The sequence below is a fragment of the Rousettus aegyptiacus genome, unplaced genomic scaffold, assembly GCF_014176215.1.
Source record: "Rousettus aegyptiacus isolate mRouAeg1 unplaced genomic scaffold, mRouAeg1.p scaffold_m13_p_5, whole genome shotgun sequence".
NCBI classification, from domain to species: Eukaryota; Metazoa; Chordata; class Mammalia; order Chiroptera; family Pteropodidae; genus Rousettus; species Rousettus aegyptiacus.
The window spans coordinates 102,053,883-102,125,971 of NW_023416308.1; the positions used below are offsets into that span (position 1 = coordinate 102,053,883).

Sequence of the window (72,089 nt, forward strand, 5' to 3'; positions counted from 1 at the left end):
ATGAGGAATTTTGCAGGCATTTTGGTATTAGTTCCTTTGAATATATAGATTGATTTGTCAACAATCAATATATGTTCATGATTTTGCTTTTTTCAGTCTATATGAGATGGCTCTCTAGTTATTTAGGTCTTATTTTATGTCTAAGTAAAGTTTATGTGTGTATACACACACACGCACACACACACACGTATGCAAAAGTCTTAACATATGTTTTGTTAGATGCTAGGTACTTTACAGTTCCATCGTTACAGTGAGTGACATTGAAATTACACATTTCTAATTGTTTATGTATAGGAATACTGTTGATTTTTGTGTACTGAATTTATATTCAGCAATGTTACTGACTTACTAGTTTAATAATTTGTATATTTAGATTTTTCTGTGCAGATAACTGTGGCCTAGGATACATGTCATTTTGTTTCTTCCTTTCCATGCATCTTAATTTTTTTCTTGTGCTGTATTTAGTCAACACCTCAAATGCAATGTTACCATAATTGAGATTTCTATGGCTCCTGATACTAAAGGTGTCATCAGTTCTTTGCTTGATTGCTTTGCTGTACTTGCTGAATACATATTTTACTATTCTTTCTTCGTGGACCCAACCACTCAGGGTGAAGGTAGGGGCAAATTAAACTCCAAGCCTTCTATATTGCTTTGAGCTACCAACTCAGAACATCAGAAAAACACATCTTTTTTCAAGTCCAGGATATCTGACTTCAGGATTTCCTTCACAGCAGTAATGCTAAAGAAAACCAGATGCTGGATGCACAGAGACCTACATGATATAATACTAAGTCCACAAAAGCTGGTAGAAGAGCGGTACCTGGAAATTCTTGAGTAATCGCAAACTCATGTTATACAGTTACCCTTCTTGATGTCATTCATTGTTTTCAGCAAAAACTGTGATGCCATGATTGGCACAGCCTAGTCAGAGCTTGCTTCATCCTTAGGGGCCCGGGGTGAAGTTAGCTCCACAAGGATTGAAAGGGGAGAGATGTGGTTTTCCCAAATTAACCCAGGGAGTCGTTCCTGAACAAGGGTGAGTAGGCAGATATGAAGAGGCCACTTCAGATGCGCTGCTTTCAGCACCCCTTGCCCTTTCCCTGACACACACTGTTGGGGCTGCCATGTTGTCTCTGTCAGGAGACTGCAGAGTCTCTGTCATCTGGTCTGTCTCCAATTTGACATCGCTGGCAATACAAAATTACATTTTAGATCCCTCTTGTTGTCTATATTCCAAGATTGCAATATTATAAATATAAAACCCCCTTTAGTGGATTTTATTTTGACTTTTATGAACATAATTTTTCAAATATCGGATATTTGATTTTTATTCCATATTCCCTCCTCATTTTTTAAAACTTAGCAACATGGTATAAAACTTTCAGGATCTACTTTGTACTAATCTAAATTCATACCGGATAACAGCAGAAGGATTCAACTCAAGGTTAGCTTTTAGGTTATTTGAAGTGAAACACTTTCTGATGAAGTTCTTAAATTTCTTTATGCTAATGATTGCATTATATTTTTATCAATTTCAGGGCATCATATAGTAGACCTTTGACTATTTGGAAGCCAACTAACCAGACCTTTTAATTACTGAGTTCTACTTTGAAAAATCATAAGAAAACAAATTGAGAAAGAAATTTGGTTTACAAAAAGTACCTAGGGGAATATTTTAGGTAAAAATAGAAAAATACTAAAATTCTATGATGTTTTAGAAGTCCAAAATTACATTTCTGGATCACAAAAAGTAAAGATAATATGATGTATCTATAATATCCAAGAATAATTAGGCCTATCGTTATCATTGCCAGTATTATTATATTCCTGTATGAGGCTGGGAAATAAGCTAATTTTTGAAAAAAAAAATTGCAGTATTTGTCATACAACAAGCAAACAAAAAAGCCTTAAACACATTAGTCAATGAGTACTACCTTAGCCACAGAATTCAATTACCAGCACCAGTGCCCTTGTATGTGCCAATTTACAGTGGTTTTACTATATTCTGAAAATCATGCTAACAATAAAATGTGGGAAGGTAAACCAAGAGTGAAGTTGCCATGATGTTTACTCACTGACATTTAAATGTGTGGCTCAGTGTCCCAGCGATTGCTTTGTTCTCACAATGATTTGTATAGCTTTATAAGTTCAGAACTATTGTTCCTTTGTAGGAAAATCAAGTATAATGTTTTTAAAAGACTGTAGTTAGTCTATTTCAGTGCTAATACGTCTATCTCTTTACCGTCTTGTGCCTCCGTCAGCATGCCTATTTTGATTGTTCATTCATTTAAATCTTAATGCTTAGGATTTGATCTATGCCTTTGAGCATGGTAAGGAGCTTCATTTTATTTATTAGCCAAAAAAATTAGTTTTAAAGCAGTGCTTTGGATGAGTCTGTACAAAATCCCCACCAGTGAATTTCAATATTTGAAGGTCTTTTGTTCAGCTAATGGGGCTCTCCTCAAAGGTACGATATTGTGAGTCTGCCTTTAAGTAGCATTTATTAGTAAAAATCGATCAAATAGAATATTATGGCCGCAGAGCCATAACTCTGTGTTCTTTAGGCAAGTCTGTTCTTTGGATCTGACCAAAAGGAATATCTAATAAGCAACTTTATAAATTTAAAAAGTTTTATTTTCTTCAATGCATAATTGGCTCTTTTTTTTTTTCTTTTTCTTTTTAGTTCGGACATTTCTCATCACCGTATTAAATTAAATTAGGCCACAAGTTCCAAAGTCTTCATCACCATCGGTTTTATCTTGCCACTAAACTAGATTTTTGTTTCCTGCAATTGAGCCTAAATTTTGTGAAGCAATCAGAGTTTACTCACTTAGACCCTCTCTAGCCTGTTTTTCAAGATCCGTACTTTCAACCATCCATAGAAACTTCAAATAGCAGAGTTGTTTACAGAGATGAAACAGGGATGGAAAGGACATTTTGTAGTGGCTGAGTATTTTGCACATACTTAGGTCATCATAACCTGATTAACAGAAACAGATAAAACACAAAATTGTCTTCTTTGCCTAAGACAGCATTAATTTCAGCATGGGCTGGAGACCACCTTAGACTGGAAAAGCCTCTTCTGTACAAAGAATTATTGTTTTTCTTTTCCCACATATTTATAAAAAAAGTTCCTGTGGAAGTAATTTTATAGTCAAATAATTCCATTTTCGAAGATCTTCTATAAATCTCTGAAACAAATCACAATGAGCAGATGTGTGGTGAGAAACAGAAGCAGCACCTTGTTCTCCAGCTATAGGACTGATGGGAGACCTTTGGATAAATTCTTCATGCTAAAAAGCATATGTAGTTGGATGGTTGATTATTACTATAATCCCTTGGAAATAACCAGGCGTGAGCACAGTCAGTACTTCCCATGTCAGCGAAATGACAGATTTATACAACCAATAAATAGACTTATCCAGACCCTTTTTCTGTGTCTACCTCAGTTGTCTTAGTGTATCCATGTCTATCCCTCCCTCCTTCTGTCCCTCTCTTTCTCTTTCACATATATATATATATGTATGTATGTATATGTATATATATACACATATGTATATGAGTACATATACATATATATGTATATGTATACACATGTGTACATGTATGTGTGTATATGTATGTATGTGTGTGCATGTATAATATACATATATATACATATATACACACATGCATAAAAATTCTTTTTTATTTTACTGGGTATTTTCAATCTGTGATTGAGAATCTGTGTATGCAGAAGGCTGACTTAAGTTATATGTGGATTTTTAACTGCAACTGCAAGGTGGGTTGGTGCCCCTAACACTCGTGTTGCCCAAGGTTCAAGCGTGTGTGTGTGTGTGTGTGTGTGTGTGTAAAAATATTTTGGAATCTGGATACTTTGTTAAAAATCTATTCAGAATTTTAATTCCTGTTGAACCTCCCTATAACAACTACAACATATTTTAAGGATTTTGCACATAACAGTTCTAGGGATTTTCAATGGACACTCTTTAGCAACCAATATTTTAGGTAGATTCCATTATAGAAGTTTGACAAGAACAACATAGTCTCAGTTCATTCTATATTACATACAATTTTCTCTGTGTAATAAAATTAGAATACATTGGTATTTCTCAGATGTGCCAAAGACAACAAAGACTTGGTTATTTCAAGGAGTGGAAATGATGACATGTAAAATTAGTGCATGTGCCACTGCAATGGTAGCCTCAGAGTCTATTTCCAGCTCTGAACAGGGACAATTATAAACAATATCTGCAACTCATGGAATTTGTCACCAAAGAGTAGTGCAATAGTACCCAGGTGACCCCGAGCTGTAATCACCAATTCCTTAAACTATGGGACAAATTGCAGCTGTATCAATCATATTTGGATTCACGTGGATGAAGGCTGGAGAATCTGAAGAAAATCTTCAATTATATTAGGAGAGACTAAAGGCAGGGGTGTTTCCTGTTACATACAGAGTATGCATAACTCAGGTATTATTAAGTGACAGTGTTAACACTGCCCACCCTGAGAAATTTTTTCTTGCTTTTGATTTGCTCAGCTTTGCCATATGTCTCCAAGTGTTTGTTATGTATTTATTTCACCTGAGAATAATCAGGACAAAGATGCTTCTGATTATAGTTTTAAATTGTAGGACCATTGGCTAAAGTAGTTTGCATTGTTTTAAGATTTAAAACACAATTACCTGGCTTTATAAGACTTCCCCTCTTATGAGGGGACTGGGAAGATACAAGGTTAGTGATACATAGTTTTAATATCAAAATACTTAAAAGAATATTCATAGATGTAAGATATACAAAAATACCTTGAACCCAGCTGGGATCTTAGAAACAGATCCACAAGTATAGTGGACAATTTGGTGATGGACAGAGGGGAGGGGAGTTGGGGGACTGGAGGAATAGGGTGAAGGGTAAAGAAGTACAAATTAGTAGTTGATTGATGATCACAGGGATAGAGAGCATGGCAGAGGGAATGCAGTTAGCATTAGTATGTTGGCTAGGTGGAGGGTAAGGGGAGGGAGGATGTAGTTGGGGGATCGTTTTATGAACTATATAGATGTCTAACCAATGTACTGTATACTTGAAACGAATTTAAATAAAATTTTTAAAAAACTGTTTTAGAATCCAAAAGGGGAAAATTTGGAAAATAAGTTTTTTTGGCAGGAAAAATCATGGGAAGCTTCATGAAGCAGTGTTTGGTCCAGATCTTGGAAGTCAAATTGTATCTGTACAGGTGAAGAAACAAGGTGACTCTAAAGACATTCTGAGGACAGAAAACAGTCTGAACAAGTCATAAAAGTAGAAAAATAGAAAAGACTGTATGTACTCTCAAAAGTAATATCATCTGAATGTAACCCAGAACAGAACTGTAAGTAATTTATATTCTATACATTAGATGTCATGGTATGAGGAGATCACTATATCTGGAGTCATGAGGAATTGTTCAAGACCTGGTTTTTCCACTTATTAGTTGGAGTCAAGTAAGTTAATTTTGGTGAGTTCTACTTTTTTCCAGGAAGACACTTGAGTGTATATTTAAAATTCTCTTAGATATTTTTAGTTAAGATATTTGATGTTCGAACATTTGTAAGAATAATTAATGGGAATACTAGTGAACTAGGAATAGAGAGGAGGTATTTGAAAAATTATGAAGGTAGAAAAATGTGACATGATCTCTGTTTGGGTTTATGGAAAGGATTGAAAGGAATATCAGAAATGACTGCAGCCTAAATTCGGGAAATTAGTGAATGGTATGGTATTAATAGCAATAGAAGAAATGGTGGGAGAAAAATTAAATGGGAATTATTAGACTTTTTTTTTTTGAGAATGTAGACTATGTCTTCATCTTTTTATCTTTAGATCCTAACAGTGCCTAAATCCATGCTATCTTTTCAATATATATCTTATTCTGCTATTTATAACCTCAAAGAATATTATTCTTTTATAAGTTTGCAGAATTCAGTGTATGGTTAGGGCGAGCACTTTTCTGTGTTTTACTTTTAATAACATTTATATGTGTGACTATGAGAGTAAAGTATACTCATGGACAAGCTTAAAACATACAGAGTACTAAGAAGAAAATAGAGATCACAGTTTCACAGGTCATATTTTAGTGTATAAATTTACCATGGTTATTATAAGCCTATGTGCTTTCTTCAAATAAACACACACACACACACACACACACACACACACACACACACACATTGGGAGGGGAATGTTCTTTAAGTCAGGCTTAACTGGCATCAACACTTTTTATTAGAGGGTAAGTTGTGACAAGATTCTTCCTTTAGGGTTTTAGTATTAGAAGGATTTCTTTATTTCAGGTGCAAAGGAAAAGCCAGAAAGCTGTGCTTTCCAAAATGTTATTGGACAGCTCCCATTTTCTCCATGTTACTATAGTTGCCATTCTTAAAAATAAGATATGATAATATCTGGCCACACCGCCTCCATGAACTAGAGTAGGTTTCAAGATCCAGCAGAGCTGTTGGGATAATACCTGGTTTTAAAATGAACTAAGCAGACTGAATTTGCAAGTTACTTTTGCAGAACTTTTGTGGTGTATTCCATGTTTTGAAGAGCCAGGAAAGACAAGCCAAAGTTGAGAGGCAGTGAATAATAGAACCAGAGCAATGTCATCGAGATCCTGTCTAATAAATGTGTGGGGATTACAGTGGGCCCACAATTGAGACCTGGAGACTTAGTGTTTCAGTTTATCAGGATCTTCTTTGATGGCAGTGATCGTCTCATCAGCTTAAAATAATGTAGGGTTTAAGAGCACAGTTTCTAGATGTTGTTCAGAATACATACTTCCAGCTATAGGACGAATAAGTTCTGGGCATCTAACGTACAGCATGAATTATATACTTGAAAGTTGCTAAGAAAGTAGATCTTAAATGTTCTTGCCATAAAAAAGAAATGTTAATTATGTGATACGATGCAGGTGTAAGCTAACTCTCTGGTGGTAACCATTTGCAATATAAGTATATCAGTGTACACAATAATTATATCTCAATAACGCTGGAAGAAAAGAGCATGGTTTCCAATATGACTGCTTGAGTTGGAATCCCTGCTTTGACATTTAATTGTGTAATTTTTGTGCAAATTACTCTCTTTTTCCTTGGCTTCAGCGATAAAACTTGGATAATAATGGTACCTTTTTCACATGATTGTGTGAGGATAAGCTCAGATAATGCATGGAAAATGCTTAACTAGATCAGAGAGATATCAATAAGTTTTGGCAACTATTTTAAATATTCAGAATGCCATATCCATTGAAAGTATATGATCACATGACAAGCATTATAGTCCATAAAAATTAACAATCAGTACACTGATATGAAAAGCCTCAGAAATATTATTCTTTCTATTCTCTGTAGTTGAATAATTGTACTCTTGAAGGTGCTGTGGGAAGGATTTAAAACCAAGATTCGTGAGGAAGGGCTGATGGAAGTGGAATTATTTTACCTGATAAAGAGAAAGTTGAATATCCTTTGAACCACAGGTCCAAATCCTGCCTCTGCTGTTTACCAGGTATAACATTGACAAAACACTCAAATGATCTGACCTCAGCTGCCTTACCTTCTCTGTCTTAGACAGTTATATGGGGATAAAATGGGATATGTATGTCAAAGGCTTGGTTAACTCTAAAACTGTTATGCAAAAATATAGATGACCACTCTTTATTTCTAAAGACTATTTGCATAAACAAACAGAATTATGGCATCTGTTAGTTAGGGGGGCTTGGAAGTTCATCAGTCCAGGCAGCCTTCCAAAGCTTGAATTCCCCTCTGCAACTTGAATCCCTTTTCCCAAGTGGTCATTTGTCCGTTAATTGAATTGGGTCAACAAATGTGATTTTAGCACTCATCCTGTTCAAGGCAATGTATTAGCCATTCTCTAGGGACACCAAGACAAAATTATATTTACTTTATTAGTATTGCACTTTACTTTTTCGAGAAGGGCTTAAAGTGACATTAAAACAAAAAAGATATGCAATTATTTGCCTTGACTTTAATATCTCTTTTGATGAATCACTCACTAAATCCAGAGATAACCTATTCTATCTCTTAATTTCTGTTATTATTAAGGTGTTCTTTACTTCCTCCTGTAACTTCTATTGATACTGTCACTAGCACTTGGAACCATATCAAGTGTGTTGAAATTCTCTCTCTTACATCCCAGTCTTTCAGTCTTTAATATTTATAGATAATTCTTCTATTGCCTGAGTTTCTCTTCTCTAGGCTGAGAAATCTCTGTTTCTTAAATGTTTTCCATAAAATGAAGTCAGGTCTTTTCATAATCTGGTGGCCATTTTCTAAATTGGTTATTCGCTTTCTTAGAGCCTCTCAATTCTGTTAAACCATCAACTCATTCAGAATATCATACCATGTGATCTAGCCCACTCCTCTAAATCTTTTGAAGTCTATTGTTTTTTCTATTTTAATATAAAATTTATTTCTTCAGAGCTTCTCTGTCCTGACTTTAAACATTGTAACATACAACAATTTCCCTATAAAATTCCCATAACCTCTACTTCCCAGTTAGCTCTTCATTATTGAGCAGAATTTAGTCCAAACTAGAGTTTTCCTAGTCACTTATATTCTCAAACAGAAATTATCTATAAGGAAAATTACAAAATAAGCAGATACTCCAACTTTATAATAATAATCATCTATTTTTCATCATCAATGAGGAGAAAAGGGTAAATATGCCCAAAATGAATGGTTGATGAAGGTGTATTTTGGATATATCACTTTGAGGATAAATTAAGGGAGACTAGTATTATGATTTCCAGTAAAGTGAATGTAAATACCTCTATGAGCAAAGGAACCAAAGGCCATGCAAATATAAGAGATTTAAAGCAGTGAGTGGTTTACATGTATTTTCTTCATAGAAAAGGTGGAAATTATTTAATGGCTCTGTGGATTCCAGATGATTTCGATGCTACCTTCTTTTTTTGTGATAGATTTATTTTTTATGATAGATTTCTGAGTGTCATAAACACTTCAAACAATAGCTAAATGGAACAAGAACTTAAAAATTAAATTTTACTCTATGAATCACTGTTTGTAACTGCAAAAAAGTTCACGTGAATAAAATGAAAGCATTTTCTTTTTAAAAAATTAAGTGAAGGACTTCTGGTTTTATTTATAATATGCAAAGAGACTAAAAGTCATTGTTCTCATCCTTTCTACAAGACAGATCTGGACAAATTGAATATCAACTGACCCATTGGAGAAGTGAAGTTGGAGACCATAGCACGATCCCAAAATTTAAAGAAATAGGTGACTCCAGAGAGTCCTAGTTGTGATCTGATTCCCTGGAGCAGAAGTTAATGGAGCCATAAACTGATAGGAACATGTAAATAGTAATTTTGACTAATTGCTGGAGGCTAAGTGTAGACTAACATGGCAACAAAACTTCTAGAGGCCACAATATTGGTAGAGGATACACCATGGACTTTACTTCAAGGGACCCCACCGGGATCTTGGTGAATCTGAGAAAGATTCCTTCATGACTCCCGCAGGGGAGAGGGAAGATTAATCATTTTGAAATAATCTCAGAGTGTTTTCTACAAGGAAAACCCTAGTCTTCAGGGGAAACACTGTCCCAGAACATGGTCCCACTTACAGTAAGAGCATTGTTCCTTTCTCCAGTCTCTCCTAGCCTTCTTGTCTCACCCAAGAGTGTGTGGGGGAGCTATGTTGTTCAGGTTTTTAAAAGTATTCTAAAACATTTCAATCACATGTTTAAACTTGGAATATGAAACCTAAAACTCAATGACAATAATTACCATTAACACTTATATTTGTTCTAAATTATAGTCAGTTTAAGGAACAAGAAAGAGAGAAGGATAAAAGGGAAGAAAAAGTTATGGGTGTTATTCATGATATACATTCAGGAATAAAAAGCACAGAAGGTGAGAAAAAGAGACAGAGTAACAGAGATAAAAGCAAGGGGAAGAACACCGTGGCCAGTGACTTAGGCTCCTACATTTAAATAATTCTGGCGTGTTTGTCAGTGTAACTCCGGGCAGGTTAAATTCTTTGTCTTAATTTTTTATTCTGTGAAATGGGTAAAATAATACCTATCTCTCAGAGTTAGTAGGAAAATTAAATTGCCTAATGTTTTTAACATTCTTATCATGGTGCTTGGCACACAGAATGTTTTAAGTAAGTGGTAGCTATTATTGTTATTATACTGTCACATAAAAAGGAAAATAAAGATGAGTCTTTTGTAAGTAGAGCAAAACTTTCATCGCCTAACATCTTCAGTTTTGTAGCTGCTTTGGATTTTGTGTCAAAAGTCTTTAAACTTGGATTACCTTTCTTTTAACTCCAGGCATAACTAAGTTTATCAGCAGTAAACAGTTGCCCCAAAAGTGAGGAGAAAAGATCACACCTGTCTCATTTCCTGGAAACGAAAGAACTTTTCCCGTGTGTAACTCATGGATACAACCTGACAGTGTAGTTGAAAAACCAATCTATGTTTTAATTCACTAATTCACACTTTTATTGTATCAGCTAATTTGATCGATTATTTTTGTCAGTGATTAGAGAAATTATGTTTTCAGATTTTACTACATATTTCTGTAGGAAAGTTAAATTATGCAAAAGTACCCCAATACGACATTGAATTTGTACGTCAAATTGAAATTCCTGTGCAAAATTATAGAATAGAACCTAAGGATAACAAAGAAGAAAATGAAATTCCACTGAGCTGGCTCCTCCTCACCGAGGCAGGTAGATACAACAGCCTTGGGCACTGAGGTATGTTAGCAGTGTTTCTGTAGGAGCTTTAGTTAACAGCTACCTCAAGAATCTAAATTTGTTACAACTATGACCCTGTGTCACAACGCAAAGGTCACAAGTCACTTACTCCTCCTGGCATAGAACAACCTGGTAGAGAAAGGTCCTTGGAACCACATTTTCTTGACATATAAAGCAATCTGTGCCTTTGTGATATCTGAAGTATTTTTGGATGGCAGATAGAAATTTTCTAAAAGAAATGTGGAAATTCTTATTGAAAACAGCCTCTATAGTCTTAAACTAAAACTTGCATTTTTGGGGGACCGGGGGCACCTTCTCCTTCAGTTCATTTGGCATCAAATACATATTCTCTTGCTATGAGACTGGGATAGTGCAATCTATTAAATTAACTGGAAAACTTGGCAGCTCCCTAGTTTAGCATATCATGGTCAAGACATTTGCTTCTCTGTGGACTAACTTGAGTGGAGCCCTTAAAAATTCTGTTTAAAAATTTGAAAATAATCCAGTCCACCACAGTAGAGCGGAAGAGCATTTTGTTTCACTCACCTGATAAGATGTAATATATACATTTAAAAAAATATTAAAATTCTGTATTCATGCTCATTGTATTAAGGCAAGGATTAGGGTACAGAAGTATGTAGAAGTATGAATTTAACTAAAAAAATTCTTTCAAACAAACGTCCAAAATTTGCATGGAAAAAAATTGGAAGGATATATACCAAAATGCTAACCATTTTGATAATGGGGTTATAGGTTTTTAAATCCTTTTTGCTACTCTTCTGACTTTCCCTAACTTTCTATTACATACCTGTGCTATTTCTAAAAGAATAAAAATTCCTTCTTAAAAACTTTGCTTTGACAAATGTTAATTGGATGCACATGGGTGCCAGCCAGGCCTGTGTTGAGGTACAGAGAAGAGTGGGGTACAGATTCTGGAGTGTGAAAGAGGAGGCAGGCAGGTAAACTAAAGACTCTGAATGTAATGCATTAGGGACACGTAGGCAGGTAGAGAGAGAGAGAGTCCGGAGAAAGGAGTGATCTACTGGGAGACAGGGGGAGATGCGGAAGGTGGCGAGAAAGCAGTGCAGGTATCTGGAGTAAAACAGATCAGGTACAGGGGGCAGCCAGTGCAAAGGTCCCCAGGTAAGAGCATTCCTCATATGGTTGAACAAAGCCATGCTGGATAGAGTGAGTAAAGGGAAGAGTATTAGGAAATGAGTGTAGAGATTCAAAGTCATAAATGAACTTTTAGACTATTGTTCAGACTTTGTTTTACTCTGAGGGAAATCATGAGCCATTGGTGGGTTTTAATCAAAGAAAAGAGCTGAACTTTTCTAGGATTTTAATGGGATTAATTGGGCTGCTGTGTTGAGAATAGACTGTAGGGACAAAAGTGTAAGGAGGGTGGTGAGTTAGGAGTCTGGGACAATAAACCAGGGGGAGACATCATAATGGCTCAGACAATGATAACTGCAAGTGGAGGAATAAGAGGCTTTCCGATTATGAATATATTTTAAAAGTAGAGTCAAGAGATTTCTGAATCATCCAACTAAGAGAAACTGAGGCATTAAGAATGACCCCGAGGACTTCAAGCCAAAATCATCAAGAAAGGGAATATAGATAGAGAAGACCAAAAACTAAATCGTGGGGCACTCCCCAGTCAAGAGGGTGAGGACAAGAGGAAGAATGAGAAAAGAGCCCGAGAATGAGAAAACAGTGGAAGAAGAGGAGAAATCCAGAAAAGCCAGGTCTGGTTTCATAGACAACAGTGAAGAATGTACATCAAGCAAGAGGAAGTGAAATTGTTAAAATGCAGCCACTTGGGACCTTGACAGCAACTTCAGTGTAGTAGCAGAGTGAAAGCTGCAATCATATGGGCTTGAGAGTGGATGGGAGAGTAGTTACTTGAAAAGCAGGTAAAGACATTCTTCTGCAAATGTCAAGGAGACATTTTCTTCAGTGCTTCCTGAAGTGTTGCTAAGATACGTGCCATATCTTGTGAGGTACAGAACAACTTAAGACAGGAGAAATTACAGCATGTTTGTATGCGGATGGGAACAATCCAGGAGATTGTGAAAACCTGATGAGAAAAGAGAGAGCAGGATAATATAGCTGGAGAGGTGCTCGGAGTGAGAGGGAGCTTGTGCATCTGACTTAGATAAGAGCATGGATGGCTCATCGGTGGCCCTGGGCGGGAGGATAGACTCTGGGAGTCTAGATGCTGGTAGGTGAGTAGATATAGTATGGGAGTGTGCACAAGTGTTGTTCTGCTGGATTCCTTTTTTTTTTTTTTTTTTTTCCGGTCAAAGTCATCAGCTGAGAATGAGGTTTGAGAGGAGGTGTTGAGGGTTTGAGGAGAAAGGCAAATGTATTCATTTGGAGAGTAAGGGAGCGATTGGACTAGGGAAAAGTGTAATAACCTAGCAGCAGTAAGTGCCCTGAGAGAGTCATTGTCATTAAGTTAAGGTTAAACCAAGTCTGTGTGGTGGAGAGCTTTACCAGCTTCATGGCTACAGCCTCAGCCACCAAGGTGCAGTCGGGGAGAGGCACGGATCAACCTAGGTTGTGGCTTTGCCAAGCATTTATGTTGAAATGGGAGGGGCAAAAGAGGTGAAGGTGCGTGCAAGGGGGTGAAAATCATGATTAATGGGATTTAATCTGAACAAGGAGTGAGAGGCCATCACTTTGATAGTTCATCCTGCCTCACAGGCTGCAGGGGAAGACCACACATACATTAATGCATCTGTATGCGTACATGCATGCTGGGATGCAGATGTCCTCATTTGCAAATGAGCAAGAGAGTGAGAAAGTGATAGATTTCTTACTCTCTGGCCACTAACGTTACTAATCTTTAAACCAGTTCCCATCGTCTGAGAACTAGTCTTTGGATGGTGATGGCATTGCTGGTGCTTCAGATATGTCCTGGCTTATTTCAGGCAGTGAGGAGGCAGATCCAGTCTCCATTAGCAAACATGGATAGCTGTCACTCACCTGGCTCAGCTCATGAAATGCATATTGGTTTAAAGTAGAATATAAGTTGCACTTTTAGCTCGATAAAAGTCTTTTGGGACCATGTGAGACCGTTTACTTTTCTCAATTGTGTTAAATAAGCAGTTGCATTTTGCGAGTTTACTTTCAAAAAATAAAAAGTAACATAAATTCTCATAAGGCATTAAGGTCTAATGTCTTAGAGAAAATTCAGGGCATCTTTTCTCCCAATTACTTTGTCTTTCATAGTTTAAAACATCTATACTTAAATTAACATTTAATTCTAAAGAAGAAAAACAAGCGTGAGCACATACACACATGCAAACACACACACACACACACACACACACACACACACACACACACGCAATTGGCCTTTATCTTATATTCCCATTCAATTCTGTGCTCTAGTCCCTGGATGGGTTTGTTATCTTGAAACATTTATTACATTAAGCTAGGTGATAGCAAAGTTCACAGAACTATTTTCATTTGTGAATAAATACAGAATGAATACAGAATCTGTTGCAGAGTTATTAGTAAATTTTTTCAGAGGCATTTTACAATATACTTGATAATTGATGTCTGATGTAGTAGTACCCAAGAATTTCTGAAGTTATTTTAAGATGGATAATGGAATTATTAAAACTAATAATTCCATTGAGTAATTATTAAAACAAGTAATTTCAGGCAAATGTTATTTCCCTATTAGAAATACATGAAAGCCATTTAGAATTTTAAAGGATATCAAGTATAAATCACCTTGGCTTTTCCTGGCCTCCATGCATTCAGTGGAGTCCAAAAGAAGTCGCCAAGCTCCATCTGTTTCTGAGAAGATTCTCGTCTCTCTCTCGACCATTAGCAGAAAGGAAAGGGCCCAGATCTCAACCTGTCCAATCCCAGCCTACTGCCAGTGTCCTAACATTTATAGCCTTGATGAGACAATCTATCATGAGTCCATTAAGTCTAATCCCATCACATCCTTTATCATTAGCTCTTGCAAGATCACCAAACAGCATTTACCATTTATTCAATGTTGAAATTGCATTTCTCATTATATCTGAAAAATCTGCACTTATTGGCACAGCTTCCTTACTTCTTGAAACACTTTCTTTACTTCGATTCCAGGATGCTACATTTGCATCAACGATTTTCTTCTTCTTAGGTTCATCATTCATGTCTCAAACCTGTTAGCGCAAAAGTGCCCCGAGGGCTCACTCCCCCAATGATCTCATCCATTTTCACGATTTAAATAGCTGATGGTCCTCAAATGTATTTCTGCAGCTTCTTCAAATCAAGGTATGTATATCCAGCTACTTGCTTGACATCTCAAACTTAGCATATCTAGAAACACATCTCTGAACCTTTTTTTTTTTTAGTTCTTCTCTCAATCTTCCTACCTCAGAACATGTCAGCTCTGTTGTGATGGTTTTGTGATGTGTCAGCTTGGCTAGGCTACAGTCCTCATTATTTAATCAAATATAAATACTAATCTAGGTGTTGCTATGAAAGTATTTTGCAGAAGTAGTTAAAGTCCATAAAATAACACTGAAGTTAAGTAAGGGAGGCTGTCCTGGATAAACTGGGTGAGCCTGATCTGATCAGTTGGCCAACCTTAAAAGTAGAGTCGAGATTTGATAAAGAAATAATTCCACCTGTGGGCAGCAGCTTCAGGTCCTGCCTGTTGGTTCCAGCCTGACCTTCTCAATCACCTGAACTGTGGATTTCAGACTTGCTTACTTGGCCTGCACAATAGTGTAAGCCAATTCCTTGCAAGGAAGAGGAATCTGAGAGGAAGTTTTGCTCTCGCAGATTAGGGGAAACTTGTTTGAATTATTTGTATCCCACGTGAATTTTCATCAGCGAGTTAACTCAGTAAAGGATAATGTTATGAAGCAAGTGAGTAGGATGACCTGTTTTATAGATACCAGTCAGTCTCTTTTCTGACTCTTGTCATTCTCTAATGGGCTCAAGAACAAAGAGGCTGTGGTGGCTGGGATAGACGTTATTCAGGGGCCTCAGCAGCATAAACTTTCACCCAGCAAGGTGAGTGGCTACGTAGCTGTTGCTGAGTATCTTATTTTCCTGTAGCAGATACCAGCTCCAAGTCCCCAATATGGCACCATTCCCTGGGTAGATCAGCCAGTTAACTGGTGGCAGATTGATTTCGCTGGGCCACTTCCATCACGGAACAGGCAGTGCTTTGTTCTTACTGAAATGGACATTTACTTTGGATATGGATCTGTCTTCCCTGGACACTTCTGGCAAAATAGATGGAGATTCATCACATACATTCAAAATAAAATAGACGTCTCCCCAGACACATGTAATATTGTTAACTAAGTCATTTTAAAGAATTGCCAGAGATGCAGAAAAAGGTAATAAAAGGTCTACATCAGAACGAAAGTATTCAGGGAGGATTTATAAAGAAATATGGTTTGAGCCGAGTCTTTAAGATCAGTTAGTCTCATTTGGAAAGACAGAGAAGAGAGATCCCGTTATTTTACACCAGTAGCATAGTAAAATAAAAGTTAGAGTGGAGACTTCATTTGGAGAATATGAAATAGAACTCTTAGACCTCTATGGAATACCTGCAATGGTCTTTGGACTTTAGATTTTATCCTGTAAGAAACAGAAAGTTAGCGATAGCTTATGAGCTGAGCACTGACTGAATCAAAATAAAATTTTAGAAATACTATTTACAGAATAGATTGGGGAAGAAATCGTTTTCAAGTACAGAGACCAAGTACTCTACGATTTTATTAGTTCAGATGTAAGGTAATGAATTCTAATATAGTAGTAAGGAGATAGAATTAAAAGAGTAGATTAAACAATGATTTCAAAGAAAGAACTAAAAAGACTTTTAAAAGAGTTGCATAATCTGTATGTTCTGTAGTGTGTGTGTGTGTGTGCGCGCGCATGTGTGTGTATGTGTGCAGTGTGGGATTGAGGGAAGTAAATTTTGCATAATGTGTGTAGTAAATTGAGAAAAGTAAGAGAAAAAGCAAGCTGGGAGAAGACAGTATTTCCAATAATAGAAACAGAGAGAGAAAAATTATATCTCGTTTCAGATTCATATATAACACTTGCTGAGGACTTACCATGTGTCGGGCACTGTTTTGAGCATATATCATGTAGTATCTTATTTAATTTGTATGTAAATCTAATGGTAGGTGCCATTCTCCTTCCTGTTTTGTAGATGAAAAGATGAAACACTGAGACATGAAGAGGCTATGAAATATCTGCTGTTGAGGTAAATAGAAACATTTGAGTAGAAATAGTTTAACTTAGGGAAGAGTTTTTAGAAGGAAGGGAAGTGATGAGGATATACATACTCAAGTTATGTTTCAAGTTATTTGTATGGATTTTTGAAGTCAATAAGTTGGTTTGACACCCTGGATATGAAAATAAAGTCATTGAACTAATCCCATTTTAGGCACTAGCATCCAGACTAAGATAAAGAAAGTGATATGGTTCTAGCCTTACTTCGGTTGATATTCTTAATTATAATATTATTGATCTTCTGTAAGAAGGCCTTGGGCAGAAGCAAAATTAAAATTAATCATCTTGAACACTAAAATCAATGAATGAAAACTTAGAGTGATAACTCATAGAAATCACCTTCTCATTGCCTATTTCATTACATACTCACAGGTTAAGAAAAAGAACTTTTCAGATATAGGTCCAATTATTTATACATTTCAAATCTACAGTTCATTTTACAAGTGTACCATAAAAATATTTGTAAGCGTTGCTCAGTTAAGAGCCTTCTATTATTGACCTACCTGTGAGTGGAAGATTTGATGTTTTAAAGAGTTTTGAGGTTTTCCCAACCTTATTTAGTAAGTCTACCATGTGCCTTATAACAGTGCTGTCATCACATAAGTTAGGGAAATGCTGGCTTAAACAAACTTAAGTCACTTTCTTTACAGTAGCATGTCTTGAAACTATTATTATGATAGTGTAAATTGTGAATCATTAAATTAAAGATAGAATTTGAAGTATTTCCAGAGCTGATTTCTCCACCAAGCTCTTTTTTTATGAGAGTCATCCTAATGAACTTGCATTAAAGAAATAATGTTTTGGAAAACACTGATATAAGTTTTTTATCATATAAGAATATAAGTATATTCTAGTAAATTATATGAAATATGTATTTTATAGTAATATATCTTATAATATAGAATAATATAATTTAGAGCATCATTTCTATAACATATAGTAGTATAATTCTCTCTTCCAATACATAATTATGTGTATAATTTCGTTGCGATTATAAATTATAGAAAATACAGAAAATTTTAAAGAATATGTTAAAAGTATCTCTAATCCACTCATCTAGAGATGATTACTATTATCATTTTACATATTTTTTTGTTGAGATTATACTCTATATACTTTTGTTCCATTTTTTTTCACTTACGATTAGAATGAATTTCCTATTCCATCCAAACAGATCTCGAATGTATAGATAAATTTTGGATTTACTCTGGTCTCTGTAGGATTGCCAGCAGGTACAATGGAGAGGAGACTGGAATTATTCTTAAGAGACCCAAGTTTAATTTCAGTCTTTGCTACTAATTAGCTACATGACCATGACCTAGTCATTTAAAATATTTAGGTCATAGTTTTTTAAAAATTTTGTCCCTTGAAGTAATTGTACCAGATGATTGCTAAGGTCACAGCCAGTTGCTAAATACTATTATCCTAGGATTTACCTATAAGGATATCTAAATTACCTGATATTAGCTAATTATTAGCTTTCTAAAAATTCTTTGCATAGTACTATGACTTCATCTTATATGATAACTAATAATCGATTACCCATCAATATTAATTAGACAAAATTCATCATTGCCTATGAACTCTTGTGCTTTCCATCATAAATTAAAAACAGGAAATTTGACATTAACTGAAGAATATCAATTTATGCATTCAGTTTAAATAATCTTACTTCTATGAGTATTTTTATTTTGTTTTGTCCTTTTTTTGTTGTCTTTTTAGATTTCACATATAAGTGAAATCGTATGGCATTTGTCTTTCTCCAACTCATTTCACTTACTATAATACCTTCTAGGTTCATCCATGCTGTCACAAATGGCAAGATTTCACTCTTTTTTATGGCTGAGTAGTATTCCACTGTGTGTGTTTGTGTGAGTGTGTGTGTGTGTGTGTGTGTGTGTGTGTGTCACATCTTCTTTATCCATTCATCTATTGCTGTACACCTAAGGTACTTCCATATCTTGACTATTGTAAATGCTGCTGTAATGAACATAGAAGACAACACAGGGAATATAGTCAATTTAACTTCGCGTGGTGAAAGATAGTCAATAGACATAATGGTGATCACATCGTAGGGTATATAAATGTCAAATTACTATGTTGTACAGCTAAAACTACTAAAAATAATACAATACTGTATGCCACATATACTTTAATAAATTTTTTAAAAGAATCTTAGTTCTAAGAATTAAAAGAAGGTTTCTTATTAATAAAATAATTTTCTCTTTGCTTTTATAGGGTAATGGGTAATTGATTACAGATATTAATTACCCCTGAAAAGATGAGTGAGATGTTGAAATATTTGAAGTGATTTAGATTTTACTATTTTCTGCCAAATGTTAGATATATTGCTTAGCTGATCAACCCTTGCTTGATCCTATTTGGCAAACTATGGGGCTGGTATTTAGGAAAAGTAAAACCCTGGCATCTTTCTTCATGCCCTCATTTCTCATTGATTCCTACCTCCCAGAAAAACAAAAACAAAAACAAAAACAAAACTTGGTTTTATTTGTGATTAGAGAGGCATGCCATCCAGAATTTTATTTCTGTAATCAGTAATCAGTCGTGCTGCATTAAGCCATTTCTCTTTAAGTGAGCAGAAAAAGAAAGTTGCTTTTTTTCGTATGCATTTTTCATATGCTTATATGATTTTCCTGTTCAGACTAGTTTAGGAGGCCATGTCATTAATTAGATTAACTGTCCTATATGGCTGATCATTATTTTTTTATTTTGTGGTAATTTCCAAGTATTTCCTATGAATAGATCCGCAAAATAAGATGCTGGATGATGGGAAGTTGAGAACCTGGTGTGTCTTTCTCTGACTTAGCCTCCCCACACCCTCACTCTCATCTTATGAAATTTTCACTTAAAAAAGATTGGCAGCTTGGATTAAAGTGTGTAGGAAATTATACAGATTGAAATACAATTTTTTTTGACCTTGATTTTTAAGTATTTTGAATTTAACAGTCTTTGAACATTACTGAAAGGCAAAGATGCAAGAGGCAGGTAGTACAGAGATCAGTATGGTGTGCTGTGAGCAACTGACATGTAACAGTGAAGTGGACCTTCAGGAACAGAGAGAAAATGCTACCTTCGCTCCTTTTAAACAACACATCTTATGTTAATGGGCCCTGTTTGTGATATTTAATGTTTTTCTTATGCTGCTTTTTCAGAATGTCAAAAAGGTCACACAAGTTGTAGTTCCCAGTGCAAAATAAAATGCAGGGCCCCTTTATCAACGATTATTAAGCATTTCAGGACAGTGGCAGCGAAGCATTAAACCAAGTGTGGGGCCTTTTTAAGTTTCCAAAAGTAGGCCCTGTGTGACTACACTGGTCTTACACACCCTTGAAGCTGCTCTTGCATGGGACCACATTATATTCCCCTTTCTAATACAATGCAAAGAACTTTAAATGTTGATGCAAATTCAACTTGCTGTCCATGAAACCTATGTCTTTTTTTTTTTTTTTTTTTGCTTAAAGACCCCTCTTAAACTGACCTGTATGGTTGATGTTTAGACCTAAATGCATAATTCCACACATATCTCTAATAAAGAGTTGTGTTAACTTGCATCCACCACCAGCTTATCAAATTCCTTTTAGCATTTAGTCATCTAAGATTTCCTTTTATGATTGTCCCCAATGTACTATTATAGGGTAATACAATTAGAAAGAAACTATGAAAACTATCATAAACTCTTGTGCTTAAAGCTTCTATTTGAGTCATTAAAACACATTTAAAAACTTCTTAATATATTAGGCAGCTGGAAGTACGAGAAAATTCTGTCATGATTCTGAATGCCTAAGAGTGGGGGACGTGCCTGAAATAGCGTTGGCCCAGTCTGTTTCCACATACCTAAAGCTCCGACATGAATATCCATGTAGCTATGGTAGAACACGGTTCCAGGAGCATTCATTAAGGTTTGGGGCACCATGTCTAAAAATTATAAATGTACCTTCAATTTTGCTCTTAGTTTGATTTATTAGGTACAACAAACCAAAGATGTTTCACTTATATCAGATCATTACGTAAATGATGTCGGAGGTGGAGTTTCGGAATAATGATATAGTATTTTATTTCCCTTGAGATGGTTGTGGGAGCTGTCACTGTTTTTTGGCAGTGCAGCAGGCCCAAGAGCCACCTTCCGCTGTCTGTATGTGCTGCCTTTATGGTCTCAAACTGGGATCAAGAATCAAAAACATATTTTGGACCAACAGCTTCCTTTTGGAGATGAGGAAATTAGGACCTGGAGAGGCAATTTAAATTTCATATAAATTTCATGTATCACAAAATTTTATTTTTCTTTCTATTGTTTTCAACTATAAAAATTTAAAAGCCATTCTGGGCTAGCAAGACGTACAAAACCAGATGGTGTGCAAGGGTTTGGTTCTTGGACTATAGGTTGCTGACTTCTGTCATGAAGCATTTCTTTAGAAAGAAATAGACAAGTAAAAGAATAAATAAGTGGGTGACTAAATAAAAAAGTGAATGAATGAAAGAATGAATATAATTAATATTATATAACCTGGATAGGAAATGGATCATTATTCAAAATTAAATTTTAACCAGTGAGACATAGTTAAGTTTTGCTTAATGAATGTTTTAATTCTAAAACTATTAAGAGTGCAGATAGTATTTCAAGTAAGGTTCATTTTTGCATTATAAAAATAATTATTATAAAAATTAGGAACACTTAAAAGAATAGAAAGATTAAAACACTAACACTATCCAGAGAAAACTATTATTAATTTTCTAATACATTTTCTTTTCTTCTTCATATACATGTATATATATAGAAATTTATATAACTGTGGTCATACTATGCATATAATGCATCTAATTAAAATTTTTTCCATAGCAAATAATTCCCATGTTATTATAAGATTTTTCTTAAATATTAATTAAAATAATGGCTTTAATTTAATAACATTCTATTATGTAATGACTTCTTCGGGCATGAATTTTTTTCCTTATTCACTTTAAGTGTGTAATTATTTTAAAAATTAAAATTTAGCTCTGTTTTCCAGCGCGTTGATCAGAGCACAGGTGTATGTCAAAATCTTTATGGCTCTAAATTGCCTCAGAACCTCATTCCCTAGAGTTTCTCTCCTGATTCTACCTTTCTACCCCATTTTAGTCCTCTTCCCTCTATCAACCTCATTTTGGGCTAATTTACTCCCATATGCACGCATCAAAGAAGCATCAGGCTTGTTTTTACTAGTTAGTACTGCACTGATATACAGGCCTAAGTAGCCCGTACCTGTTGTGGTGTCCCATGTTTCAAAATCATTCCTCTATTTTTTGCCTCCAGTTCACTTAAAACTGTGTTTGTTGATAGCTTGTTAATTGGTTGATAGGAGAAAACCATTTGGTGAAACAGGCATTTTTGTGTGTGTTCCAAGATGCTCTGAGAAAATAGGGCTCCCAGCTTCCGGCATGAAGGCTCAGCACCAAGAGCATATCCCTCTCCGGGATCCTGATCTGTGGTGTGTCAGCCATGCCCGCCCAAGCACCCTTCTCCGTGCAATGTCCAGCAAATGGGGAAACCTCTTGCCTCCTGCAGCTGCGAAATATCCATTCGTTCCGATTCACAGCAAGTGATGTTTTCGCAAGCCCTTCACAGACAGTGACATTTAGCGTGATGCTCTGCTGTGTTAGAGCGTTCTTTTGTCCCAAGGATAGAACTATCTGCCCTGTTAGCAATCTGTCCATGCAAAGTGGCCTCTGACCTGTCCTTCATCCTGCCTGGCCCTGCATGTCGAGTGAGCAGACCAGTGTTTATTTCTGTCTGTTCGGCCCTTTTGGATACCATGCTCCCTCTTCCCCCTCTAGGCTGAGTGTGACTGTTCCAATTTTGCTGCACTGGGACAGAGAGCTCCCTGTGAGGCTACCCACGCATGCTCTGCAGAGATACACTTACTAAACAAACTACATGAGACATTTCGTCTTGGGAATTGCACCTTCCAGGACGAGGCTCGGAACCCCTGTCCAGATACCACCAGTGTCTATGCTGCCACCATTTTTCCCCTTTCTCCTTCCCCTAGTCCAGAAAATCATCTCTTTTTTTTTTTAAGTGAGTGGAGGGAAGATTGTAGGCACTGCTTTCACTACTAATATTTCTCCCAAATCATTTGTTTCTGCCTCTAGTCCTGCCTCTTCTCTAAGGACTTAGACTTTTGGAAACCGAGTGCAGGATGGCAGCTATTTTCTCTGCTTTTCACATCCCTCCCTGAGGCACTGCACACAGGAAAGAACAGTGGCTCTAATTGGAGTAGTGCAGGAGTGGGAGGGATACAGCCTCCTGTCTGGAGAGAAGATACTGGCCTGCATCTCAAAAATATTTCCCTCCTAGTTTTGTTTAGCATGAACTTCGTTTCCCTAACTCATTGCTTGGATCTGTAACCTATTTAACACCTTTAAACATTTGTGGAACACGTTATAAAACAGTGCTGCTTTAGAGCAGTATGCTTCTCAAAGCACTCATATGTATAAGCTCATTTCAGGGTTTGTCCTGTAACAGAAACCTGAAGTGTTATCTGCTTCTTAATTTCTTGCAAATGAGGAAGGTAAATAACAAAAGAGTCAGTAACAGCAACGATTAAAGGTTTATTGATCTTTACAGCTCAGGAAGCTCTGGCACAACAGCTATTAATTCAGCGCGTATTGATTGAGGATTACCATGGACCAGTTATTGTGTCGGACTCATACCCATTTATACCAGAAATTTCATCATAGTTAGTAAATCTTGGAAATGATAGATCCCATTCTCACAAGCCAATTTTCCATCATGGATCATGAGTATTTTAGCACAGCACTATCCAATATTACTTTCTGTGATGATGAAACTGTTCTATGTGTATTATTCAATATGTTAGCAACTAGTTACATGCGGCTATTGAGCCCTTAAAATATGTCCAGTGTAACTGAACCAGATATTTGTTTTTGCTTAATTTTAATTGAATTAACTTAAAATTTTTTTTCTAGTTTTATTGAGGTATGATTGACAAATAAAAATTGTATATATTTAAGGTATAACAACATATCGTTTTGAAATACCTATACACTGTGAGATGATTACCACAATCAAGCTAATGGTCATATCCATCACCATACATAGGTATGGTTTTGTATGTGTAGGGGGGTATACTAACAAATTCCAAGTATACAATGCAATGTTATTAACTATAGGCAGCATGCTGTACACTAGATCCCCAGAAATTATTTATTCTGAATAACCGAAACTTTACATGCTTTGACAAATCTCTCTCCATTTTCCCTAACCCCCAGCCCATGGCAACCATCCTTCTACTCTTTGCTTCTATGATTTCTACTCTTTTAGATTTCAGGTGTAAGTGAGATCATGCAGTATTTATCTTTCTGTGATTGGCTTATTTCATTTAGCATAATGTCCTCCAGGTTAATTAATATTGTCACAAATGGCAAGATTTCCTTTCTTACTTAATGCTGAACAATATTTCCTTATTCATTATTTATTCTTTATCTATTCATCCATAGATGGAAATGTAGGTTGTTTTTGTATCCTGGCTATAGTGAATAATACTGTAGACAACATGGGAGTGCAGATATCTTTCGGAGCAACAGATTTAATTTTCTTTTTGTTATATAGCCGGAAGTGAGAGAGCTGACTCATGTGGCAGTTCTATTTTGAAACTTTTGAGGACATTCCTTTCCGTTTTCTGTAATGGCAGTACCAAGGTACATTTCCTCTAACAGTAGATAAATGTTCCTTTTCTCCACACCTTTGCCAACACGTGTCATCTCTTATCTTTTTTATAATAGCCATCCTAACAGATATAAGGTGATATCCCAGTGGGGTTTGGATTCACATTTCCCTGATAACTAGTAATAGAGTACATACACCCTTTCATATCACCGTTGCCCATTTGTATGTCTTCTTTTGAGAAATGCCTATTCAGGTCCTTTGCCCATATTTTAATCAAGTTATTTATTTTCTTGCTATTGAATTGTTTGAGTTCCTTACATCTCGGGATAGTAATCCCTTTTCAGATGAATGTTTTGCAAGTATTCTCCTATGTCATAGGTTGTCCCTCTACTCTGTTCATTGTTTCCTTTCTGTACAGAAGTATTTTTGTTGAATGTAATCCCATTTACCTATTTTTGCTCTTGTTGGCTGTGCTTTTGGGATCATATCTGGAAAAATGATTGCCTGGACCAACGTACAGAAGCTTTTTCCCTACGTTTTCCTTTAGCAGTTTAAAGTTTTAGGTTTTACATTTAAGTCTTTAATCCATTTTGAGTTTATTTTTTATTGAAGCATAATTGTTATATAACATAATCTTAGGTGTAGAACATGATTTTATATGTATATATGCATAGTGAAATGATTAGCAGAATAAATATAGTTCACACCCACTACCACACATAGTTACAAATTTTTTTTTCTTGTGGTGAGAACTTTTAGGATTTACTCTCTTAGCAACTTTCAAATATACAACATAATATTGTTAACAATAGTGATACTGACCCTTGGGGGACAAATATTTGTTCTTGGGGGACAAATATTTGTTCTTGGGGGAAGAGCAGAAAAAATTACTATTTTTAAATAAAGCACAGATGTAGATCAAGTTTATATATAGTATGTCTGATGTTAATATTTTGGAGGAGAGGAGGCATCAGGGAATAAAGAGTAAAATAATGTTCTTTAAGGGGATGATAATGAAAAAAGTTTGACAAACACTATTTTGGAACTTGGCATTGAGATAGGTGCCCATTTCTAAAATGCAAAATAATGCAGCCAAAAGCAAAAGTTCTTCCTCCTCATTATTATTCGCTAAGGATTGTCTGTGGAGTAGACGGTTCTACAAAAGCAATTTGTGACCCTTAAAATATTTATGTGAATTATTTTTCTGTGGTATTTCTTTATAGTTGGAGCTGTCAAGCACATAAAGAAGTCTCCTCTCTAAATGTATATCTAATAATTCAGTAGAGTTGTATGACCTTGGGACTCAAGAGTCCCCTAAATATCTTTCGGTAGGTTTTCCTCCTTCTCCTAGGAGGCCTGACCTCTAGTTTGAGGAGTGTAAAGAGTACTACCAATAACTTTCTATATGGTAGGCACTGTGGTAATGAAAATAACTCTGATCAGAGTTGGGGAGAATTACAGCCCCATCTAGCAGTCTGACCTCCCAACACTCTGAATTATACTGTGTACTTTTGGGGTTTGCCTTCCATAATGTTTATAGCCACAGCCTTATTTACAATTTTGCTGTATGGATAAAGAAACTTTCTCAGAAATCACTTTTACCAACTAAAAATGCTTCTTAGATAAAGCTTAATCTATTCGTATATGTGAACTGAGTTAGATCAATTTAGAATAGAATTCACAGAGGTCCTGGAGGCTCCCCAGAGAGTGTCTCTGTGTGCCAGGCTCTCATGGGTAAATGGAAACCTGGGACCTGAGTGCAGGCAGAGTTTATTATCTGGGAATACATAGCATGTAGATTTTTAAAAAATGAGATATGGCTGTTATTTCTCTCCTTTAGGCTCCCTTCCTTTCCTACCTTCTTAAGGTGGCAAGAATCTGATAGAAGATACTTTCAGATATTGCTTCTAAGGCTTGAATCTAAGAAGACTTTTGAGGTGGGACCAGATTAGTGCATGGGAGAGGCTGTGAGAGATGCTTCCCTGGAAGTCCAAAATTACTAAAAATAGCCAAAATTACTAAAAAAAATCTATTTTTGGCTGATCAAAGTCTAACTGGTGGTGGCAATAATAATAGTAATAGCAATTATAGCAATACAGCAGTTAATATTTATTAAGGATTTACTATGTATTTTTCATACATCATCTCTTTTAGTCCTCCCTGTAACTTCACTGTTCCTGTATTACAAATAAAGAGGCTGAAGCTCAGAAAGTTTAAATAACTTGCCTGCAGTCACACAGACAGAAAGTTGTAGAACTAAGACATGAAGTCAGGCAGCGGGATATCATTAGAGCTATACTATTCTATAGGTTAAGGGAGAGAGAGCCAGATCAGTTCTTTGGACAGTGTGTAAGTTAGCTATTACAGCAATAATGCTTTATAACAGCCATCCCCAAATTCATGGTTTACACCACTCAGCATTTATTTTTCTTGCTAATTGGTCTGCAGTGGTTGAGCTTGGCTTGGTACAAGGCTTCAGTTTCAGGTGTACTACTTGTGTCTCATTCTGGGGTCTGTGATGAAATATCAGAAGCTTTCTGGGACCTCGTCTTCTCATGGTGATCAAAGGAATATTATGCACCTGAAAAAATATACATGATGTCTCTTAAGGCTTTGACCCAGAACTAGCACACAGTCACTTCCTCATACTTTATACTGGTAAAAGCAGGTCATATAACCAAGCCTAATAATGAGGACTGAGGGAGGGGTGCTTGCTTTAGTATAGATAGCAAAGGAGGTGGACATGTAAGTCTAAAGCAGGATCCAGAGGGGCAGGAGGAACTGAAATCTTATACACCACAGATAGACTGTCTCAATCACCAACTACATGAGGGCTGAGCCCATTTTTTACCTCTTCCATACTCAGTGTAAATGAGTAAAAATTCCAGACATTCAAATAGTTTATGCTACTCTGTTAACCATAATGTTTCTTTGTAGACGCAAACGTAGCATAATCATCAGGATTTCCTTGCAACACCTAATTAAGTATGGATGCTCACACTCTCAGGAAGACATTTTGTTAGGCATCCAAAGCATCATAATTCAGTTTATCTTAGTGTTTAGCTACTTTCCTCTTCTTAGAATAAAAAATTATTTTCTTACATGCTTACTTTGACATTTTCCATAATCACTCACCCTCTGCGTCCCCCCTTACATACCCATCGTACTTCCACGTATATATGAATTACTGACTGCTGCTCATTCCTTCCTGAGTTTCTTCTCCTATGTTGTATTAGTTCCCCCTCCTTCTTGCTTGTCATTACTGGCTTCATGTTTGATCTTTTCTTCTTTTTTTTTCTCTTTATTTCTTACCAATCTTGTAATCATTGCCACTGGTCATCAATAAGGACTTCAGTGACCATTTGTAAAAATGAAATTGGTGAGAGCGTGGAATTAAAAGCTCTCACAACAAGCATAAATGGTGAAATGCAACTCTAAGTAAGGAAATAAGTGTTAGGCCACAGTCTGAAACCATGGTGCAAACTCCGCCACTTTCTTACATCCCGATTGTAAGTAAGCAACCATCATGGTGTCTTTGAGCTTCAGTTTTTATTTCTGTAAAATTATCGAAAATTTTAATGTTGCTCTAGATACTAAAGCTAAAGAAGTATAAAAAAAAATCCTGCTCTCATAGCTTACATCTTCCTGAAGGAAACATAATAAGGCAAATAAATGAAAACAAAAGCTATATATCAGGTAGTGAAATATGCTAAGGAGAAATAGAATGAAGTGAACCATGGCACACAGCAGACATTAACATTTTGGATACAGTGGCCAGAGAAGACTTCCTTGTGACAAGGACGGTGAATATAAACCAGGAGGTGTTCTGGGAAGACAGGACAGCAAGGACGAGGGCTGTCAGCTGGAACGGTGCCTAGTGTTTTGAAGGGACATAGAAGAGGCATTGAGACTAGAGTGGAGGGAGGAGAAAGGAACGGGACATGAGCGAATGCAAGTCATGGGGAAGGGGCCATGTCATGTAGGAGTTTACAGCCCCTGAAAAGGACTCTTTGGGTTTTACTTTGGGGACTTTTCCTTATTTTATTCTGTATTCTTTCATATTGAGAGGCTTATTTACAATACACTTGGATCTATTCATTACTTTGGATTAGATGTAAAAACTGCTTCTAGAGTCCTCACGTAGATCAGTTTTGAACAAGGTCTGTAAAGCCTTCAGATTTACACAGATGAAGATCACAAGCATTTTTATGATTTTTGAAATACATTATGGCCATGATTTTTAGCTCACTTCTTGGTTGTGGAAATTGGACAAAATATGGGCTAATAAAATATTTGTGTTAGTCACTTACTGTATTTGAAAATATGACATCTTCCTGACTCAGTCCAAGATGTTACCGAGAACTGAAGGAGAAACCATAAGCTGAGGTTTAATTTTCAAGAGAGCTTACCCTTAACAGGCTTGGCAATACTGAAGTTTCAATCAATCCTCTGCAGGTCAGTGGGTCTCACCCTGAGAAAAATCTCAGAAGCAAACATATGACTTTGGTCTTCTCTGTGTTCACTGAGTGAGCAAAGCTTACCAGCAATGCTCAATGCATCCTGCCTGACTGGAATTAATGGACGAAGCTTCTTGCTCTTGACTTGCTCTGTGACCCTAGACAAGTCATCTGAACTCACTTGCTTGTTCTTACTTGGGAAAGAAAATGAGGAAACAAATATCAATTTTCTGAATGCTTCATCAGTAAATTATGGGAATTTCTGAGGTATAGTAATCCCTTAATTACCAGATTCTTTGGGAAAAGTCACTTTGATATATTTATATAAAAAAATCAAACTTGAAAACTCCTGCAACTCAGAGTTGTCTGCTCTTGCAGTGCGACATCAACAATGCAATCGTATAATTCTTTTCGTCCTTGTAAGAAGTAAATAAGGTTTACTTTTGACATCAAAGTAATATTAAGAGTAGGGCACGAAAACAAAATTTAGAAGACACCAGAGTATAAAATAATGATATAAGGGAAGTGTTATTCATTACTTTTCAGTTCAAGGATTTTTTTAGCTTGTTAAGATTGGTTCCCCCTTTCAAAATGCCAAGGCTTCCCTGATATTAACTCTACAAAGCATGTAGGTCCCATATCATTTTCTTGGGATGACAGGTGGGAAGGGGAAATCAGAAAAAAATCTAGTGCACGCAGACCTCACTCCTGCTGGGATAGCAAGAGGCGACGACATGCCGAAAGCTGATGGTGATTTAAGTATAGCAGGGTTTTAGACTCATGTGGTTGGAAATTTGTCCTTGAGTAAAGGTTGGGAGGGCTTGCAATGACTGAGCATAGAGAGATAGTAAGCACCAAAATACTGTTGCTCGCAATGGACTCCGACTAGGTCCTTTTCAATGGGTGTTCTACCTCTTGGGTCCTTCTCGCAAATTCCCTCCATGCGTTAGAAGTATTCCATCGTTCTTCTTAAACTCAATGCTTCTCTTGTTATTTCAAAAAGACTTCATTTCACTTGGAGGAGAGAGAGTTTTGGGGGGAATAGCTCTACTTTCTCTGGCTCTGGCGACAGTGAAAAGCAAAGAGGAAATTTGAGATGTTTGCTTCATGAAGCTGTTTTCTTCTCTTTGATATTCTTTAAGAGATATCATAAAGATTTGAATTGATCTGACTGCTTTATAAAGTCAGATGGCATTCTCTACTGTAGTGGATACTCTTCTGGTGGCCAAGATCCCTTGACTGTAGGATTTATTTTTTCAGCTGCTGGTATGGGTATTGGCGGGCAGCCCTCGGTTCTCAATCCTCTCCAGGAGTTGCTGTCAGATGGAGAGAGACTTTTTATGCAAGGTCACTCCTTCTTGGGGGAATATAATGACGGGTCAGTGGGGGTATCTAATGGCCAAGTCCCATTGCCTCGACACAAAATAACTGAAGCATAGTCACCCCGTCAGGGTTCTCTGTAGAGTTTACTATAGCCTTACTTTGCCCAATCCTGCTTCCTTCTTATCTCCCATGAATATTGAGTTTACAAGCACTTTCTAGTCAACAATCTGCACATAAATCTCTGTCACAGAATCTGTTTTTATGGAAAAGCTGATGTGCAACATCTACTAAAGTTGGAGGTATATTTATGTTACAGCAATTTTAATATTAATTATATTCCTTAGAGAAAGTTGTATATATTTGCATCAGGATACATGTATGAGAATGTTCATAGCATTATTAATTATAAGAGCCTTAAACTGGAAAAATCTAAGTATCCATCAGCAGTAGAATGGATGAATAAGTTGTGGTAAAATCAGATAATCAAAAACATACACAAATAATGAAAATAAAAATGAACTACAGTTCTATATACCATAACATTTTATATTTATACACACATACATACACGCACATCTATCTTTATGTCGTATCCTTGTTTGAGGGGAAAAAAGCAAAACACTGAAAAATATATACTGTAAGATTACACACACACACACACACACACACACACACACACACACACACACCCATAGGCAAAGAATAAACTACACTGTGTTAGAGATGTATACACAAGTTTAAGACTATAAAGAAAAGTAACTGGCATAAAATCCAAGATCTTGGGATTATGGTTATTTTTAAAGGAGAGGAATTATAATCAAGAACACCCAGGGGATTTCTGGTGTGTGGAATATCTGTCTCCATTCTGAGGTGGTATTAACACAGATGTTTGCTTTTGACTCTCTTTGACTATCAGACTACACTTTTAAATATGGCTCTATTTCAGGAAGGGCTCGGGGACACAGATTTAACGGGGTCGTGCACCCTTAAGATATTTTCAGGAAACTGTCTATTTTGGTCAGTGTATCCATAGGAAAATCAAAATCAATTGATATGGAGACCTCCTCAAGCATGAATCATCCTGAACCTGATTTTTCTTAAGTCACAGACTATCTCTTAAAGAAATAAAGCCTCAAGTCTGAAATACAAAGCTGTTCCATGCAATCAAATGTAAGTTGAAAATTGACATTTAGTTAAGAATATTTTAAAAAGTGTATATATTTCTTATACCTAGGTGACCATAATGTGTGACTATCCTTAATGTCCCGAGGAAGTCCAGCTTCTAAATGTGGCTGTCTCTAATAGGAGACATATGCTGACTTACAGAAAGGGGACAGGTGGCTGACTCTCTTGAACCGTTCAAGGCTGCAGCGCACACAGCTGCTCTGTGCTTCCTCCATTGCACTTGCTGAAACCCACTGACTAAAGTCTTGTTCCTCCCTGGTTGGACAAGGAAAGGGCTTGCAGGCTATTGAAAAATTTCAGTCCCATGACCTCTTTCTTCACCATCGATCATCACACCTTGCCTAGAACCATGAGAAACCATGACTTTTAACTGCTCTCTTTTAATTAATTCATTCCCTCATTTATCTGTTCATTCAACACATATTTATCAAGTGCCTGCCTGGTCTCAATTATTGTTCTTACAACTAGACGTACATAGATGAGGGAGAAAAGACAGACAAAAATTCCTGCCTCAATAGAACTTATTACTGTAGTCAAGGACCCTTCATGATATTCCCCACTGCATCTTAGGAGGACAAAAGGCAGTGTTAAGATTACCTTCTCAGCCTATGTGAAAAGTCTCTGTGTTTAGAAACAAAGAAATAAAGAGGCGAGGTAGGGAGACTCTGTATCTGACTTTATACATTTATGCATACATAAATGATTTCCATGTCTTCTGCTGTACTTTTAGTTTCAATTATAAAGTTTGTTGGCAGAAAAGAACATGATCAGCCCATGAAAATTCACAATGAATAAGATGGTGAAATCATAGTATCTGGATTTTTACACGACCTCTTTTGAGCCTTCTTCCATTCTTTATATTAAAGTGGGTCTTGAAATGTTTTTCAACTTCTTTATGCATTAGAAATTTGGCGTCTTTAATGTCCTGAACGCAGGATTGCTCCGAGGAATAAATGAAATTGTGTATTTAAAATGTGTGCCTGGCAGAGTGCACCTCGTCGGCGGCCTCGCCAGCATGCATTTCTTGCCTTCCCCATCCTAACCAGGTCCCGGGGGGATTTCCCAGCCACTCTGTTCAGATACATCTAACTTCCTTTTCCAGGATCAGAGTTTGGCCCTGGTTAGCTTAAGCTACTCAATACATCCCATTTTTCTGGACAAAGATATTTATTTAAAGATGGCCCATACCCCATTTTGGACAATGAGACTCAAAGAGACATTTTCTGTGGGCTTGAAGGATGAAGATTTCTTACACTTGTGCATGAACTCCCCAAAGCGATCTTCTTTACCTTTGCAGGATGTGAATGAGGGAGTACAGTCATTGCTGGTGGTGGTTGTGCAAGGGAGCCAATGTCCTGAGAATCAGAGGGAGAGAAAACATGCAATTCAATCACTGGAGACGATAATGAGTTATGGGACCAAACCTCTCCTTTAAGTATGTTAAATGTAAATCAATATATTCTCTTTGTTGTCTATGGCTATTGATTTTAGGTTTTATTATATCCAGTAAAAAAATTTTTTGAGTACCTAAATACCTAATAACTGTCCATTAAATGTAGCGATTTCATTATGAGTCCTATGGCAAAAATGTTTTCATTTAACCGAGAAAATTATTTAAAATATCAATGAATTTCTAAAATATGACATACATCCTTGTACCTGGTATTCTAGCATTTGGCCTATAAATTGGCCTATATTTTACTGTTTCAATTTCTCATCTGGAATGGAATAATAAAAAGAGAAGACCTAGAAGGAAATACATGGATCTACATTCTTTAATTTGCCATGCAAATTAAAAATTTACATATCTAAGTTTCATCTTAGCAATATTCGACTACCTCCATACCTCCCTGCTGCCTCTTTTTTCCTTTTTCTTTTTTCACCATAATTCACTTTTTCTTGCTCCTGGAAAATGCCTCTAAATCCCTGAACCTGTCAGGTTTCACAAGCGTGTAATTTTACTTCAGCTAAATTCTAAACACCACTAAGAGGTGAATTTGACATGGGGACTGTGAAAGAGTCTTATCTACAGTGACACAACTGCTCCCACCCTAATATCTATTAAGTAGCACGGAATTATAGTGTAACAGCTCTGAAATTGCTTGTGACACCCGCATGAATACCAAATAGATTCGTTATGTTCAGACTTATTACAAAATTCACTTTCTGAATTTTAGATGATTAATATTCTTACAAATTAATAGCTACTGAGTTTACTTTCTAATGTACATATATTATTTAAAGATCACAGTTCAGTTAAATGTAGGCAACGATGCAAATAATAGTGCCACTTACTAGAAAGTGTCATTTAAAGCAATATTCCTAATTTTGAAAGCTTTCAAATGGCATTATTTTAAGAAAAGTACACCCCCACTTTAAGTGCTACATGTCATTCTCCTCATTTCCCTGGAGATGAAGAAAAAAAAATAAAGAAGAAAGGAAGTGATAAATATTCGTTTTATGCAGAATTTGCCTTTTCGAAATTCATTTCCCATTGCACTAGCTGGAATTTTATAGAGACATAAATCACAAAGAAATAAGAAGCTAGTAATGAGATAGAAGTATATTTGAAATATGGATGCAAATTCTTACCACCTGCTGAGCAAAACTAGTCTGCAGAGACTGTCCTGGAAACCACTATGCCATTAGCATCTTGTAAGCTCTAAATTTGTAGCAGAAGAATAGAGGAATTATGTCTGCAGAATGCCAAAGGCCGCGCTGATTTATCTCTCAGCCGAATGTTTCAGCCACATCTACATAAATATTTTAACAGGAATTTAATTTTCATTTTAGTCATACAATAAATCTTTTTATTACAGACCATCATTTTGTCCTAAATGAGTTGCGTTTTTCATGCAATTTGTGTTCATTCCTCTTTTGTGTTTGATAAATACAATTTTAATATACCAAGGAACAATGGTTTTATTTACACAAGAGCCTTGCAATGGGCTATTTAATTTTAGCCATGAATTCTATTTATTTTAATATGATTTATACTACAGTTACCAATTGGCTTATATATAACTTCGGCATTTGTTCTTTGGGCATTAAGAATATATAGGGGCAGCGAGGGGATGTGGAGTTCAGGTAATGGTACATAGATGTCCTTATTGGATGTGGGTTTAAATACATTGGCTATAAAGCCACATACATGCTGCTCTGTTTTCCATCTTATTGTCAGTGTGTTTCATCAAGTGGAATGTGAGAATTGTGGGCAGTGTGAGTCTGATGGAATTTCACCTTATTTAAGTTTCATGTGTCACACTGGTTTCTTGACTATGCTATTTGACGTTTATAAATAACTAAAAGTGATGGTCAATCCCGTTGAACCCCCCAAAGAGTACAATAAAAGGTATTGCCTTTCATACACTTGACGAAACTTACATCACTAAGCACTCCCTAGGGATGCAGGGTAAATGTTTATCCTAGAACAAATCCTTCAAATGAATTTGACGGTTATGGTCAAGTTATTAAATTTGCCACTTGCAAATGGATCACCCAGCTGGTGTTTTGAACAACCATGGCTATAATCTCTGCTTGTTTCATCTCCCTTTCAGTTTTGTTTGAAAATATTTTATGCTGTTAACTCTTTACTTTAAAACTCAGAAAGAATCAAGAGCTTAATTTTGAGGGTAAGGGAGCCTAAAAAAAATAATTTAATAAATAATTAAAACACTACAAATCTTGGTGTCTTTATCCAAGCTTGTTGAAGTTGAAATTGAGTATAGGTGACCAGGTTGAAACATAGATTTCGTATATTTTGGAACAGGTACATATTTTAAAAAGTTTAAGACATATGACTTTTTTTTTTAGCATTCCCATTTTTATGCAAAAGAGAGGAAGATTTTTTTTTCAGATTAACCCTGCTTTAAAATAGAAATGGCAGACAGTAGGCTAACCATAGGCAGAGATCTAGTGTTTATTCTTTATTCTTAAGCAAATGATGAAAAATTAATGTTTATTTTTTTATCCAAGGCTCCGCATAACATTTTCCCAAACATTTACTTTTTCATTTTTGTTTGTTTTAGTAGTTTATTATACGGTCTGAGATCCAACAGATATCTTTCTTCTCACCTATGTAATAAACTTGAGTCTCCCTAAAAAGATATAATGACAACAGAACATTGACTGAGCAAAATTGATTAGCTGGGACTTATTGGTCCACTTATTACTTAGCATTTTGTGGCCTTTTTGATTTCTTCTTTATATCTTACTCTGTTGGAATTTTTGACAAAAAGAAAGTCCTTTGTATAAAGGAAAATTATTTTCTTTCATTTAAGCACAGTAAATTAACAAACTCAGTGCCGTTTATCCTTTTAATTCTCTTCATTAGCTCTGACTGAATGTTTTCTTCTCTCCACTTTTGTACATGAGGACCAGCTTGTAGGTTACTTGATTGTTCCTTCATTCATTTATGCATATATTCATTCATTGTTTATTATGAATGATGCACAGTTCTAGGCAATATGAATATTGCTCTGCAGGAGGGAACATTCCTCCTTTAAACTTTCTGGAAACATCTCATTCATTCATTCAGTCATTCATTCATTCTCTTTCTCTTTTTATTATCTCATACCACACAAGTTATTTGATACTATAATATTTGATTTATCTTTCTCTCTCTACCAGTTTCCAAGAGAGCATATTAAGTACTTAAAAATGTTTGTTGAAAGAGTGAGTAAATACCTCACATTCTTTATGAAGAAATGGTTTGCTACACACAAATAATCTTTAGCTCAAATCTTTTTCTTTATTCAAATTGATAAAATAAAGAATGTGGGTTGATTAACACAGGTTGTAATCATAAGTGAAGAATGTGGTGTACTGATTAATAGACCTGGTTTCATGTCCTGAATCCACCATTTATTAGCTCTATGACATTGCCCCTAAGTTTCTCCATTGTTAAATTGCAGATAGAGATAGTTTATAAGTAACTGAGTCAGTTACTATTCAAATAAAATTGGGTAAGTTGTACAAAGCCTAAACCTAATGCCTGGTACATATTGAATTCTCAAAAGTTCTTAATACTGTTATCATTTTATATTAGTTGCTGTTATTATTGTTAGTAATATTGCTATCAGATGTTTTGACTTGTATTCAAGCCCCTCTCTTGCCAACTCTCTGAAGTAGCAAGGTTATCCGTTTTGGGAAGTTACAATGTCACAAGCTTTCCTTGCCAGTATACATCTTTATATAGTTAAGTTACTTTAAGGTACCCAGCATCCTGGTTACAACCTAATTTGTCAGATTTAATAGTCACTGCAGCGTGTGGTCTGCCACATGATTGCACAGTGAGAATAAGGTAAATAGCCTTCTTTATGATCACATTCCCTGTGATGTTCTTTTATACTCAAAAATAATAATAGAAAATATTTCATCTTTCACTTTTGTTAAATCTGAGGAAACTGCCATTTCTGTTCTGATTACCAAACCTCCTGTTTGTTCATTTCTTTTCCAGAGACTTGAAAAAGATGTGGCTTTCTAATAGGGAGAAAACTGAATGGGGCTCCGAACAGGTCATATTCCTAGAGAAAGGTAATCATAATAATGAGAGTTTCAGAAACGAAAAGTATGTTGAAAGTGTGAGCAGTTTGGCCAAACTCTGCCCTCAGCTCTCAGATGCAGATAAGTGAGATCGAAAGCAAATATTTTATAGTTTTTGCCCTTAATTTAAGGGAGGGTTGGCATGCTCAGTTTTCGTATATCCTCTCTTTGGGTTGTGGTCTGAGATCGGGCACGCCAGGGGAGGGACACATAGATGGCAGAGCAATATCGACTGTTAAGAGAGAGTGTTCAAGTTTTAGCTTTGGGCTTCCATTCTTCACTTTTAACTGCGAAGATAAGCCTTTAGTTGTTGGTGTTTGAATAGGATGACTTAATGAAATATGTTTTGCTTCTCTATTAACTTTGGGATATCTATGTCTCAGGACAGGATATAGAAAAACTGGTCTTATCATTTAATTGGTACTAATGAAATTTGGGGCCAGATAATTCTTTGTTTCAGGTGATGAACCTTTGTATTGTACGACATTTTGCATCATCTCTGGCCTCTACCTAATAGATACTAGTAGCAGCTCTTCAAAGTTGTGACAACCAAAAGTATCTCCAAACATTGCCAAATGTCCCCTGTGAGGTGGGCATGATCATATTCCAAACACTGGGCTTGGAGCCTTACATTCAATCCTTACAATAACTCTGAGAAGTAGTTTTACAGATAAGGAAATGGAAATTCAGAGAGCTTAGGTAATTTCCCTATAGTTACACAGAAATACACAGAAATGATCAGCTTTTTCTTCTTTACTATGTTATCCATTCTGATCCTTGATATATCTTGTTATAGAGCTACTGAATCTTATATCTGCAGTGGTAAAATGGGCAAATTATGGAAGGAAAAGGGATACACAAATTTCAGATAGTTGCATTTTAGAATATAGAAGAAAAGCAGATATAATCTAATCACCATCATGAAGTATCACATGAGAATGGATATGAAGGCTTCTATATTATCACTAATTAATAGTTCATTTTCAGATATGATAATCATTCCTTTCGAGATATCAAATTTTCTTTACTAAGTAGTTCTGGCATCAGTCAGATTTGGAAAGACCCAGGAGACATAAAAAACAAATGCAGCGTGGAACTTGGGTTGAATCCTGGAGCAGAACAAGACATTAATCGAAAGCTGGTGATAACTATAATTTATTTCATAGCATCGTTCCAGTGTTACTTTATTAGTTTTTATGATTATATGACAGTTATAGGAGATGTTAATATTAAGGGAAGCTGAGTAAAGAGTTATGGGAACTTTGTACTATTTTTGAAACTTTTCTGTACATATAACATTACACTTGATGCTTGAAAAATGTGGGTGTGAACTGCACAGGTTCAAATATACTTGCACTTTTAAAAATAAATATACAGTCAGCCCTCTGTATTCCTGGGTTTCTTATCTATAGAATCAACCAACTGCGGGTTGAAAACAGCAGCTTTGGTTGTTGGGAATCTGTAGGTATGGTGGGCAGACTGTATGTTTTGTTTATGCTATTTTATATAAGGACCGTGAACATCCATGGGTTTTTGTATCCAGGGGGCTGGGGTGGGGGACCTGGAACCAGTCCCCTGTGGACTCTGAGGCACAATTGTAGTTAAGTTTATGGGGAGTCAAGAGTTATACTTGGATTTTCGACTGTGAGGGAGGTTGGTGCTCCTAACCCCCGCATTATTCAAGGGTACACTTTGTTTAAAAATAAAAATGTTTAAGAATACATAAAAGGAAATATATTAGTCCTGAAAGTAAATCATATTAAGAAGCAGGAGATCTGGATTTCTGTTGTCATTCTCCTATTTTCTAGTAGCATTTTTACCTTGGGCAAACAGTTAAAATCTATAAATTTTTATTGTTTCAACTATGAAAACAGATGATAATAATATCGAATCTATTCAAAGGTGTGATGCTAGACCAGATAACCCTGTATCTATCATTCCTTTAATTTCTCTCTCTCTACACACACACACACAACACACACACACATGTGTGTGTGTGTGTTGTGTGTGTGTGTATGTGTAGACACATATTTGCCTAAAATACATGCACATGTACCCATACAGCTTCCTATTGAAAATATTCAAATGAAACCTTAACTTTGGTTTTTAACTGTAGAGTGTGAAACGAGTTTTTAAGAGCAGCGAGAATGAGTTGAACCGGCCAGAAGGATTTAGTATTACATTATTCAGCCATCACACTAATGTGAGCTTCTCAGGCAGATGAAAGATTATGGGAGCTTGTGTTCATAATGAGGACGAGACCACATACCTAATGTTCGAGAACCGCCATTAGGAAATGCAAGTATATCACTGCTCAGTTCTGCTGAGATATTTCCCCTTGTAACTTTCCTTATAAAAAACTTAGTGTAAAAGGAACTTTAGTTAAAAAGTTTAGGATTCCTTCCTCAGCACATCATTTATCCCAAGATATCCCAGCCTCTGCTCCCAAAGTGTGTGTAAGAGGTGCTGACGTTTGGTCAACACTTACTATGGGGTGAGTACAATACTGGATGCATTCCATAAGTCAGTGCACTTAATGTCTGAAGGAGGTTTTAATGATGAAAATACAGGGTTTCCGTATCTGTGAAAAAGTGGGTGTTGCTTTTAAATAATAGTGATACCATTCATATCTTCTAACAAAGTTCCCTGGGAATGCTCTCACTAAAAGCTTGCTATGTGTCATAGGTCACCATATTGTAAAAACATTTAAAAATTGTATATTCTATTTTGGATTGTGTTTGCTATCCTTATTTTAATATGATTGACTGCAAAGAGATAGCCCGGATATAAACAGAGAATAAAGAGAGCTTTCTTCGTAACGGCAGAGGAATGGATTTCCATGCATACTGTCAGTCTGCGATGCCACACGCAGTTGTATCCTTGACACTGGAGGCAGTGATGGTTTTTACATTTCATAAAAATATTACTTTTGGCTGCGGCTTCTGAAATTCTGAGCAGTTTCATATTGATGTCCTATGAGGCAAACATAAGAAATGATGCCTGTATCGGAATAGTCATATTTTATCCCTTAATTTACCTTGGAGTTCCTGAGCTTCTGTATTAGTTATCTTCCTTGGCCTTGGCACTGCTTTTGCCCCCTTCACTTTGGAAAGATTTAATTTTTTCTTATGGTCCTTTTGGTGCTCTCCTTCTGTAAATTTCGCTATGGTATGAGTCTAATGTTGTTCCTTCAGTTGAAGTCAGAATTGATATGTTACTTTTTATAAGGAATCAGAGGAAAAAAAGGATCAAACTCACTTTGGAGGAGAGCATTCCCGAAGAGCTTGTAATTTTTTTAAAACCAAACTTAATGTACAATCCTCTTCTTCCATCCTAGGCCAATGTCCATTTCATTTTCTCTTTGAAATATAAGTTGAGAATGTAGACCCTTTAATAAATCTTTGCAGGGGCCCTCTTCCTAACCCATCTCTGTTTCTGTCTTTCGATACCACTGTCAGCGTTACAGTCTACTGATTTAAACCAAAGGCACAATTGCAACTGCCAAGAGCCACACTAATACAATAATGTGATCAAGGCATTATCTTCATTTTCCCAAATGACCAGCTGAATGAGAGAGGCTTCCTAGAGAACACATTAAACAAGTATGTTTTAAAGCTTCGGAGGTAATCTGCAATCATAGCAGGACTCTTCAAAAGGAAGAAGCCACAAGGAACAAAGAGGATCTCAAAATCATTGATACACTCATTGAGGGCACAGTGAAATGGAGTTTTACTGCCTTCTTTTGTGGCTGTTCTGGTAGGAATTGAGTCCAAGCCACGCCAGTGTAGCTAAAGGGGAAGTCTTCCTCCAAAGAAGGAGATACTTCTGATGTAATTCCTGGGAAGTGGCAGGTTCTGATGTAGAAAATAGGGATTCAGAAGTGAAGTCTCAAACAGGAGAGAGAAGGAGTAGAGTATTCTTTCTTTTCTAAGAATAATTCTTCCCTGGATTCTAAGGATTTATGATATGTTCAAGAATAAGCTCTGGTGGTCAGGGAAAAGATGGTCTCTGCCAAGTAGAGGTGGCTGTGAGCAGGACCTCTGGAGAATGGGCTGGACTGAGTGGGCACCCAGGAGAAGCACCATCTTGTCATCAGATCAGTGAGATTTATTTATTTGCCTCTCTGGAATTGTTCCTGTTGGCCTGAATCATTAGTAAAGTCTCATTTAAATGTAAAAGCTTATCCAACTATGCCATTTAGGTTTAAGGAAAGGGTCAGTTCATGGTCAGGAAGGTGGATCCTAGAAGTAACAGTCTTGTCACTAGACAAGAGTAAGGCTTATCATATTTAGCTGTTTCTTGCCATCTGTAGATTTTCTTGCCAGCCTTGGAGTATAGGGATTTGACTCTGTCCAAGGTAGCAATAGGTTTCTTATAATAACTCCAGAGAAAATTAGAAACTCTTAGTACCAAAAGTGAAGTAGATTAAATGCCAGTTTGTACCATCTGAGCTCCTTCTCAGCACAGCCTAAGAGGACTCTTCTCTCTGTGATAAATTAGGACTCAACTTTATCAGCGCCTCTCAATTATTTATATTTCATTCTCTCTTCTAGTTCTTTAATTTCTTGTTAGGGTAGGTGATGCATTAGGTTCGTGCATCATAGATAGAGGTTAGTCTAATTAGGATAATTAAAGTTGTTCTTTCATCTTCAAGTTTTATTCAGGGACTTTATCTTCTATCTTATCTCTGCTCTTTCCTTTTTCTATTTGTATTGGAAAACACTGAACCAAATATAAAATAAAGATGCATTTTGTAGTTCACTAAATTTTCACCTCATTTTTATTTTTTGCCTTCTGCTATCCAAAAAGCAATAGAGAGAGATCAATCTTGGTTGCATTAATAATTGCAAATAGTTTAACATTTTGCAGTGGTGTGCTAGAACTGGCTGGCCCATAGGATCTACTGATAAATATTCAAGATTTTCGCAAGCTGGATGTTAAACTATTAATGATTTGAAATTGGCCATGGGAGGAGTGTTTACATCACCATGAAAATTAGAAATCGCTTTAAATCAGAGGTCTTTCTCCTCCTTTTTTCCAGGGAGCTGGTTTACTAACATATCACCGAATTTGGTTGTCAGCATCATAAACATGGTATAATAATGACTTAATGATTTTTCAAAGTGGACTGATTTTCAAGAATAGGTGACAGAGTGGACAGAGTTTTGGGTGACAAGTGGTCAAGTCATTATTCTTTCAGTGACAAGCTGTATGACTTTAAGGTGATCAACTAATCCCATGTTGCCTTGGTTTCCTTAAAGATAAAATACATGATTTAACTTGATGAGATTCAGTTAAACCCTGAAATTTTATCAACAGTCAAAATATTTTCCATTAAAATAGAGATGGATAAATAACTGAATTGCCTTGGATGGAAAGGTTATTAAGAAGTTTGTAGAGTGAGAAAAATTGACACTTCACATTATGAAAAGAGGAAAAGAAATGGCATAAAATGAGATAGTTACTGCAAAAAGAGTCCATTGAAACAAGAACATATGGAGGATAATGTCTGCCATATTCAAATCAGTGCCAGATTTTTGTGGTTTGTTGGATGCTTTTTCATTGACTTTACAAGGAAAAAGAATGCAGCTGTGAAAATTCCCCTCTTCACCTTGGCTGAGGAACTCTCCAAGAGAGCAGATGGTTCTGAGTTTCAAACCATGAATCATCGTCAAGGGATCTCCTCAAGCTGCCGTGAGCAAGAAGTGCTAACGGCTGAGCCTCAATGGGTAATATTTTTATTACCGTTGGTGTCAGTCACATCTATACCCTTGCTGCTGGAATCAGGCTTCCTGTTAATAAAACTACAATTTGGAAACAAAACAGCGAGAGTCAGCAAATTATTTCTATTGAATGTCTAATGGATATTTTAAGACCTTAGCATTCCTCTCTTTAATTTTCATCCATGAAGAAAGTAAGAGAGGAGTTTACTCTAGTCTTTCTCTATTTTATTTATTTTTGTCTGATTTCAAAGCAAATGGATGAATAAATGTTTTATATTTTTTGGTATCTTAACTTGCTAATTTTTGAGAGCTGTTATCACTAATGTTATTTTGTTGGTTGTTGTATATAATCTAATTTGTTACTTTCTTATAATGTAGGTAAATAAATGAGAGTCTGGTTTTGGTTTTGACCCGGATAATAATGTATTTAATTTTAATGCCGTGGTTCATAATAGGTATGGATGCTATTTGGAGGAATCATGATGAATTAATTTGAACCTATTAAGAAATTTTGGATCAGTGGACTCCTCATGTAAGGTAGGACCAGATCAAATTGGTCCTTTCTGTTAAAACTCTAATATCTTTTGTTGTGTTTATTAGACTGTATTTCAGTTACTTTACTTACCTTGGCCAAAGTCACTTTTAGTAGCTTTAGCTAAAATTTTACCTAGAATATCTTGGCTATTTTTCATGGAATATAATGATTAGAATGTGCTTCAGTGATCATTTTTAACATGTTCGGTTGCAAAATATCTTGGACCATTAGGTTTCAAAAGCAGAAATCTAATAGAGGACAAAGTAGTCCAAAGTAAAGGTTTTTTCCACAGTGTGGAAAAGTCAACATTTGGTGGATTCTAGGTGTCCATGAGAGAAGAGAGAAGGTCTGTTCGAGAAAGCATATCCACTTTTTACTGCAGAATTTAGTCTGGAAATAGTTTCATGGTGAACACTTTGAAGGGTATTACTTTTCTGATATGAGGGGCGGGTGGTAAAGTGCAGAAAACAGAGGATTTGAGTCAGGAAGACCTGCTCCATCCTCTTAAACTATGTGACCAGTTTAAAATGGCTCTGAGGTACTTTCCTTAACCATAAGAGAAAAACATGTACCTCAGTAGGTTGCAGGGTGATTGTGAGAAAGCAAGGCCAGTTGCTAGAGTCCTTAGATTTTACCTGGCACGTGGTGGCCAGTCACCAATAGTAGCCATCGTTAGTGTTTTCTCATCGTACTGATGGCTAACTCAGCCTTCGTCATTTTAATGTGTATGAAATGTTTCAGAGGAAAAATACTATAACTGTTAAACATATGAAAGATGAAAGCAAAGCAAAAAAAAAAAAAATCAGTTTCATCAGTGCTTAGAAAACAGATTTCTTAACCTGGCTCTGTCACTGTTGACGTTTATGACCCTGAAAAACTTTACTTGTCTTTCCATACCTCAGTGTTGTGTGTAAAATGAGGAACTGAAATTACATTAACCGTTGAAACAGTGCTCTGAAGAACACTGGTGTTGATTTTTATCCTTAGAATAAAAGAGTTCCATGTTAAATTTAGGGGAAACAACTTCTGGACACTTTAGAATTTTCTTGGAAATTTACCTTGCTAATCAGCATATTAAAATATGGTTTACTATGGTTTGATAAATGAAATATTGAACTTGAAATAACCCCATTTCCCAAACATTCGACGAGAGCATTCTTTATTCATGGAAAAATCCATCTTGCTGAACTTTTTCATGTAACTCAGTTAGGAAATGCTATACGTACAGAGTTTGTGTCCTATATTCCCTTATAATTCTAATTTTCTGTGACTGTAACTAAGTAGTTGAATGAATATGGTAGGTGATGGTTTAGATGGGGCATGACTTTTAAAATTTATTTTATATGGAAAAAATAATTTATTTTTGGACCATTAGAGGGACACATTTGTGAATTAAGGCTAGGTTTATGAGTGAAATTATAACAGTTTTTATATAAATTACAGGCTTACAAATGCATACAATTATCAATTACTGTTTTAATTTTTCTTCATCTGTGAATTAAATATATCTCAATAACATTTGCCATTTGATTGCACATTATTAACTCTTGTAAACATTATTATTTCTAAAAGCCCTTGTTAACCTTAAAGTCCCCACAATAACATAGTATAGATGTATGCAAAACATGGAATGTACACATTACTGCTGGAGGGTTTAAATTTACTCACTGTGATAGCACAATTGCTTTCCTTTAATTTATACCACACGTTTTTTCTTTATTTAGCTTTTAATTCTGTAAAGAGTATGTGGATAGAAATTATATGAAGGATGTGAAATATAAGCCATTCTAATCATGGCTATATGGCATCCTCGATTTGCTAGAATAATTTTCATTTGTCAATTTTTCAGATAACAATAGGAATTTCTCATTGGGCCTGTGAGTCTAATGCATGTGTGCAAAAATTTTTATGCAGTTTCTTTGTACTTCTTCTAGAATGAAGATCCTTCTGTGAGGAAGGTAAGAGCTGTAAGATAGGCACATGTTTCCTGCAGGTTTTGTGGCTCTTGGTGATTCAGAGCTTGGCGTAGCAGTTATTCCCTCATGATCATACAGTTTATCTGAGGGGAGTCATAAATCTTGTCAGGTTGGAGGCTGCATTTGTATGTATAATAGTGGCTACCCTTTCCCACACATACTAACATTCTCAATACATTAGGTAAAGGGAAGTGGACAGTTGTGGAGTACGACTTACTGTGGCCCCTCCTTTGAGTCTCCTACATATAATCTATTATTCATTTTTTTCAATTATTCCTCATAAAAATTTCTCACATATTTCCCTGGGCTTAATTTGTGGCTGTCACATACTAGCTTAATCAGATTTTAACCTCATTAGGTGAGATTTCCTCATCTATAAAGTACACACTCTGAAGATGTAAACATTATGGGAAGTGAGCTGTGATTGGTGAAAAAAATATCAGTGAGATGATTTGTTTAAATGTTTGGTACATTGGGAGTACTCAGGAAATGTTTGCTATCTTTATTATTTATATTGTTAATTTAGGTTTTCGTTGTATTTTGGCTCTTAACTGGTATATCTGACCCAAAATCTTTTCTTCCCCTTTTCAAATCCATCCTCCATAATTCTTCCAGAATGATCTTTTAAAATTGGAGATCTAACTATATAAGAAGTGCATCGTTTGAAACCCTATAATGGTTCCCAATTTCCCGTAGGATGGTGCCCACACTCTATAGCAGGACAAACCGAGCCCTCTAGGACCTCTTGTCCATCACCAAGCTCCAGCTAAACCACTTGCAGTTACATTTTCGTACTTCTCTATCTTTGCACATGCTTTTCCCGCTGTCTCGAATGGATAAGGAACTGTGTTCTACCTCTGCCCTTCACACTAACATACTGTGTTCTTCATGATCCAGCTGTTGGCTCACTGAGTAGCATTCATTCTTCCACTGTGCTACAACCATACCCCCATCGTGCAGACTTCTATCATAGTGCTTCCTATACTTTATTGCAATTATAGAGGCTTCTCTCTCTCTCCCCCCCTCCCTCCCTCCTTCTCTCTCTCTCATGCTCTTTAAGGAAAGTCACTGGTTCTGGTTCGCCTCTCTGTCCCAATATCAGAGATGATCCTTGAGGAATGTTTGTTGTTGAGTGATTGAATAAATGGGAGCTGTTATGGAACGCAGTGAGCTTTCCCTCCTAAATCCCTAAACAACATTAGGCACTAAGGCATCGTACACTTGGCAAACAGTAGGTACTCAGCAAATAACTAATGAATTAAATAAATGATTTGTGAAATCAAAGGAAATTGGAATCACTTAACCAAAAGTACCAGATGTGGTAATATTACCGAGTTAAACACAAAAGGGTTGGAACTCGAACGAAGTCACTTTCTACTATCATTTGAGTTATCCCATTTTCCTACATTTTCTCTGATTTTCTTAGATATCACAATTTAGGGGTCATAATTCACAATTGCTTAAATATATGAGGTGTACTTGCCATTCTTTGAAAAGGTTAGTGCTATCACAGGATGTGTAAATCTTCTTTTATGAAAAAGATGACAAGCAAAATTATGGTCCAAGTCAATGTTTTATAAAACCTTGACTTGGATATGCTTGCTTTTAAAGTAATTTTAGTTTAATTTCTCATTAGAGATTCAATCCTTATTTATGTATAATGATCAAGCTGATAATATTTTTGTGTCATTGATAAATGGACCAATGGAAATAAGGTCAAATATAGAATTTTCTTCCCTTGAGAATCACTGAATATTTTACATTCCACATTACTGTTTTATAGAATTTCAATGACTAGATAAATAGGACCCTAGGTTTTACATTTATGAGGATATTAATAAATGAGCAGAGATGTGCCTAAATTGCCTAGAGAAAAAGGACGTAAATGGAGATATAACTAGAGGAAGTGTAGCAACAAGGTAGCCTGCCCATTCCCAGTGCCTGAGGACTGCTGGTTAAAGGACGAAATCGGCTTTGATCAAGTCTCAGCTTTGGGCTCGGTCTGAGTAGAACCAAAACCCAAGCTTAAAAGTAAGAAGAAAAAAAAAAGTCTGTTTATTTTGCCATAATTTTCCCAAATGGTTTGTATTTCCCAAAATTGAGCTCTGCAGTTTTATATACCCAAGCTCTTTTTATCCCGATGCCACTCTTCCATATAATCCTTTGAGGCCCTTTAAACCTGAGACTATCTGTAACAGAATAGTCTATTATTATACAACACTCCGTGGAGCCAAGCAGAGCCTCCAGGCTTTGGGAGTTAATGTAACAGCGTTTTCCTAAAGCCCTGGGTGACAGGAACTGCTGATCTCAGCAAAGGTTGGCACAGGCAAAGCCAGAAAATTATGCAGAATTATTTATGGAATCCATCATTATGTGTTTTACTACCTTTTGTTTCCATTTACAGAGAGTGGCAGAGAATGCTTGAGTAACAGACAACAGGAATGACAAAACACTAAGGTGAAGGAATAATTGGATAAGAGTATAGTGTGTCAGAAAAAGCTTGGACTTTAGCATCAAATACACCTAGAACAGGCTCATAGGAGTTGGCCAGAGTTATTAACCACACTAAGTTTTCCTGTCCTCTCTCCTCTAAAGAATAAAGGTAAGATGCTATAGCAGACATCACCAGGGCTCTGCCTAGATCTACTGTATCCCCGTTGCCATGACTGATGGGTGCAGGAATATGGATACCAGCTCCCTCGTTCCCAGTGGGCATAAACCAAAGGTGTAACATATTATCCAGAGTTCTCCTGTGGGTCAGGCTAAAGCAGTCTTCCAAGGGACTTTTTGCCTGAGAGCACACTGCGGTCACGGATTTTTTTCATATTTATATCCTGCTTTTTCTACTCCCTTACTGGTTTCTCAGAGCAGTTCCTTAATAAATCATTTGCATACGAATCCTCTACTTCTGATCTAAAGAGATGTCTATTTTGAAAGTTCCTGATATGAAGTAGAGATAATAGGTGTAGGATGCTTGTCAGGAGTCAGGTAGATGGTCAGACATGAGTGACAGGGAAACAAAGGAACGGGGCCCCAGCCCAGGCACTGCTCAAAGAACACCTCATTGGCAGTAGAGTAAGCACTAGGTAAAGTGTTCTATAAAGCCAAGCGTCAGTCAAAATGACCTCACATGCCAGTTACTTAGGAACGCCTTTGTAACCACCCCTCATAGCCCTACTATGATACAGACCTCCTCACTTCTGCATTGTTACAGTCCTCTTCTCTCAATCCGCTCCTCCTTGGGAGCCTACTCTACCTTTTGTCTTTTTACCTCCCAAATTCCACAGGGCTGCAGCCTTCCTTAGCATGGCCCTTCTCCTTCTAAAATATACTAGTAATGAATCTTACTTTTTCTAAATCTCACTGACCTGTAATTCTTTGCCGTGTTGGCGGGATGGAATCAAGGAAAAATGCTGATTGCACTTCTGTGTTGTTACCTGCAACCCAAGCCGCTGGAGTTCAAATTGCCCCCAAACGGTAACAAGAATGTAAATGGCAAAATAAATACCAGTGATAAATTACTCTCTTATTTAGTCTTATTGATATTTTTGGTTTCTTCTTATGCTTTTATTCTGCCTATCTATATACATATAGGCAGAATTCACATTCAGAAATCCTCGATGGTATGTATGTTTTAGGTGAGAAAATTGATTTTCATAGCAAACTGTAAGAGTGAACGTGTTTTCCTCTGTTGAAGACTGTCTGGTAGTCTGAACCTTCTTGCTGGTCAACATGTAGATAGCAATTGAGTCGATTCTAGATGATAAATTATTGCTTCAATTCAGTGGTCATGTTCCATGGTGGCCAGTGCCTTTCAAGTCAGATGAAGCTGAATATGAATTTGTGTACTTTCCGAGTCCCTCTAAAATACAATGTCTCAAGGTTGTATTTTAATCAAATGAGAGCTTAAGTCCATGCCTGACAGGTAGTAAGTGCTCAACAAATAGTAATTTTTTTGACTGTTTTTATAACTACTATATTTTAGTTCCATTCTAATATCCCCAAAGCTTATTATATTCCTATTTCAACGATTCTCCCAGATATGCTGCTATTCCATTGTGGATATTTATTCTGTCCAATGTGTTTAGCGACCTTCCAAAGTAAAGTTTGGTTAGCTACTAAATACCTTTCTGGGTCTTTGAGATCTTGTTTAGTGAGTTATTATTTTGTAGGGGAGGATAAATAATTTTCCTTCTCCTCTGAGGTTTTAGCTGAGAACATCATTCTAAAAGCCAGATTAACAAGAGAAAAGCAAACAGGTTTATTAACATATACATCATGTATAAATATAGGAGATATCCAGGTAAAAAAATAAGTAACTTAAAATGATGGCTTAGAATTCTGATTTATATGGCATCTTTTACAAAGAACAGTAAATTTGTGGAGAAACAGAAGAAAGAAACAGAAAAAAGGAAAGCGGTTTTGGGTTTTTAAGTGTGGAAGTAAAAGCTACCTAATAGAGTTCCTTATGCAGATTCCTCTACAGTTATCTTCAAGCTGATAGGATCTAAAATTGTATCCAGGGGATTAACTTTTGTTCCTCCAGATAGCAAAGAAGGCAGGGCATGTTTGTAAATTTAGGATCTCCTTTTAGGCAAGTAGGGAGTAGAGAGCTTTTCTTGTATTTGCTTCTTCTCAATTAAGTCTAGCTCAAACTAATCTTTATACTAAAGTAGTGTATTTTGGGGTGGCATGTTCTGCTACCCTTCAATTTTAAGGGACACATCAAGGAAAATGTTCTACTTGTCCTCCCAAATACATTACAACAGTAATTCAATTAAACTAGAATGTAGCACACTACTCCGCTGGGTAACTTCACTAAACACAATGAATTATCTGAACTATTTTTCTTTCCTTTTCTTTTGAATTTATTTTTTATACTGACATTGGTTAATGAAATCCAGTAAATTTCAGCTTTACATTTTAACAGTAAGGTATATATATATTTGCATTGTATGTTCACCTCCCATGGTTAGATTTCTTTCTGTCATCACATATTTGATCCCTTTTACCCCGTCTACCTTCCCCTCCCCACTCTCCTTTACCCTCTCGTAAACACTAGTCTATTGTCCATGTCCATGAGTTTCTGTTTGCTTGTCCTGTTCATTTGTTGCTTTTAGGTTTATATCTCACATATAAGTGATATTATGTGATTTTCAACTTTTTCTGTCTGGTTTATTTCACTTAGTATGATTATCTTGAGGTCCATCCATGTTGTTGCAAATGGCAGTATTTCATCGCTTATTGTGACTGAGTAATATTCCATTGTATATATGTATCACAGCTTCTTTAGCCAATCATCTATCATAGGAAACTTTACTTGTGTTTTGCAAAGGGTTGTACAATTATAGATTGTATTGCCAATGAACATTGATAACATTCTCTGGAATATATTAAGATCATGATAGATCCTTTTCTTTACAGAACAGTTTAGATTAAGTCCTCTTTAAAGCCAGTGGGTTTACCTAAAGTGATTTTTTTTTTACTTCTTCTTGTTCTGTTATTCTAAATTTGTCATAGTGACCTTTCCATGAAGCCTGAGGTAGGGACATTCAAATGTCCCCTCTATTTTGATTATTTTAATATGGCCTCTAATTACCTCTGTATACCTCTTAATTTAAAAACACTATTTTTAAAAAGTTGGAATATGCTGTTTTCCTAAAAATATGAGCTTGTACTTCAAGCAAAATTTATACATTACCATGAGAACAAAATATGAGCTTGTACTTCAAGCAAACCTTACACATTACCATGAGAACTTCTTTTACAAAAATGATTTTTATCTGCCTCTGGGCTTTTAACCTTTTTTCTTTTGCCCCTCTGCTATGAGGGAAAGTGTTCTTTGGGCTGGACCCCTGGGTATCACAGGGGCACAGGTGACAGTGCTTTTAAATACATGTTGTCCTCTTGGACCTCTGGTGGAGCACACCCACTGAGCTATCAGCAGGGACCTGCTAGGCTGAGATTTCTCAAGACTTTTCTGGTGATTATCTTCCTTACATGTTTCCTCCACAGGACACTAACAAATGGATCAAAGGCAGACAGTCGTTAGCTATTGTGAATTTCTTTTTGTACTTAACATTTCAGTGTGTCTTCCTTTCAGGGGATGTGTTTTATGCTCACCTTAAGTTGAGGATCCCCAGAGGCAATAGATTGACTCGAGAGATATATATTTTTATGTATATACAGATATATGTATGTTTACATATATACATATATATGTATGTTTACATATATACATATATATGTATGTTTACATATATACATGCATATGTATATACTACATGAACACATGTGCATTTATACTCCTTGTTCAGTTATTCTTAATTTATCTAAATTTGTGTTAAATATATTTTTTAATTTGCTTGATGACGACTTAAAGTTATCAAAATATAACATCTGAAAACAAGTTTGGTACTTTGAATTTTAAGAGGCTAGAGAAAGGAATAAATCAGTCAACTTAATGTTCCTATTTAATTGTGGTTGTTTTGATGAGTCAATTATTAGATTTGGTGACACATTTAATGTACAGTTTCTAAGTGTTTGGGTTAGATTAGCAAACAATGCAGATTAAGATTCATGCTTTTGTGAAGTTTATATTCTAGTAGAGGGATAGAAAATAACTAATAAAATTATTTTGGTAATATGTTGTTGTGTTAATACATTACCCCCAAATAATGTTGTGGCATAAATAACATTCAGAAAAAGAAATGATGGTGACATATAGAGAAGCTTAAACCCTCATACATTGCTAGTGGGGATGTAAAATAACATAGTCACTTTGGAAAACACTTTAAAAGTTTCTTAAAGAGTTCAACATAAATTATCACATAATCCAGAAGTTTTACCCAAGAGAAATAAAAACACATGTCCACAAAAAAGACTTGTATATGAATGCTCATAGTAGCATCATTCGTAATAGCCAAAAAAAAGAAATAATCATATATCTATAACTGATAATGTATAGTATAAACAAAAGTGGCATATTTATACACTGGAATGCTATTCAGCAATGGACAGGAGTGAAGAACTAATGCATGCCACTACATGGATGAGCCTCAAAAGCATTAAGGTAAATGATAGAATCAGTCTCTTTAGCATGGTGATTTCAGGACAGCTGGGCTTTGGACTTCTAAGTTGCCTGTCCTGAGAGAAAGAGAGACAGCAGGAAGCTATATTGCTTTTTATGATCTCCCCTTGGGAGCCATTCTACTGCATTCTGCTTCTCAAAACTCCAGCAGTATATACGTGCAATGGAATATTATTCTGCCTTAAAAAAGAAGCAAATTCTTCCATATGCAACAATGCAGATGAAGGTTGAGGACATTATGCTAAGTTACATAAGCCAATCACAGGAGAAATAGCACATGATTCCACTAATATGAGGTATCTAAAATAGTCAGACTCATAGAAGCAGAGGGTTGAATGGTGGTTGCCAGGGGCTGGGAGGGAGGGGAATGTGGGGAGTTGCTATTCAGTGGGCATAACTTCTCAGTTAATGTGCTGAGTAAGTTCTAAAGATCTTCTGTGCGATATTACGCCAATAGTCAAGAATACTGTATTGTGCACTTAAAAATTTTAGAGAACTCACATTAAATGTTTTTATCACAGTAAAAAGAAAGTCAACCAAATAAACAAAACTAGAGTAGTTTTGGATACTTTTTACCAGACATTCTTTTTGCTCTCCTGGAGCTTACATTCTGGTTGGAGGAACAGACAATATATTATACGTGTGTCAGAAATAAAAGCTATGAAAAAAAGTAATAGGGTTATAAAAGCGAAATCAGTGGTGGATTGGCGAGGGTATTGAAGTTTCAAATGTGTTGGACATGGTTGGTCTCATCGAAAAGGTGACATTTGAGGTAAGACTTTGAGAAGGTTAGGGGGTTAGATGTCTGGGGGAAGATTCCTCTTTGCAGAGGGGCCAGCCAGAGCAAAGTCTGGCATAGGACTTTGCTGGAGTTTTTGAGGATTAGCAAGGAAACCAGTGGAGTTGGAGCAGTGAGAATCAGGGATGGGATGTAGGAGATGATAGCATAGAAGTTAAAAAGGAGGCAGTCGCATAGGATCTAATAGGTCATTATAAGAACTTTTAGTGAAAGAGAAATCACTGGAGGGTTTTCAGCTTGTGATATCATCTGACTTAGTATTTTATTGGAAACTTTCTGGCTGCTGTGTTGCGAATAAACTATATTAGAGCAAGTGTGCATGCAGCAAGACCAGTTAAGAGGCTGTTGCATGAATCTAGATAAGAGCTGATGGTGGATCTGACCAGGGTAGTACCAGTGAAGATGATAAGAGCTGGTTGGAGTCTGAAGATACTTTTTGATTTTAGAAACAATAATATTTCTGAGCAGAGTGGATGTGGTAAGGAGAGAGAGAACAGTCAAGGATATCTGCTTTTGTTTTAGCTATTAATAATTATATAACTATTATTATGAGGTAAAAGTCCCATGGAAAGATTGATCATACATAGTGGACGTTTAATAATTATTAAATATATTTTTTTGGAGATTAAGAATGGGGAAAAAATTGGAAAAAAAGGAGGAAGAGATGGAAAGGATGAAAGCAGGAGCTGAAAGTCCTTGATTCAAATCCCAGGTCCCTATTCATAACTGTAAGAACTCGGGGTGTTATTCCAAGTTCCTGAGCCTCGGCTTCCTTTGGAATGATGTGATTATAAAATTTCATAACTCATAACGTATTGGCAAGAATTAAATGATATTATAAATGGAAAGCATTTAATGTCCTACCTGGGACGTGGTAAGTAATCAGTAAATGGTAGCTATTATTATTATCGTCAATAAAAATGGAAGGATGGAGGAAACTGAGATAATTTCCTTCTGCTCATAAGTGAGAATTAGAAGTAGGCAATATTGCCAAAATAGCATCCCACGAGACTTCTTAAGACAGTATGTGAGTCAGAGCCATTGCCTACTTTGGTCAGTTGAATAGAAATGTGTCGAAAAAAGGAATGGGCCATTTTCTAGTAAAATATCAATTAGTCTAAAAACATTGTGGTCTGCCTTAAACCCTGCAGTCTTCCTTATCAGTTCAGCTTTTGACTAATTTAATTGGACTCTGAGCCAGCTCAGAAAATTGCTTTAATATTTCTGGGCAGAGATCTGGCTAGTGACAGATGGAACCACTGGTAATGGTTATGTTACTGTGTTTTTGTTTATCTTTGTGCCTATCTGCTAATTATCCATGATAAAGGTGTCATAGGTTGGAAATACTGATATTGAGAAATTGAATCAATTAGAAATCTGGAATTATTATCACTAGAGACTCACCAGTAATGATTAACTGAAATGTCTAACAGGAAACTTTGTTAGATCCAGTCAATAAAGAAAGGAAGTATCTTATCAACAAATCAATAAAGAAAGATAAGTAGCTTACGTAGTTGCTATCAAGTGGTTTTCATATATAGTCAATTTCCTTAGAAATGTTCGTTTTTCCTTAGTGTGGTATACTTAACTTTTTAAAAAAAGAATATGTGCTTGATGTCATACACTCTGTTTACAAACCATTTCAGATGCATACATTATAGATTGAAAATAATGATAATTCTTTAGCACATTAAGTAAAGCATTATAAAAATAAAATCTATTTATTTTGGGTTTAAATCGTATATCTCAAATGTGCAGAAAAATTCAGAAAATATAATGGATATCCATGTACTCAGCATCCAGATTTCTAAAAACATTAACATCTCACCCTATTTGCTTCAAATATTTATTTTATAGAGAAATAAACTACATTTGATACTACTAAGGTCCCACCAACCTTCCTCTTTTCCCTCTTTTTCAGAGGAAGCCCTTTACCAAATTTGGTCTCTAGCTTTCTCATGCTTGTATTTGAATTCAATAGATATGTAGACAGTCATAATCAATAAATGCTTTTCCTATCTTAAAATATTATATTAATGATATCACATTGTATACCACAGGAAAGTAGTATGATAATAACTTGGTAAAAAATAATAGAAGGCTAGATAAAGCTTCACTGGAGCTGAAGAATGTTGGAAATACCTGGTCATTGAATGATATTGAGAGAAAGCTATAGGATTAAATTTGGGGAAAACAATAATTACCCTCGTACCCTAAAAATGATGTGATGAAATGGGACTCTGACTTTCAAACACAACGTTATTATGAATCAGAAATAGCGGAAGCATCTCAATCCAACATCTAGAATTGCAAATATTGACATTAATCTGTACTAACCCAGCCAGTAAATACCGCCATTCCAGGACTATTCTGCCAACTGTGTACTCAAGAATATCACCTTACGTAAACTTTTCTCTTTGGGCCAGTGATTGGGCAGGCCTTTGCAGAATACGAAATGTATTAAAACTAAAATTGATATGTGATTTCTTTAAAAGAAGGTGCACAATGAATATTATTTCATGTTAATATTCAGAGAGTTAAAATTTATACTATTTCTGCTAGAAAATGTAAGCTTTTCTAAATTTTTATAAAAAATTTGTAAAATTTATAAAATTCACTAGGATTTTACTGGTTTATTTGCTCATACAGCATAAGCCAATGGTAAGTACTGGAACAAAGCAGGTATTTAGTAATTCATGTCTATTTGCAACTTGCTTTACACACCCAATACTATGTTCTTTTAAGTTTCTGTCTTTTAAATTGTGGATCAGGTTCATTATTTTTAACCATAATATAAGACAAACACACGCGCACATACACACGAGCACACACACACACATACAGACCCAGGGCATTTCTGCTTTAAGAGATGATTTTTAATTTTTTCTTATTGTTAACCATGCTTTAGTTGACATGTAAGGACATTTCACTTGTGCAGAGGGGCAGCAGTTTCTCTAGGATAGAAATCTAGCAGTAGTACTGGTAGTCTGCAAGCGTGCACACCTTAATTTTACCGAGTATTGCCAAATTGCTTTCTAAAGGGTTGTACCAACTCCCCACAGGCTGTGTGTTAATATCAACATTTGGTATCATCAGACCAGTCAGTCGGTCATTTTGGCCAGTTTGATAACTATAAAGATATTTCACCTTTAATTCGTATTTCCTGGATCAGTAAAGTTCCATTTCTTGTGGAATTTATTGGTTATTTGAGTTTTTTAAATATATTGTTATATTTTTCTATTGTGATTCTCTTTATTTTATTGTTTTGTGGAAGTATTTTAGGTATTCTGGCTTCTGTGATTTATCTGCAATATATATCTTAAAAATCTTCTCAAAGTCTGTGGCTTATCTTTCCATTTTACAGTGAGATCTTTTGTTAGACAGGCATTTAACTTAGGTTTCGGCAGTGGTTAGTTGAACTTTAAAGAGCTACAGAAAAGAGAAGTTGAACTGAACAACTATATTTTTTCTCAGATAGCAGCTCATGAAATAGTTTGGGCCTCTGGGGGAAAGAAAGTCCAATATGTTCAACCAAAAATTAAATCGAGAATGCTGATGAACTCAGTATTTCTGAATTAATAACTGAGGTCATGCAGTTTTACAAATTTCTGGATGTTGAATATATCAAGAATTCTCACACTCTTTCTGAGTTTTCAAAGGTTGGTTCTATCTATGTATTAGTAGCCATTAATGTTAATTCAGTTCACTAGATAGTTCAACTATTATTTAAATTAATTAGCTAGTCATTCTGTACTTGCTGAAGACCAGGCTGAGCTACCCATTATTATCTGTCATATTAGATAATGAAATTAATGAAACCCCAAAATAACTCAGTAAATTTGAATTCTAAACTGTTTACATTACTAAACAGGTTATTAGACACATGCAGATTTTACTTTGTATGGGAAGAGATGGCTCTGAGCTGTGTGTTTTTGCTATGAATTAGATAAAGCCCAGGTTTAAAACTTATTTTAAGGCATCTTACACACACACACACACACACACACACACACACACACACACGTGTGTATACACCCAATTGATGGACATAATTATAAATATATTCAAATTATTTTAATCTATATTGCAGTGTATCTCTGGAAACAGATTTTCACCATTGAGTGTAAAGTTAATCTGATGTGCTTATAAACTTCAACGGTTAATTGAGGTTGCAAATTCGCTCTCTAGTCTTCTATACAGAATTCTACAGTGTATTTCCAGCATACAGTGGGTTTATTGACTAATGCTCATTCTCTGAAGCATTCAACATTCCACAATTTACCTCTGCTTCCATTAAGTGTCTCTGGCCATTTTGTAGATTGTTAATTATCAGTTTCTTAAATATGAGGAACAATCTACTTATGACAATAAATGGCAATCATTGCATAATTTGTAGAGGCAAAAAAAATTTTAATTGACATCTAAAATCCTTTCTAAAAATTGCCTACAATGAGACAGACATTATGCCGGATATTGGAGATATAAAGATGAAAGAAAAAAGACTTGGTTTCTGCCCTCAAGGGGCTCATTAATTCCATGCATACTACATCATTCCAGCAGGATCGACATGTATATATTTTTTGAAATCTGTTAAAACAAGGTAATTATTTTTTCCTGAGCTTATGACCAACTCCATGTGAGCCCAGAAAGTCTTTACATTTACAAAATGACCATTGGTGATCTTATTGAGTATTTCACACAGGTATCTTGCAATTAATCAGGAGATAAGCTCGGAGCCCAGTACTCCCAGGTGAAGCCGTAGCCATTTAAATAAAAGACATAAGAGCATTAGTTCCATTTGAACCTCCTTGTCCTTCCGATATGAACCTGCCAGTAGCACTGTCTTGAAAGGATGTTCCTTAGCACTGCAGAGATTAGTCAGGCTATAACAGGTTCCTGGGGAGAGCAATCATGCACTGATGCCGCATTCATTGGTTTCCCTTTATGTTCCATGTTAAAAGGCCAGCTGCTAAAAAAAATGGATTCTTTGTCCTGTTGCTGCGATTCTGAAGAACTAGAAGCTGTGTAACTGGCATCCATGGAAACAAAAGTTTTGTTCAAGCTGGAGAAATGCCAGAAAATATTTGTTGTTATATTGAAAGGCACTGATATCTTATATTTTCATTTCATCAGATTATAGCTTGACTAAAGAATGAAAAGGATTAGAAAAGCCTAATTACCAAAATGTAATTCATTTCTTTTTTCCAGTTCTGGATATTGCTCCGGCAAGACAAATGACCCTTCAAATACTTCAAACATTTCTGATTTTATCATTAGAATTATTAATGATTGTTACCCAGCATTGGAAGTGCAGCAAGCTTTAAATAGGTCTTGATTACTAGATGGAGTTCTTCAGTAATGCATAAAATTCAGCATAGACTACAAGGCATTAAACTGTCAGTACTGAATTATTTTACAAATACAATTAAAAGGTAAATAAAGGCACAGTGAAATGGCAAAATCATTAAGTTAAATTTGCATATGATTTCAAAACCTGTGTCATAACATTAGGAAAGGATTTGTACTGTAGCCATGATTACATATTTCGAATAGGTTATTCCTTTCTCCTAAATGTCATTACCATCATTTTCCTTAACATGATATTCTGCTCTCAAAATCCATTAAATTTTTTTTACATTCAGCTTGAGTGATTATTTTGTCATTGCTGACTGTGTAGAGGGGCTAAGAATGGGATGCATTTTTTAAAAATCTTGTTTGTTTATATTTTCTTGAATGTATTGTTGAGTTGTAGTATTAGCACCTTGATCTAAGTAACCAGGTGCTACAATATGAATGGTTGTGTCCCCTACAAAATTCACATGTTGGAATCCTAATGCCCAATATGACCATCTTAGAAAGTGAGGCCTTTAGAAGGTGATTAGGTCGTGAAGGTAGAGCCCTCATGAATGGGATTAGTGCTTTTATAAAAGAGACCCCACTGAGCTCTCTAACCCCTACCACTATGTGAGGATACAGGGAAAAGTCAGAAAACTGGAAAAAGGCCCTCACTAGACCATGCTAGCACCCTGATCTCAGACTTCCAACCTCTGAGAAGTAAGAAATAAATTTTCATTCTTTATAAGTTACCCAGTCTGTGGTATTTTGTTATAGCAGCTCAAACACACTAAGACATCAAGTTACCATCTCTTATTAAATTTTTATATATACTACACTTTGCTCCGAAATATACTTGAGTTTTCTAGCAATAGTGAAATATTAAAAACAGATAAAGCAAATGGAAATTAAAAATTTAAAGGAAGATTGGAAATATGTAGTAGTAAGAGAAAAATGCATTAGACTACTTGGACAAATTAATTATTGGAACTTAGTCCTATAACTTCATCAAAATTCAAAGGAAAATATTATGATGAGATGTATCAAAATTCATCTAACAAGGTGTGCGAGGAATACTCTAAGATGGCCTCTGCTTAAGTGTGGTCTGGACTAGCAACTTGCTTCTAACCCACAGAATACAACAAAGGTAATGAGATACCACTTCTGCAATTAGACTACATAAAATTGTAGTCACTGTCTTGCTAGCTGGCAGGCTCTCTCTCTTGCTGGTTTTGATGAAGTAAACTATCGTGTTGGAGAGATTCACATTACAAGAATGTTAGGTCAATTTCCATCCAATATCCATCAGAGAAGTAAGACTATGAGTCCAGCAATCCTTAGAAACTGAATCCAGCCAAACAACCATGTAAGCAAACTTTGAAGGGAACCCTTACCCAGTTGTGCCTTCACATGAGGCCTTAGCCCTGACCATACCTTGATTACAGCTTTATAGGAGACTGTGAAGTAGAGGACCCAGCTAAGCTATAGCTGGATTCATGAAATATAGACACTGAGAATTAGTAAATATATGTCATTTTAATTTGATAATTTGTTCCATAGCATAAGATTAATTTTTTCTAAAAGTAACATTTTCTATAGATCTGTATGCAAAAATTCCTGTATAACATGAAGTCATTTCCAACAAGTTAATAAAGCTAAAGAAATGTGATTTAGTGAGTATTTTCTATGAGCCTTCTATCTAAACTGTTTTTAAGCCTAAATTTAAATTCAACAAAGTCTTTAGAAGTGTTTTTGGGTAAAAATTCAAGATAGTAAAGGCAACGAAATTTATTATCTCATGAACCAACCTAATAATAGCAATGGGACATGAAAGATCTAGAGGTATGAACAGCTATTTGTCCTTTAGGATACGTCAAGTGAGCTCTTTGCAAATGCTGGGCTGTAGTAAATTTTTGGCTGTATTCTCTCAGGAGTGCTGCAGTGCAGACATTCTGCATTGTCAATAAAGTTGCCATCCATATGCTTTATATGTGTGGCATGCAGGCAGAAAGCTCTGCATTCTCCTTGGAAAATTCGGAAAACTGGCTCATGCTCTGATCTTGACAGAGGGCCATGCGACTCCCATTTGGAGGAAGGGCTTCCAGGGTATCAGTAGGTAGATTTTTTTTTTTTCTGAAAAATCATTTCGAATTTGCTCAAGTATTTGGCTAAGGGCTCAGAGATCCTAGATATCTATGTCATTGCTTAGAGAAAAAGTTTTCACCTGAATAAAATATGAAAGGTAGGGATTAGCCAGTTGAGTCCCATGGCTCTTTTATTTCTTGGTTTTATTTATTTTTTATTATAAATTTTAAAAAGTTAGACATTTATACAATCTATGAAGTGATCCCCCCGATTATTCTAGCACCCATCTGCACTACACACAAGCATTACAATAATATTGACTCTATATTTTATGCTATACTCTAAGTTCCCATGGCTATTTTGTAACTACTGATTTGTACTTCTTCATTGGGAGATGAACCTTCATTAGATTCCCAAGATTCTTTAATAGACCTCAGGTTATACCATAAATGTTACATGTTTTTGATAAGGACTTTAGCCTGGCACCTATGCCAGGATGTGTTAGCTGTAAATCATGGCTTCAAAGAATTGAATGACCAGACTTCTTAGATAAAACTATTTAGAACTCATTATTTCTGCATTTGAAGAGGACTGATGGACCCTTCTTATTTCGACATTGAATTTTTATATATATTATTTTTCCTTTCTTGGAAGCAGAGCATATAGTTAACTGAATAGGTCATTAAAAATGTTTGCCAAATCGTGGCACTGAAGCAGTGCCTCTCTGTGGTTAAAGGGCTGGCTCTGGAGTCAGACTTCCTGGTTTGGGTTTCTGTTTTATCATACATCTGCTGTGTTAGCCTTGGTGAGTTATTTGACTTCCTTGTGCTTTTCATTTCTTTGTAAAATATTGATAATAATAATACTTGGTTCAGGGTTCATGCAAACTCATGTATCTTGCACATACTGAACCTTCTATTATTATGAACTATTAAACACTTAGCTGATGTTATTATTCTTTCATATCACTACCAACTTGTTATAATAAAGACATGTTAGCAGAATATAGCAGAAGATGATTCCCTTTGCAGTAGGTGCAAAATCCTTACCCGCAGTGGCAAAGAGTTTCACTGAGTTAAACTGCAGTTTTCCTATAGTGGCTCTTGAGACAAATTCTGGTTGTCAAATTGTGTGAGTAGCAGCTGTGTGGTAGTCATCAATACTTCCCACCAAATAGCCCGATTTTCTTCCTTCCAGGCACATGGCTGGATTGTGTCTCCCCACCCTCTTGAACTTAGGTGTGGCCATGAGACTTTCTCATACAGGGCACAGTTTATTTGGGTCTTGTTTTCTTTCCCTTCCGTATTCCAAAAGTGTTTGCAAGGATGAAGCCTCTTTTAGCCTGTTTTATACAGTAAGAGAGACATTGAGCAAAGCTAAGGTTTTGTTCTTAAGAAAATGGGAAGCCCATTAAAAAACATCTAGAATAATTAGAAATATGCCAGCATGTAAAATGGACAAAATAAATAAATAAATAAAATGAGGGAAAAGAGAAGGGTGCTTAGCAGAAAGCTATTCCAGTATTTTAGGAAATGCTAAAAAAGATTTGAGCTATGACAGGAGGAATGGGATTAAACAGAAGGAACCCGATCCATGAGATATTGTAGAGACAGAATTGAAAATGATTTGGCAATTGATTAAACATGGGGCAAACTGTGAGTGAGACCAGTTAAATATAAAGCCAAAGTTTGAGTCCTGGTCACTAAAGAACACAACATCTCCACAAATAGAAATAGAGAACATAACAGCAGGCTATAAGGGGAAAAGACTTCAGTCGTAGGAATGCTGAGTTTTAGGATATTATTGAAACATTCAGATCGGGATGTCCTGTAGTCATTTGGAAATACCAAAAAAGAGGTGACCAAATTGACAGAATCAGAACTAAAAATGTAGCATGTTGTGGATAGTTGGGGAGTAGAAATTTTCAAGAAGGGTGTGAGCGAATGAAAAATTGAGATTGGAAGAGAGAGCTAAGAAGAATAATAAGGTTTAAAATTAAGGGTCATTGAATTTAGTTGTCCATTCTCATAGTTTTATGTGGTATAGGAGACTAAACATGAATTGATCTCAATTATAAATGAAAATCTTTATTATCACTGAAATTTCTCATGGAAGTTCCTCCAGGTGTTTTAAGTGGGTTATTCTGAACAAACAATTAACTTCTGAAAAGTACTGATTAACTGAGACTGCCAGTTGTGTTTTTGATTTTTGAGGTTCCACTATATTACCAATATGCTCTGTAATTTTTTTTTTCCTTTCCTGAAGCTGTGTGGTAATATCTGCAATTTAGCATTAGGTTTAGTGTTTTTCTAATTTTGGGGTATGGTATTTTCATTTTCTATATATGCACAGTGATTTTCAGGGCAGCTAGTGCATCTCAGAAATAGCCACTCTGTCAAAAGCTGGGCCTGAGAATAACTTCATCTTTCTTCAGGGTTAGTTTCATTTTAGATGAAATGCCTACCCTTGGGCATTGCCATTGCCTGCTCACTTCCTATTGGTTGGTATGTGTAAAGGGGCGACTCTGCCATCTGACATCTCACATTCAGAAACATTTCCTTAGTCTTTGTGGATCCTCATTAATGCCATTTTAATCAGATCTTTCAGATGATGGTGTGTTCAGAGGTCACTTTGAAATGATTAAGCACTTAGAGAAGATCACAGAATTTCTGTTATATCAAGGTTTTATAACCTAAGCCAGTATTTAAAAAAAAAAATCACATTCTAAGGGATAGTTAACATTACCTTAATCGCATTTTATCCTGTGATTTCATTTGTTGCATATATTAAGTTAATTTTCTTACTAATATCATATTCTCCACTGACACAAAGTCTCAAACTATAATGGATGTACCCACTAACAGAAGCAAACCACTTAGTTGGTAAACTTGAAGAAAATTATTTAAAAATGAAGTTAAAAACAGAACAGAGTTAAAAAAAAAAACTGTTATTTTTATAAAAGAATTATCATTTAAAGGAGTTGAGTCAGTAGGTGACTGATTAGCCAACACCAGTATGTTTGTTTTGTTTTTAACAGGTATATTTTAACAAAGAAATTCTGAATGAGTCAGGTGATATTACATAATAAATACAGTTTATAAGAAGAAACCTAAAAAATTTTAAGACAGTCATATCAACTCAATATAACTCTGCTATTTTTGCGAGGCCTACAGAACTACAGAACTCGGAAGAAATTGTGTTGATGTAGGAATGCTTGAGAGTTATTCATTTATTTATTTGTTGCCTTGTCCACAAAAACACTTATTAAAAGAGATTTCAGGCACTGCAGACCAAGGCTCTTCATTTAAGCTTTTCAAAAATGATGAGGTTTAATTAAGAAACATTGGTGTGATCATTTAAAAATCCAAAATGATAATCTTCAAAGTAAGCATTATCTGAACCACATGGCAGAAACTTGCGGTTTTTCTAATCTGTGGGAATTGTCAGGGGGGAATAAAGATTAATAAAATTGTGAATAATAATTTTTAGCAATTTTTTCTTTCTTACTGTTTTGTTCTGCTCTTGATAAGATCTCCCATAAATGAGTTATTATAGAAATAAATAGTGATGAGTGAAGAAACAGCATCTTGTCATAGATAAAAACCCATTAAGGTACAAGAAAGGAGGATGCTCTCTCTGAGTGGAAGAAGGTTAATGAGAAGATGCCCTGGGGTTGAGATAGGAAGCATCTGCTTGATGTATTTATTAATAACTTTAAAGAAAACGATGCTGGACTCTAACAGCCTCTGTAAGGAATTGAGATCTAGGTTCTTGAAAATTCAATCCATGATTTCCTATGTGAACTTGCCAGCTTACGCATATTTTTCTCTGCTTGGAGGAAGGTTCCTAAATCATGTCCCATTGCCTCAATTTTGACTGCTGCAATATTATTTATTTATTGCTTCTGGAGGATTGCTATCCACTTTTTGACATAGAGGGGACTTAAACATCAGATAAAAATATTATATCTGTTTTCAGGTGCAGGACCTTTGAGTGTCCACTTTCCTATGATGAGATTTTTTTTTTTTGCTAGAGTTCAGTAAACAGAAAATATTTTGAGAGGGGGATAAAGAAAAGTGAGCAGGGATGTAGTGTAAGGTTCTTTTTCATTAATCTAACACACACACACATACACACAATCCTTGAATATGCTGTTGTTGTCATGGGGAATAGGTTGATATAACAAATAGAAATAAAAATATCATAGAACTTGTTTTCATTTATCAACACCCAAATAGAAACAAACACACCGTAACCTTGTCTAAGTGATGTTTGATTTCACTGAGCTTTTCAGATGTTGCTATGGATCATCAGGGAAGATCACCTAAGAATTTATGTCCTTAGGGTTCTGTCTGCAATGTTGCCATCAAGATTAATTATTCGAATCTTTCAAATAACCAGTTGTAGCCATCATTTTGTGGAGCAACCTGGTGTGTGCATGTGTGTGCGTGTGTATGTGCGTGCGTGTGTGTGTGTGTGTGTGGGGGGGGGGGGAGGTGATGGAGACAGGTGATAGCAGGTGTGGAAATTTTCCAGACTGAGATCAGAGCACCATGGGCAGGATGAAATAAGCAGTCATATCATAGGTTTGTGTTGGTAAAGCTGAAAAGTAGGATCCCAAGGGGTTCTTCAAAGAGAGAGGAGTCCACAGCTGCTGGCCTGCCATGAGCTAGCAAAGCAGATACTGAAATATATGTTCCGTGGAAGCAAGTCCTGGCCACCTTCAGGGGATGCTGGGGAGGCAGCTCTGTTCAAAGGAGCAGATAGTCAAGAAAGTCATAGGCACCATATGAGTACATTGGAAGTGTGTGGAATATTTGAAACTCTGATTTTGCTGCTTCATGAGAGCAATACTTTCATGTGTTGACTTCTATACTCTAAAATACTAGCTCAACAGATGCTAGATTTTGGTGTTTCGTGATGATCTGGTACCTGGTAAATCTCTCCCTTCTCACACCTCTTGCTTTTCTTCAGTCCACTGCAGGGCAAATTGCATTCCTTTCTGTCTCTCAGTGTTCCTCAAAACGCTGCTAGCTACTTCACTTCATTATTGTCTCTTGCTCAAATATCTTTTCTGATCATCCCTTCAGAATAGCTCCTGTCTTTCTCTGTATCCATATTTCCTTTTTTCTCCTTCTTCACCCATACTCCCTCTGCCAACTTTTTGCTCTCTATTCCCATTTCAGATTAGCTGCAAAATTATTATGGTTTCCTTAGCCACAAGTATCATCCACAAAGCAACATTTGTTCACAACTCTGCTAATTTCACTCCCTCAAATCTACTTAAGCAACTTCTAGCAGTGGCACCAATTCAACAAATCCTTGGAATACACTTTCTTCTGTATCTCCGATATTTGCCAGTCATCTCTCCTTCAGCATTCTGCCAGTCCATGACCTTGAAATCATTATTGCCCTAACTTTGGCAGAAACTAGCTCATTACAGTTTCTCTGCTCCACAGGCAATCCGACTTTGTGAAGTTGTAAATGAGGAAGTTTGTAATGAGCGTAATTTAAAATACAAGGCCCCTAATTTGATACTGTATATAGAAGAAAAATAGAAGTTCTAAGTTTCACAGGGCTGACCACAGCTGAAAACGTTTAGCCTACTTCAAAGAATACCCAGTTCCTGCCATCTGATGCCACTGGCGTAATTGAGTTTCTAGAACACTTGCAGTGCTGTTTGGAAGCCCATGGGAGAGAAGCAGATGCATGGGTCATTAAGGTGAGAGGAGGAGAGTGGAGGAAGTGCAGGTGCCACCTACCAGCTCGACTACCACCGGTACCTGCCACTGAGCACTTGAACACGTTCCCTGCCCTGTGTAGCATCGCTACTTACAAAAACAAACTCCTCTCTCAGCTTTCCGATCAGACCTACAATCTGTAGGGCTAGGGAACTGCCATAGAGCCATTTATTTTCTCAGTTGTATCTACTGACTCAAAAATAGATTTGAATTCCCAAAGCTTATCACCGTCTGAGAATTGTGCCTGCTTTACTGATCCACAGTGAAAACAGACTGCTTAGTTTTTGAACAATTATTGGTATGGTCTCTTTTTATTAGCATGGTCATGTAACTTATTCTCCAAACTAAGAGTCTTTTGAAAATAGAGAGGACACTAAAAATAATTATAATTATATATATATGAATATTATGTTTATTATATATTAATATTTAGTACCCCCTTCATTTGATAGACATAGCATGTAATTTATTGACTAAAAAATTGGTTTTATTAGATTAGTAGACAAAAAGTCTTATTTAAAATTATTTTATAAAAAATCTTTATAATAAAGTAACATCGAAGTACATTGAAGAAAAATCAAAAGTTTTTCTAATTAATGATCTGAACATTAAAATAACAAACAGAATAATTGTTTTGGTATGAGATCATGCACTCTAATCACATTTTTAGTCTTGTCTATTTCTAATATATATTAGTATTTTTCTAAAGAATAAATTTCTTATGATTTCATCTTTTTTTTAAAATTAGGTTGCAGCCATCTTCACAGTTACATTTTGTCATTAGTACATTTGATTTTTGACACCTTCAATTGATTTGTCATAATGTTTTTTAGTTGAGGAAATGTTTTTTCTATAGGTGCTAATATACCTGTTAAATGAGATGAAATTCTAGTAGTAATTGCAGGATATATTGTTTTGTTTGAAATGTGGAAATGTATCTATGAAATATTTTTAAACCACAAGAGACAGAAATCTTGAGAAAGAACAAAGTTGAAGACCTCACACTTCCCAATTCCAAAACATATTACAAAGCCACAGTAATTAGGTGTATTTTAAAAGTAGTTTTTTAAAGAATTATACACCATGACCAAGTGGGATTGGTCCCTGGGCTGCAAGGACAGTTCAACATACACAAATTAATTGTATGACAAGCTCACAACTATTAAAGTCAATAGTGAAAAATGGTTTTTCCACTAACATCAGAAGCAAGGCAAGGAAGCTCACTCTTATCACTTTATTCAACATAATACTAGAAGTCCTAGCCAGAGCAATTAATCAGTGAAAAGAAGTGACAAGCATCTAAATCAGAAAGGAAGAAGTAAAATTATTTCTCTTTTTGGATGATGTGATCTTATCTATAGAGGAATCTGAAGATTCTACAAAACAAAAACAAAAGCTTAAAACTAATAAATTCAGAGAAGTTGCAGGATACAAAATCAATGTACAAAAATTAGTCGCACTTCTATACACTAACAACAAACTATCTAAAAAGGAAATGAAGAAAACAATCTCATTTACACTAGCATGAAAAAGAATAAGATACATGGAATGAAGTTAACCAAGGAGGTGAAAGACTTGTACATTAAATACTATATAGCATTGGTTTTTCTTTTCTTTTTTTTAAATTAAGAAGATATAAATAAATGGAAAGTCATCCTGTGTTCATGAATTTTAAAATATAATATTATAAGATTGTCCACACTAACCAAAGCAATCTACAGATTCAGTATAATGCTCATAAAAATCCCAATGTCATTTTTCATAGAAATAGAAAAAAGCAATTCTAAAATTCAGATGGGACCACTGTAGACCCTGAATAGTGAAAGCAATTATAAGAAATAACAAACTTGGAGACATCACACTTCCCAATTTCAAAACATATTACAAAGCTACAGTAATTAAAATAGTATGGAGCTCACATAAAAATAGACCTATCGATCGAAGGAACAGAATATAGAACCCAGAAATAAATTTATACATATAAGATTAACTGATCTTTGGTAAGGGTGCCAAGAGTACACAATGGGGAAAGATAGTCTGTTCAACAAAATGGTTTTGGGAAAACTGGATCCCTACATGCAACAGAATGAAATAGGACCCTTATCTTACACCATACACAGAAATTTACTCACACTGAATCAAAGATTTAAAAGTAAGACTTGAAACTATAAAACTCTAGAAGAAATCAGTAAAAAATACTTTATGACATTGGTCTAGGGGAGTATTTCTGGAATATGACACAAAAGCACAAAGGTAACAGGTGCTGGCTAGGGTGTAGAGAAATCAGAACCCTTATACGCTATTGGTGGGCATTAAAATGGTATAACCACCATGGAAAACTGTACAAAGACTCCTCGAAAAATTAAAAATAGAACCACCATATGATCCAGTGATCTACTTTTGAGTATATATCTGTAAGAATTGAAACCAGTGTCTTGACGAGATGTTAGTACTCCCATGTTTATTCAGCAGTATTCACAATAGCCAAGAATTAGAAACAACCGAAGTGTCCAACAGTGGATGAATCGGGAAAAAATGCCATACATATGTAGAATGGAATATTTTTCAACCTTAAAAAAGAAGATATTGAGATATTGCCTACGTAACAATATGGATGAACCCAGAGGACATTATTCTTAGTGAAATTAGACAGTTACAGAATACTGCACAATTCTATGTATATGAGGTTATAACCTAGTCAAACTCCTAGGAGCAGAGAGTAGAATGATGGTCGCCCAGGACTAGAGGGAAGGAGAAATGGAGGGTTACTGTTCAGCAGGTATAAAGTTTCAGTTATATGCAATGGCTCTAGAGATCTGCTGTACCACATTGTGCTTCTAGTTAAGAATACTGTATGTGTGCACTTAAAAATTTAAGAGCATAGCTCTTGCGTTAAGTGTTTTAACCAAAAAAAAAAAAAAAAAAAAGAGTCAATTAAAAAAATTCGTGCTGAGCAGTCAAAAGAGAAAGTATGTACCACTGTACAAACAGTTTTTATATTAAATCTTAGCTCGTCCACAAATTTTTATTTTTCATTTACTCTAAAAGCTTATATGTAATTTTTTGGGGTACATTTTTGACAACTTTAGCTTCTGCTTAAATTTGTAGAATATCGTAGCTTATTCAAAAACTATTTCGAATTACATGTGCATCATGATACCAAATACATTTCTTTTTCATAGGTTTCTTAAGGTATCGATTAGCTGCTACTGAATAGCGAATCACCCAATACTTCACAGCATAAAGCAACAACATCATTATTCTTGTAGGGTCTCTTTGTCAAGATTATGGACAGGGCACAAAAGAGATGGAAAATACTTTTGCAGATATTGTTCTGTAGAAACTATAACTGGCCACACTCAAATCAGTAAAAATAGTTTTTGTCATAACACTGCTTTAGCAAAATTTGTTTATATTACAAAAATAGCCTTATGTTCAATATTAAACTTTGTAACTCCATTTTTAAAATCATCGACAGCAATGTCAATTTTTTCACCTTCAACAAAACGAATTTTGTAGTTTTTCACTGGATTCACAAATTAGATTGGAAAAACACTATTGGAATTAACTGATTTCCATTAGAAGCATCTGAGACACTTGAAATAAAATATACATAATTGAACTATTTTAAAGTTTGTTTTCTGCTAATGAAGCTAACTGTTAACAGCTATTGATTCTCTTGCGTATAAGAAATCTTAAAAATAAAAATTAGCAAAATAAATTTAAATGAGTTATTTGATCTAAATGAAAAGTCATGTATCGCCTTGTGATACATGATATATGTAGCACCTTCTGCAACTGCATATTTTAAATTATTGTCCTGGGGCACATTTCTCTTAAAACTACTATTAACTTTTGAGGTAGAGACTGATATTTCTTCCATAGATTCATGTCTTCATGTTTAGATGGGGTCAGTGATATCACTATTCTTCTTATGATGGACACTAAATATTTTTTAATTAAGTTTATTGGGATAACATTGGTTAATACAATTATATAATTTTCAGGTGTGCATTATAATTTGACATCTATATATTCTATTGTGTGATTACCACTCAAAGTCGTTTCCTTCATCTACCATATATTTAATCCCCTTTACCCACTTCACCCTCCCCCTAACTCTCTATAAGGACACTAAATGTTGATAAATATTTTGTACAAACTAAGCACACCATCATCAACTTTCTCGAAGATTGAATTTTTTCCCTAATTTTCTTATTTAAAAAGTATTTTCTTTATTTCTTTCTAGCTCATTGTTTCTGAAAGGGCTCACTATAAACTCAGAAAATATTGTCGAACAATGAAATAGTCTTTGATTTATACTATTTAATACATGACAGAACAACAGTACCAACAGTATTCAGACCACTCTACAGTTGGACTGACCACCTGTATTTCCTACGCATACTTCATAACCTATAATTTCTGTGTTTCCCACTTATGCACTGGGTTGTCCACAGCAATGCCCACAGAACAGCTGTCTGGTGCACCAAATTCTTAGCAGGGACATCAAATACTTTTTCTGCCACTGTCCGAGATCAGAAAGCATAAGCTGACCATCCCTGCTCATACTTGAGAGCACACTTTGTTTCATCAGTGAATGCTCAGTGTGCTTTCCGTGAAAGGGATGTTAGGTTCTGTCAGAATACAGTCTGGATACAGAGGGATGTGTTCTCTGTGATCTCTTTTTCATATTTAACCATGTGTTAAGTGAGAATTGTGTTCACTGTACATGTGATTCACAAGTACAAAATTAAGTTTTACTCTAATCATCCTGGCTAATTCTAATGCAACTGTTGCTAAAAATAATTCATTAAAATGTAAAAATCTTACAGAAATGTTAAACTGGATAGGAATTTATGAAATAGGACTGTTTCAGGAATGAACCCCAACAAAAAGTAGTGAACTGGAAGACCTTGGAATAGAGTGGCTTTCTGGAGTAGCTGTATCAGGGTGCTAGTCCTCCTCTGAGATTCTCTCAGCTCATATGTCTTATCCAGGTTAGACTTCTACACAACATTTTTTGAGTTCTATTGCCCTATAGAGATTGTTGGGTTGAACAATAGTAAAATTGAGTTGTTTTGCAATTAATTAGCTATTCTATCTCGAGAAACTGTTTTCACTCTAAATCTGTTTCTTTCTATTTAAAACAAAGTTAATAATACCTAACAGATACATTGTGATGACTAAATGAGGAAAACCTTAAAATAACCTGGTACAAAATAAATTGATCAAATAATGATAGACATTTTTATTAGCTATTATATGATTAATATCAACAATATTGATGATAATATGCAATAATGTGTGCAATTGTGGTTTTCATAACTTAGAAGAAGTTGGTATCGTCACTGTACTGCCAAGAACTGTATCATGGAGGGAATATTGACATGAACACTGTTACACATATTTTTGAGGGTAGAATTGCATTTTTAGAGGGCAAGTTGGCAATACAAATCAAAATCCTTAGCCTTTGCATAGTATTTGACCCTATAATCGTCACATTTCTTGGTATTAACTCGGAAGTAACGAGCATGGTTATGACAGTGACTATAGCAGCGAAGTTGTT

General features: G+C 35.7%; 2 long non-coding RNA genes across 2 annotated transcripts; both read left to right on the forward strand.

Annotated features, from left to right (window-relative positions):
• Positions 1 to 14,876: 14,876 nt before the first annotated feature.
• On the forward strand, positions 14,877 to 33,212 carry LOC107499248. The gene is made up of 3 exons (XR_001594217.2): positions 14,877 to 15,061; positions 16,962 to 17,015; positions 32,991 to 33,212. It is a non-coding gene; the product is annotated as an uncharacterized LOC107499248 (long non-coding RNA).
• Positions 33,213 to 37,146: 3,934 nt separating this feature from the next.
• LOC118602988 lies at positions 37,147 to 45,398 on the forward strand. The gene is made up of 3 exons (XR_004951060.1): positions 37,147 to 37,228; positions 43,416 to 43,497; positions 45,345 to 45,398. It is a non-coding gene; the product is annotated as an uncharacterized LOC118602988 (long non-coding RNA).
• Positions 45,399 to 72,089: the final 26,691 nt, after the last annotated feature.